At 39.7% G+C, this 60,949-nt stretch overlaps 3 protein-coding genes and 1 long non-coding RNA gene across 7 annotated transcripts in view; 3 read left to right on the forward strand and 1 right to left on the reverse strand.

The window, feature by feature from the left end:
• The first annotated feature begins 5,452 nt into the window (after positions 1 to 5,452).
• Positions 5,453 to 34,392, forward strand: col21a1 (collagen, type XXI, alpha 1). The gene is made up of 29 exons (XM_034682729.1): positions 5,453 to 5,599; positions 11,823 to 11,950; positions 12,153 to 12,713; positions 13,349 to 13,514; positions 13,603 to 13,831; positions 15,627 to 15,800; positions 17,877 to 17,954; positions 19,029 to 19,112; positions 20,234 to 20,296; positions 20,740 to 20,793; positions 20,887 to 20,940; positions 21,052 to 21,105; positions 26,007 to 26,060; positions 26,161 to 26,214; positions 26,297 to 26,350; positions 26,747 to 26,800; positions 28,298 to 28,342; positions 28,449 to 28,502; positions 28,603 to 28,656; positions 29,643 to 29,696; positions 29,854 to 29,925; positions 30,528 to 30,563; positions 31,593 to 31,637; positions 32,273 to 32,305; positions 32,394 to 32,540; positions 32,679 to 32,733; positions 32,815 to 33,006; positions 33,094 to 33,162; positions 33,286 to 34,392. Exons 2-29 carry the CDS (start codon positions 11,854 to 11,856, stop codon positions 33,471 to 33,473), a joined length of 2,874 nt encoding a protein of 957 aa, XP_034538620.1. The 5' UTR covers positions 5,453 to 5,599; positions 11,823 to 11,853; the 3' UTR covers positions 33,474 to 34,392.
• A 4,435-nt stretch (positions 34,393 to 38,827) lies between these two features.
• Positions 38,828 to 50,559, forward strand: bmp5 (bone morphogenetic protein 5). Its single transcript, XM_034682737.1, has 7 exons — positions 38,828 to 40,076; positions 42,847 to 43,039; positions 46,574 to 46,722; positions 47,092 to 47,289; positions 49,087 to 49,163; positions 49,287 to 49,397; positions 49,541 to 50,559. The coding sequence occupies exons 1-7, from the start codon at positions 39,596 to 39,598 to the stop codon at positions 49,688 to 49,690; spliced, it is 1,359 nt and encodes a 452-aa protein (XP_034538628.1). The 5' UTR covers positions 38,828 to 39,595; the 3' UTR covers positions 49,691 to 50,559.
• Positions 50,560 to 52,078: 1,519 nt separating this feature from the next.
• On the reverse strand, positions 52,079 to 55,282 carry LOC117812132. Its single transcript, XR_004631141.1, has 3 exons — positions 55,258 to 55,282; positions 53,113 to 53,196; positions 52,079 to 52,205 (listed from the first exon to the last, which is right to left on the reverse strand). It is a non-coding gene; the product is annotated as an uncharacterized LOC117812132 (long non-coding RNA).
• A 4,874-nt stretch (positions 55,283 to 60,156) lies between these two features.
• hmgcll1 (3-hydroxymethyl-3-methylglutaryl-CoA lyase-like 1) overlaps positions 60,157 to 60,949 on the forward strand; it is a 22,756-nt gene continuing 21,963 nt past the window's right edge. For all 4 annotated transcript variants that reach the window (XM_034682744.1, XM_034682745.1, XM_034682746.1 and 1 more), the window contains exon 1: positions 60,157 to 60,473. In XM_034682744.1, coding sequence (XP_034538635.1) covers positions 60,378 to 60,473 — 96 coding nt within the window. In that variant the 5' untranslated portion in view covers positions 60,157 to 60,377. The remainder of the gene's footprint in view (positions 60,474 to 60,949) is intronic.

Raw genomic sequence — 60,949 nt, forward strand, 5'->3', positions numbered from 1 at the left:
TCAACTTATCTATCCATTTACAGTCTGAGTAGTATATTCCACAAGTGTTTCAGCATGCTCTGGTTCTATGCAGGAAAATAGACTCCAATCGAGGAGTATTGGCTGCAACTGGCTCTCTTTGGATGATGATTCAGCTGCTTCATTAAGTAAGGGATAATGTATGGTGAGCAGCTGATTACGGGAAATAGAATCCTGAAAGGATGAGACAAGACCCCTACTTAAGATCAAAACTAATTGACACTAAGTATTGATTTATAGATGATTTATCCATTTAAAAATGATTTGTTTCTGCAGTTTCAGAAATAGACCCTCATATTACAGGATTACTCTTATTATTCTACTTGCAGGTTGGGTTAACATTAAACTTAACATTTTCATTTATATTAAAATCCTCACATTATCCTCCTTTATTGTTATAAATCACATTAAATTTAACATTTTGGTTCATAATGTCAAAAAAAAAGTGTTTTTACGTTGGCATTCTTGTCAGATGCCAAAAACAACAGCATCACAAGTTTGATATCCTCTTCCCTACAACATTTCTGTTGGCATTTCTTCTCACTCAACCCATCCCATAACACTAAACACTGTCAAAGCCCAAACCTTGTTCCTGTTTATTGTTGCTTTGTGTGTTTTCTTCAATTTGGGGGATGTCTCATTCCCTCAGCTCCTTGTGTATTTTATCATCCCTCTCTATTTTCTGCATGCATGGGTTTCCTCCTCCTCTGTAGTTTACTGTTCTGCCATTAACCACCAATCTAAAGTTTTTAGCTCTCCAAATAAAAGGAGTGTAACAATAAAAGTATCCTCCATGTTGTTAAGCGAGGCTGTAGGAAACTAATGGTTTTGCTACATTGTCAGCAAGAAGACCTCAAATCTTAAACTTAAAAAATGTGCTGTGTGTGATCTGGTTGTCCGTAGGGTTGCCTGTGATATTCAGAATTAATTACCCTTCAAAGCGGTTAAATCAGAATTGAGAATTTATCACAGCCGAGTGGTAAGAAAGAAAGCTGAGCAACTATTTCAATTAGCAGATCTCTCAAGTCTCAAGTTCCCAGTCAGATCGTAAACATAGTAGGAAAATGAGACCCTGGCTCTGATATCTTTACAGCTTGTCTGAAGAAACTGCTGACCACACAAGAAACCTCCAAAAATTTGGTTTAGCTACCAGAGGCAACAAAATTCTCAGACAAAAAAATTATGTTCCAAGATTAGGTTTCCACAGACTTAGTTGTAACCAGGAAAGCACTTCATGTGGAGAGCATCAGACGCCAACAAGACAACATGCAATCCAAGGTACCTACCAGCACGTTACAACCAAAATATTGCTTCCTATCAACCTCTTTGAAAAATACGTGCATAGTAAGTGAGGATAATCCTGACTCAAGATCAACTCCGACTCCATTCTTGTATCTAACCTTGCTTTCCAGCTCTGTAAGAATGATCAGTGCACCAAAAAAGAAGCCTTGGCTGGGATATTCAACCATTAGCTGGATTTTCACTGGCTAGATTTGAAGCCCCAAGTTATTGTCCGTTGCCCAACTATCGTCAAAGAATAGCTAGTGAGTTCCAAAATTGACAATCTCAAACTGATTCCCTCCTCCTGCTCAAAGCTAGACATGAATCAGGGATTGAGGTTTTTTTTTTTATGAAAAGAAGTCATTTGATGATCATTGGGGGAAACTCAGTACAAGAATCTGCCCATTGTTCCTTCTGCCGGAGACTGTGTGGTCATGTCATGGGAACAGTAAGAAGCTTCAAATCAGTGGCTTGCACTTATGAAGAGCTGAATAGAAAAAAGAGCTTTTATCTGATTGTAGAGCATCTTTGATCTCTCATTTTCTCATCTTTGCTTGAAGGCAAATTCATTCTCAAGAAGAAGTTCTAAAATGTGCAGTCATCAGCTTTGAGGATTTACAGCAACATTTAAGACCCTTTACATCATTTTACTGAACAGAGGTCACTTATCAGCACAGACTCTACAGTATCCATCAACCCATTCACATTCATTTAATGCTTTCTAGTCCACAAGAGCTTAGGTTTTATATAGCTATCACATACAAGAAAACACCTGCAGGGTGTCTAATGTGATGTCATGACACAGGACAGCTTCTTCCTTCGGCTGTTGGCTTCATAATTAGGAGCTGAAACCACCACAACAACTTTTAGATGGACCTAGATGAATGTGTATGATAACCTTGGTCCAAACTAAGAAAATCTCATTTCTATCACATAAAGTTTAGTTTTAAATTACACACCTCTTTTTTAAAGGGACTGTGAGGAGCTCTCATGTTGTGCTGATTCTGGTAACCTCTCTGGAAGAAATCTGTAGTCCTCTTTGGGATTAAGACAGCATTTCCCATGAGCACCATCACCCACCGTTGTAAAAATGTGGCTCCCAAAACTTGTTGTGTAAGCAACTGAATGGAATATACTGTAGATCATCTTTTTAATACTGCTTTCCTTTGTTCAAGACAGCTTTCTGCAGGATGCAGAGTGATGAGGTCATGTTTTGATTTGTAGCTACGTAAAATTGTCAACTGTAACGGAACACTGACAAAACTTTACAAACTCAGATTTATTACAGTTAGTTAGCTTATAAAAGATGAGCAGACGTACCGGTTTAACTTTACCCATCACAGCCCTGGTGTCCTGATGTGAGCTCTGGTATCCCAAGAAATGTCTGAATAATATTAATATGCACACGGTTTAACTCTTTGGTCCTCAGAGAGCAGTGAAGCATTTACATGCCTCCATTAACATTATATCCTGTTCATAACCATATTGTTTTTTTACTGAACAGAGCCCTGGTTGTAGAATTTCTCCATCTAAAACAATGATTCAACAGAAAATGTGTGTTTCTTGCTAATCCTGCTCCAGCATCAGCTGTGAGTACAAAACGTGAAAAATACAAACCAACACAGGCACTAAAATTCAATATGAAGAAATTACCAATCTTGATGCTACTAATCTTATTCTACTGAGTAAATCATGAGAAGGATCAGTGTAAGACTGACACTTTGTGAAAATCACTCGTGTTACAGTGCCTTTAAGTCTGTGCCAAATAACAAAAGCATTGTTCTCAGTAAATCCCCGGATAATTGTGCCTCTTGAAAAATAGAAATGATATGAAACAGACTTGGAAAGGTCTCTTTTTCAGCTGAGCTGCACAGAAGCAATACCCTTAAATCTGGAGCCTGAATTATCTGAGAAAACACATGGAGAGAAGTTAAGTTGCAGCCCTCTTTCATAACTCCAAAAAATGCAGTTCCATTATCAACAACTGAAAATATTTCCCTTATTCTCTCAAAATGATAGTAGATGCTCAATTAAGTTTAATATACCCATATCTAATCCACCATATAAAATGGATTCATGTATACAGTATGATTCTGAAGCAAACTGATTGGCAGTACATCTGATGTGCTTCAGGTCCCTTCAAATTAAATATATCAAATATAGTCTATTCAACACAAGCTGTTCTCTTCCAGCACAGGCTTTATCTAGCCGATCATATTTGTTATGTAATCTCGATAACTGCTGAATGCAGTTTATGTCACGTTTGGAAATTTGACCAGTATCCAGTCATATTGATGAATGTTCAGGCCTCAGAAGACATCTAAAGTGGCCTCTTGTTGGAAAAAACAATGAGAACACTGATTTTCTGTCCCGTTTTCCTTCATGAGCACCTCGTGTTGGTTACAAACCAGAGGACAGTCAACAGAGACAGAAAATTACTCAGCATTGGAAAGTCTACTCTCAGCAGCAGGTTGGCCCCTCCCAAGCTCCTTTTTCCAACACAGTATTTTCCTGCGGGATCCAGCAGAGTGTGCTGAGGCTCAGGGTCAACCAGGCCCTCATCGAGGAAACACTGCAGCTCAATTTCAGCTTAAGATGTTAAGTAAGACCTGTCAGGAGACATCTATAATTCACAAAGAAGTGTACCGAGAAAAGGTTCCTACAGAATCAAGAGGACTTACTGCTGAGATGTGTTGTATACTTCAGAGCGCTTGATTATTGTTGGTTCAGTAACAAGTAAGACGAGTTTAAACTCTGTTGCTGGTCAGTGGATTATGGATCATAACAATGCTTGATTTTTATAACAGGGTCATATGTGTTGTCTGTTAGAGGTTTGTGATTGTTAGTGGCACTGTAGATGGAAAAAGTGGGATGCTTATACGCACATCACTCAGGTGCAGAACAACAAACATCAGCTAGACAGAGGAGACAAGCCACTGACTCAGTGCTACAAGAGGTTCAGATGTTTATTAAATCACTTTAGTTTGAGCTACCTTTTTGCAGCATTGAGTAAATGGTAATGCAGCTGTCAGATAAATGTAAGGCAGTAAAAACAAGAATATTCTTCTGTGAAATATCACCGAGTACAAAAATAAAGAGCCAGATAATCAGTTTTAGAAGCATCTCCAAATCACATTAAAGAACAGCACTTGAATCAAAGTCCTTTCCAGTTCAATAGAAGCTTTAAGAAATGTTCAAAGTGAACCAAAAAATGTATCTGCTGTAATATTTCAAAAGTTAACTGAGAGGACTTTGTTGCCCAAGCCGGCAAATAAAGATTTGATTCTACTTTTCAAAGCTTGGAATGAGGAGGAATCATTTTAGTTAATGAAATTTAAAATAAGTTCTCTGCAACTTCTTGTAAATAACTCAAAGAAATTATGAGAACATCAATCTCTGGTACTATTTCAGAGTATAATATTACTAGAAACACAGCCCTCCTTTAATATTGACTGGATAAATGGTGATCTGTGCACCATCAAACTTCAAGAGCCCCTGCAGACACACATGCTGATACAGCTGATATACAGAGCTGCTGCTGCCACTGAGTGCAAACATGATAAAACTTGCTGGAGTGAATCAAACTCAGTCTGCCTGCTGTACAGATAGCATTTTGACTTTTTCAGTTCTGCATTTCTAATAACTTCCAGCTGTTGGTGCAGAAAAAGCACTGCAGCAGCTTTTCACACCTTGTTCACTGCTGACTTGTAGAACATAATCAGCTGTCCATTCCAGTGATGAATTGGGATTCAGAAAAGGAGCCGTGTAATGCGTTGCAGAGCTTCTCCCGCCCTTCAGGAGGAACAATGGTCAGTGCAAGTTATGCCCCTTTGTATAGTAAAACTCGCTGGCTGATGTGGTGCTTGTTTTGCATCCAGAAAACTCCATGTTCTCTGGTTGTGCACCTAGCAACCCTCACGCGATCCAATCCCTCAACACTTGGAAAGAGGCTGAGCTCATTACTATTATTTTCCTCTTGGACTGTCAGAGATGGGCTGTCCGCTTCACTATTTCATGCTCTCCTTATCTGCTTCTCTTTCCACCCATGGTAATTGAGAGTGGCTGTAGGCCAGTAAAAGTCCGGAGTGAGGGGTTGGGGGGGTGGAGAGGAAGAAGGACAGAAACAGAGGAGACAGAGAGAGAGAGCTGCTGGAAAAGGGCAGGCTTTCATTCAGCAGAGAAACATGTGCACTTCTCCCCAAATTCACTTCATGTAAACCCGGGGCTGTGAACAGTATTGATCCCTGGCACTCAATGAGAGGACTAACAGGAATCCACACAGGGGCTTGGACGCTTACCGGTAACTTTTTGTTCTCTTTCTTTTATTTTTGTACGATAGATTATTGCATAACTGAATTTTAGGAAGTATCCTTTGAGTGTGTTTTTAATGCATGAAAATACAACTGTCATTCTCTTGAATATAAGAGAGCTCAAACCTAAAATCTACAGAGCCTGTGTTTGATTATTAAATGAACTTGTAGAGCTGATTTAATTTCAATGACTTATTCTTAGCCTTGTTTAGCACTATAGCAAGAATTCCTCGTGTGTCCTTCAGTCTGCTGCAGCAGTTACATATTGAAGACATTAAGCTCAGTTATCAGTCCCTTGTTTGCACTTCTGTCATGCAAAGAATGAATGGAATCATCTTACGATATTTCCTGGCTAAAACCACTTCTCGTAAAAAAGATTCCTTTTTCATATTTCTTGAATCTGTGCAGGCGGACCGCACATTGCTCCACAGTGTTGCATGTATTGATTCTCATAATGATTTCCTAAGAATTGCACATGTATGAAGAGCAGGACTGTTTAGGGACTAGAGTAGAAAACCTCCAAAGCATTTGAGAGAGGAAGGAAATGTTGGCTGAGAAGGGAAAAGACCCCCAATGAGCTAATGTTTTACAAGAGATTATTTAACTGTTTGGATAAGTTGAACATATTTCTACGAAGAACGACTGATAGAGTTTGGCTCTCCCTTGAAGAATTTGGCAGCAGTAAATACTCTTTATCTTGGCAGCAGCTCTCACTGAGCAGCAGTTGTTGTTCCTGGAATGGTACAATGTCCCTTTGCCATATTTATAGCAGATAACTTTAACTTCATCAGAGGACACGGCAGCAGCTGCTTTAATGGACATTTCAATTGAAAAACAAACAAACAAAATCAGTTTTAATTTCTAAATTTGATAATTCAAATGTTTTATAGTTTCTTCAGGATTTAAAAAAAAGGTAATTCTTGAAGGGAAGTTTAACCTGTTTAGGCACAGAACCTGTCATCTTGCACTGTGATCAAAATCCCCTCAGTGACTCTGTGTCGCCCACCCTCAACTTTGTGGTGAAATATGAGAAATAATTTGTTCATCAGCTTCCTGAACAACATATCCAGCACGAACAAACTCAAATAACTTTTCAGTTTGCAAAATACTGCATCAATAACAGTCTCAAATGAGGATTATTGTCATAAGGTAGCTTGATTTACAGCTACAAAGTCTTCAAACTTCATATTGGAGTCAAGTAATAACCTGTGACTGAAGTGCACCTGTTATTTCTGTTACATTATGCACACATTCCATCTTCACGCTTTTCAGTAAAGCACGTGTAATGTTGCATATTGGTTCCTGGATGAGAATTGCTTCCCTTCATCATGACTACATGTGTTTGGTCACAGTCCACAGTCGGAATTTCACCGTCTGATGGTGTAAATGGATGCCATGTGGCTCGAGCAGAGGTGTAGAAACACTCAGTTTGGGGAAAGTCAATCGAGGGGAAAGTCATCCTGGCGGGACCCTGCCAGTGAGGGGGTTTTCCAACAACCTCTTCCAGCTCTCTAGTGAGGAAAAATTCTGAAGAAAACGCCTTGCACAACTTAACGCCTCCCTCAAATGTTTCTTCATCGCTGAGTTTACATGGTGGAAAAATGCGGCCGTGATAAAGAGCACGACCCCTCTTTGGCTGCACAGGAATAGAATCATTTGGGAGGTCAAGGGTCACATCCTAGCCTCTGTTTCTCTGACCTTAAAGAGTCCCTATCAGAGACAGCTATGAATAAGGTGAATGGTCAGTTCCTTCCTATCAAATTCCTTCCACAAGTCCTGTCTCTAACATCATATGCAGCATATCTGGTCTTCATTTGAGACTGCTTCCTTTTAGGATGTCAGCAGTTTCTTGCTTTCACGTGTTGGAAACTATCATAAAAGATACATTTGAGCAGCCACGTCGAAAACACATCTGATAAAGTGTTGGCTGTGAAAGCATGCCACACAAAGGCTGATGCTCATCAAATCTAAACATGACTTGCTTCATGTAGGTCTTGATTTGATCTCTAACTTCATTAACATGGATATTACCATCACTGTAATCCACTCTACAGAAATACTTCATGTTTGTTTGCATTTACAGGGATACCAATGCTGACTTTATATTAAAATAACCTCACAAACCATCACTGCCGGGCAGAAACCTCCCGAAAATCTCCAAACAACTACTTCCCAGGAAAAACCAAACACTGCATATGATTCAAACACAAACTTTTTTTAATACTTTCATCTGTTACACTTTAGAAAGCCTACTGGCAGGCATAAAAGAACATCGAAAGCATTGATTAATGGAAAAATATTGAAATGATTAAACATAGAGATACAAGGTTATAGCCTGACAGTGTTGAAATTATAATAGATAGCCTGAATCTATCATTCATTCTCTTAAGAAACTAATTAATAAGAAAAGGTAAACTGCATTTGGTTCTGTGCTTCTCTGGCCTCAACACTGCCTCGTAAAAATGTGAGTGAAATTTTTATGGGAACACGTTAACTTATTTGTTCAGCTTGCTGAAAATGGCTTTCTTGTGCTGACATGAACAACAGTGAGAGTTTCAAGCCAGGAGTTTTGGTTAAAGTGTTTTTGGTTAGTGTCAGTCTATAAATGTCACAATGAATACAATCATGTTGCCTTTGTTTAACCATATTCACCATTACCCTTGGAGTACTACCCTAACATTGCAATAACTCACACAATTGTTAGCATTAAACAATATCTAATGACAAAGAGGATGTCCTTGGCCTGGGGAATTGGTGATGATGGTTCTAGAGAGGGATCACTGATTTCGTCAGGAGACAGGTTTTTGTATGTGCAGCAGCATCCAAGAGTTTTAGAGATATTTCACTGAAACAATAAAATATGGCTGACCTTATTCAAGTGGTTTTGGCTGTTGAATAAGAAAAAACTTCTATTTCTGTTGCAGTTATGGGGGCGCCAGATCATGCTAACCCTTACAGGTTACGTTGGAGTATACAACATGATTAAGTTGTGTTATTTAGGTGTGATAAGTTGGTAAGATATGCTCCTAGCTTAGATCTGTTGATGCATATTATGTTGATTAAGCAATTAAACATCCTCACCCTAGTGAGCACCAAGGTTACTTGTCTGTTAAACTCATTGTTAGTATTTAATTATAGTAGGCCTGGAAAGTTTGTCATATGTTGTGTCTTAGCTGTAGCACAGCCATCCTGACTAGCCAGGGCTGTAGCTCTGGTTAATGTCTACTTGAATAGCACTTTAAATCTCTACCACCTGGATGAAAAAATACACAGATGCCAGATGGCATCTCATAGTGTGGGCGGTTTGGCAGTGTTTTGATCTAAAAAATGGAAATAAAGAACAATGTGTAGCCAGCATAGGCATGTGGGTGTTAACCTGCAAGGACTTAAGACTGGTGGTGCTACCTATGCTCCCGTTAGCCACATCTGGCAAACCATTATGACTTTGTTTCCCTGCAGACCCTGTAATCCCCTGTTAAAAAGTGTGCTCAACTTTGCACTGTCGACTACTCACAGTAGGTTGGAATTTCTATTTCTGTCGAAATGACTGGGAAATTAATTGTTTCATAACATCCTGAGTTAGATCAGGTTTTTTCCCTCGAATTTTCACATTGGAAGTAATTATCTAATCTGCCAGTCTCAAAACATTGAGGTTATTTTGGGAGACCAAAAGCTTGGATATGTTTTTTTCCCCTGTGTGTCCCTGTGGGAGAAAAGCTTCATGAGTCAGCACTCAGACAAACAGCATGAGTGTTGCTGTGCAGGTGTAGATGGGAGCCTTAGGGTCTGGCACAGCAAAATCCTTATAGATGGAGTCTATCACTTAGATAAAGACATGGTTTTAGGGCAAAATGTTAGTATAAAGCAGACTGTTTCAGTAGATTTGGCACATTGGAGGATTTAATATGAAAAGCTGGAGGGAGTTGAAAAGTATTGAACCTTCAAAAGGAGATTTAATCAAATCAGCAAACTTTTAAGGTGACACCTTTTCAAAATATCTGATCCCATATGTTCAGACTTGCTATTACTTTTAATCCTTTTGCCAAGGTTCAAAATAACCTTAATGAAGAATCACACACCTGGTTACACATGAAGTGTTCATGCTCGAGCAGCATGTGACAGCAACTGGTCAAAATTACTTCATCTGCGTGTGGGAAGGATGGCATTCGAATTGGTTTTACCCAAGAGGAAGGAAAAAGTGTGGGAGAGGAACTTTTCTGGGCAGGCGTTTTGTGTTTGGGCCAGAGATTGGCAAATGGCAGCAGATTTGAGGAAACAGCTGATAATCCCACAGGAAACACAGAGCACTGGTTTAAAGGAGGCTGTGGTCAGAGGTTCAGTGAATTATTTATTTAGCAAAGCTGACAGTGCCATGTGGGGATTTGGTTGATGAAGCCTGAAGGGAAAATGCTCCGGTATACTGAGGGGAGGCTGTGCAGTTGGATTAGAAAGAGAGTGTGCCACATGGGGGCTTGATCCAGATTTAAGGATAAAACTCAGTGGTTCAAGTGAGAGGATGAGGGATCTGTTTTAGAATCTGGGGCTGCAGTGGGATACAGAAAGTGCATTACTTTGCAAAAAATCAAAAAAGGAATTACACTCCAAAGCCTTCATGATATTTGTCTGTCATATTGAGTATGTGGGAAATATATGACACATCTTATTAGACCTCAGCACAACAAAGCACTACCTGTAGTTTCCTTGTCCTGAATTTGTATTGTATACTGGTTGTCTTGAACTAATCCATTACACAGAATATGTTGCTGTCTACACTGAAAAAGTGTCAAAAAAGAGACCCAGACCAGCAACTAATTGATCAAATGTGCGCTGCTGTGAATATCTGTGCTTCTACATGAAGAGCAATTCACTTGATTTTAAAGCTACACAAGAAAAATCCATCTATTGACTGTGTGACAAACCCATAGAGCATTATCTTTCAACATTGCTCAGCTATATTAAACTCTGCTTTTCAAGAGCTTTATGGTGATGTTTTAGTGTCTTTCAGGTCATTGTTTTGGTTGTCCTGTCTGGGATTTTACCATTTTCTCCCTCAGGCAGTTATCATATATTAGACCCATAAGACCCAAAACTAAGATAGTGACATCAGCAGCAACCATCTGCACATTATTTGTAAAACAGTGGTACAAGAAGGTTCATATTTAATATGAGAGGCTGTTTTGTGCAGTGCATTAACTGGAGAGACATAAAGGGGGATCTGGTTGGCCTAGTAGTTTAAGTGTGAGCCTCATGTGCCAAGGCTACAGTCTTTATCGCAGAGGTTGCTCGTTGGATTCCCAGCCATGACCATTTGCTGCATGTCATCCCCCAGTCTACTCCCAAAATGATCGGTCCCTCCTCAGGTGTCCCATCTCATAAAGACAAAATTGCCCCTAAAAATCTAACTTTAGGAGGGATGTAGTAAAGAACCTCTCTCTTTCTCTCTCTATCTATAATCACCTGCAGAGCTGGAGTCAGTTGCTGCAGGTTATCTGACCCAAGGCAGAGAGTGACAAGGGACTGTAAACATCATTTATTGCGGATGGTGATCTTGTAAAAATGTTATAGTCGCCAAATATACCTTGGCAGCTGAAAATATACCTGGGCGGACTGCCCAAGTAATGTCTTTATGCGGGAAACACTGAAGGGGTTGGACTATTTGTAAATATGTTACATGTTCTTTTATTAGAACAGACATTTCTTTATATTTTTTACTTTTCATTTAAAGGTTTTATTTGGTATTTACTCAGCTAACATTGAATGGATAGTTCTGTTCCTTCTGTGCTTGACTTGGGCCTGGACCTAAGCACAATGCATACAGTAATGTTTGCACCAAGTCAGTTTGTATGAGCACACTTTCCTGCACTAAAGTCTGTCAAGTAGGTTGCCATGCTTCTTGAAACACACAACAGAGTTGATAAAAATCATTACAGAATTTTTCATCAACAACAAAACACAGAAAATTGCTAATATTGCTCATTTATGCATGGAGTTTCCGCTGTTTTTCTTAAGTCACAACCATTCATGTTGTTAACTTTTGACCTAGGGAGTTTGAACTAGCCATAGTTAACTGCAGCCAAACAGCTCAATGAAGGAAAAAATAATAGTCTGATAAAGTCTACAAGCAAGATCCAGACAGACAAATATATCACAAATGCTTGCATTGTCCATTTCTTTTTCTTGCAATACAAGGCATGTGTTTCCCTTTCCCCGTAGGTGCACAATTGGAACTTGGTACTGCTGCATAATGGGTTACAAAGCGCCATCCATGCATTGCGTCTTACGATGCCTGTGCTTCATGCTTCTCCATATGTTTAGTGCAGCTCAAGATGAAGACTTAAGAAGTAAGATTTCTTCTGTCTTCATTTTATCACTTTGTTATGCTTTTTGTCCGTACATTCAAAACTTTGAAATGCATACAACTGGCAATGGTGATTTCATGTACTGTATATGCATTTTAATTCAATGTATTCTACCAAACTACATACATTTTGTATTGCAAATGTTATCCCTCACAGCTGATTGTCTATTTCCTGTCTGCTTTAGGTTGTAGGACCGCGCCATGTGATTTAGTCTTTATTTTAGACGGCTCATGGAGTGTCGAAGACGTCAGTTTTGAATTAGTAAAGCGATGGCTTGTCAACATAACAACAAGCTTCAACATTGGACAGAAGTTTACCCAGGTTGGCGTCGTCCAGTACAGCGATGACCCCGTCTTAGAGATACCTCTGGGGAAGTACTCCTCTAACAAAGACCTGATCAAAGCCATGGAGTCCATTGAGTACATGGGGGGCAACACAAACACAGGGACAGCCATTAAGTTTGCAACGGACAAACTATTTGGCCTTTCTGAGCGTGGCCCATCAGGCATTTCCAGAATTGCTGTTGTCCTCACAGATGGGAAGTCACAAGATGAGGTTATGAAAGCAGCAGAGGCAGCGAGGAAAAAAGGAGTTATTCTGTTTGCAATTGGTGTTGGGTCAGAGACAGAGGACGCTGAGTTAAGGGACATTGCAAACAAGCCTTTTTCAACGTACGTGTTCTCTGTCGAGGACTACAGAGCTATTTCCAGGATCATTCAAGTCATACGACAAAAACTGTGTGAAGGTAAGCATCTACAGATCAATGTCTGGAGCTTCAAGTGCTGTTCTGCTTAATATATTACATTTACGGAAGTATCACCTCAAGGCCTTTTACGCTGGTAGTGTCAGGAAATAGTCTGGACATTACACAGAGGGGTTGCATGGGAGAACGCAAGTGTCTGACCAGTTGATCTCGACATAAAGCAGACTCTAACCTGCATGGGACCAACTTAAAAACCTCTTAAGTGTCCCAGTGAGCCAATGTGTTAATGGAGTAGTTTATTGTCTGGACAATATACAGCAAGTGAGTCGGCATGTTGCTAGTTTTTCTGCTCCCTACATTGGTCTCCACTTTTTCACTGAATTTGCGACTACATCATTGAAATATGTTGTGAGGATACCAACCAAAAATGCCTTTGGTAGAGTCTAAAACTCTCTCCTAAAACAAACAGAATATTTTGTTTCACGCAGACAAGCTCCAGCTGTGTCTAACAATTGAGAGAGAACAAGTCTGGACAATGTCTTCAACTGGTTATTGGGTGGTTATTCGACTGTGAAAACCTCTTCAGACGATTCAGTTCGTCAGTTCGTTATATGCTGGTATTGTATTTGTGTCTATGTAGGACTGTTTTTCTATTTCACTGTGTTTTCATTCTGCAGAGACGGTTTGTCCAGCAAGAATTTCTGTAGATTCCCGCGATGAGAAGGGTTTTGATCTTCTGTTGCACTTAAATTTGGCTAAAAAAGCCCAAAAGACAAGAGGAGCTTTCTATGGCTCCAAGGCCTATGAAGTGACATCACGACTCGACTTGAGTGAAGCCACACGGTAATGTTTATGAAAGTGTTTCGTCTTCATCATGACCGGTGTGGTCACGACAAGTTAAACTGACAGACTTCTGAATTTGGTCACCCAGGAACCTTTTCCCAGATGGTCTGCCTCCATCATACGTTTTCGTGGCCACATTGAGGTACAAAGGATCGGTGACAATGGAGGAGTGGGATTTATGGAGGATACAGACGCATGATGGGAAACCTCAGATGGCGGTGACTCTGAATGGATATGACAGCACGGTCAAGTTCACAACAACGAGCAATGCACTGAGTGGAACTCAGACGGTCACATTTTCACAACAAACAACAAGGGTGAAGTAACATTTATATTTCTTTATTACCCAGCTTTCTTACTAATCCCCAGCTGTGTTAATACTTGACTCTGATTGGTCAAAACAATGGTAATTCATTCTCTAATAAAGGCGACACCAGGGACAATATGATCAGACAATCATTTCAAATCAATTGGCATACAGGAATCGGCACATTACAACTCTGCTTGCCGAGTCTGAGGTTAAAACATTTTCGTCAGCATTCTTACTGGGCAGGCCGATCAACAAAGAGGATATTTGTTAATATTGGATCCTGTCCTGCAATCCCAAGAGCTAGTGAGTGCATCTCTAAGTTATTGATCTCTACAAAGTAACTTAAACCATGACTGGTATAGTGGCAATAGCAGTAGGTTTAACAGTTGTGACTTTTGCCTTGTTTAAAGGTGTGTCAAGTGCAAAGCTCCAAGAGAGAGGAGAGCTAAATGAGAACAGAAGTCATAGGCATAAATATTCCTACAGAAATCCCATTCACCCTTCAACAAGACCATTCTGCTTCACGTTGGGTCTCTTCTCACCTTGTCAGGGTTCTAATTTGCTGCAACAGCTGCTTACTATATATTATCCCTCACTCAGAGTTCTTACTTCTGTTAAAATGTGTGTACTCTCACTTTTCTACAGCTGTATTGTCTTATCCATGCATTAATGTGGCGCTCCAAAAGTTTTCATGTTTAGCCATGAAAGTTGGAACAATTAACTATTGCTAGATACCTGAAGTGACCTAGATAAGTTCTGTGGAGCACGTGAATGGAGGGTGCAGCTTCCATTATCCATTTGTTGCATAATGGGAAATGTAGGCCGCTGCATTGTTGGAACCTTAACCATTCTATTAAATTAAATTTGTAATATCTTGACCTCTGCTACTTTGACTTACAACATAATTGTTTACAGCTTTCTCTTTTTAGCACCACATTGTGATTAAAGTATAATACAGCAAACTACATCAATTGGGAGATTGCTGCTTTTATGCGATAATGTCTGTATAATGTGTCTAACATGTCCAAGTGGAGTGGAAGCACACTCATATCAAAATGGAAACAAATGTTAGGTCCATAAAGTAGGGCTGTTTTCTGCATTGGGCTCCAAAATAACTCAGTTGTTCTATTCTTCTGTATCTGAGTCATATATAACAACTCAGTTCACCCCAGAGGTCAATGCATTTCCTTTCAACAGCATGTAATACTAAGCCAAACCACCCTTAATCCTCCTGTTCTCACTTCAGTGCAGCTTGTAATAACTTGTTGGGCCTCAGAAAACTTTTGGAAAAGTAAAAGCTGCAGTGATAAAGTCATTGAGCGAGAAGAAAAGCATGTAACTGAACTCAGACAAAGACTTCTCCACTGTGGTTCAAGTAAAGGCTGCAGGATGTTTATATTACATGCTAATTCTCTGGCAAAGAAAGACTTCTTATCTTTCACATCGCTGTGATCTTAGCCCTCATCATATTATCAGCTCAATCTCAATGTGACCTAAATATTAAAGGTGATTGCAGACCTGCTATTTCTAAACTCAAGGGAGGATTTTCCTTTGAAATGTTAGGTTAAATAAATGTTGTGTGAATTAGACTTATTTCATTTAATCATGTTTAACACATCCAGCTGCCTCGGCCAGTTCCTGAGTTCCTACTGCTTCCAGCTCTGCACAACAGTTACAACACTTTTGCACCTCCTTCACGTGACAGATTCCTTTATGTGTTTTTTTCATGTCTTTATCAGCACACTTCCAGGATGCATTGTATTAATGACTATTTCCTGTTTTTTTTTCTGCTGCAACAAAAGAAGCTATTTGATGAGAAATGGCACCAGATGCGGCTGCTGGTCACCGAGGAGGATGTGACTCTTTATGTCGATGACCTGGAAATTGAGTCTCTACCCTTGGAGCCCCCTGTTGGGATTTTCATCAATGGGAAAACCCAAGTTGGAAAATATGTCAAAAAGGACACGACAGTGCCAGTAAGTTTACCATCAACCAGCCTATTCTCTTAAATGACAGGATGTTTGGTTCCCAGGAAGAAAAAAACATCACTACGTCAACTTGTCTATAGATAGAGGGAACACTGTTTAATGAACTCAGTACTGGTATTTGATTTAAAAGGGATCACACAGTACTGAAGTTTACTGCTGCCTCCTAAGAGACGTGCTTAACCCAGTGGGTCAATAAATCCTTGGCAAATTGAGCTTTTTTCCACAAGCTCTTATTAATCTTTTTTTATTTGTCTCAATTGGCCCATTTGTGCCAAATTTTAAAATAAATCACCATTGTGCCATTTTGTTGTTTGCCCTGCAGAGGTTTTTATGGTGTGCAATTTTGAGAGCATTGATGCAAATACTGTACTATATATAACATTTTATTGTAACCATTAAGGATGCCCCTAAATGACTGAATTCCTTGTTGTTGAAACAGAAGTTTAAATTCTGACAAACAGACTAGTCTAAAGATAGTCCACATGGAGTACAATTCATATATCACAGGGGATCACAGAGTCAGCAGGTAAACACTGTCAAATTGGTTTGCTGGGTTTGGCTAATCGCAGTGCTAGCACCACCAGCCTTTGGTTCTCTTTGTAGGTTAAAGTCCACATGCCTGTGTTGGTTATGCATTGCCCAGGTTAAGTGGTTATATGCCAGTTTAACCAGACAATCTACATGCACCTATATCTCAATTTTCTAGATTAAAATACTGCAAAACCAGACCATGCATCTGTGCTTTTTTACATCCGGGTGATAGAGCATTATAGAAATGTGACACAATCCATTGTCTGGAGCTTGACTGGTGGTGGGCTGGCTGATCTACACAACATATGCCCAGCATTTTGAGCCCACCATAATAAAAATGCTAATAATTAGTTTTACCCACCATTCTGTTTCCAACTAGCCAGGGTGAGAACGTTGAATCATGTGGACGACTAAACGTGCACATCCATAGTAACAATATGCGAATGAAAGCGGACTACATTCTGCACAACACATTATTTTATTCTAATTCACAATAAAAATGTAACATCTTTTATTATGAAGCATCAGCACAAAATGGCAGTTTAAATATTTAATGTACATATGTAGGCAATTAGGCTTGTTGAATTTGTTGACCTACCACCATGGAGGTCAGTGAAATGAATGCATGTTAGATGAATTGATATGGAAAAAACACCCACTCTCCCCTTTGTACAAAAACCTGGTTTTAGTTATGATATATAATGTAGAAATATACGATTTAATCACTGACAGGATTTATGTCATAGGAAATAATAAAGGAGTGTTTGAGGTAAAACCTTTGTTTAAAGACAAAAGTACAAAACTCATTCAAGGCTGTTACATCTCTTTTGCCAACCACTATGTTTACACTTCTATAAAGCTGTGTATTAACATGAACCACAGTTTGGCAGTAAGTGTTATAGTGTGCACTAATCTATTGTTATAAGGTTCATCTATTTTTAAGCCCTTCAACAGTATTATTTGTGGATAAACTCACTTGCAATTGGAAACAGATTTTTATGTCTGTGCACCAAAATGGCCTGAATGTAATTTCACATAACACTGAATTAAGAGCCAGCAGATCAGTCCAGACATATTTATCAAGTTTAAACCCCACCGCTTTCACTAGGGAAAGGAAAACTATATTGTTTTTCATTGATTCATCAAATCAATGTTTTCAAAAGTCTGGAAATAATGTAAATCACATGTGAGGGTCTCGTTCTGCTCTCATGGTAACTGAGGTGAAACCGTCTACAGGACTTTCTGGAGCCATTTTACCACCAACATCAACAAAAATCAAAATAATGGAAGAAAAGAGTAACGTGGATGCAGAACACTTCCAACACTGGGAGGTCTGGCAACATGTAGATACTCAATGTCCTTTAGCTGTTATACAATAGTAATTCCACTTCATTGGTTTCAAAGCACTTATAAAAACTGTACTAAATACTGCAAAATTACCCCATATTACAGTTTGTATGCTCTGTGAACTTGCTGGGAACCCCAAACAGTGATTCTTGTATTTGAACACATTTTTGGTTTCTTTTTGTTCAGTTTGAAATTCAGAAACTTCGCATCTACTGTGACCCTGAGCAGAACAACCGAGAGACAGCGTGTGAGATCCCTGGAGTTGTAAGTACAGAAGTCCCCTTGGCTCTGAACTTGTTTTTCAGTCCTGAGAGCTTCTTCTCACCTACTTCTCACCTTGTCAAACTCCATCTGTTTTTGCTCACGAACGCACCGCACAATTTCATCGTCAGTTAACTCCGCACACCTTGCTGCATGGCATCAGATGTTTTTCTTTGCTTGGTAGTACATCAGTTCAGACTGCTGTAGTTTTATTCAGTGAAAAGTGTAAATGCAGCATATTTATTGAAAGTCACATCTGTTATGCATTTGTGCACAAGATAATTTGTTGGATGAGAACTGAAGCTTTTTGCATACAGTGCATTTTTTATTGTACTCTGGCTCCAACTGTGTTTGTGAGGCAGTGGCGCATTATGTTGGCCATGAAATCTTTTACAACCACAAGCCAAGTTACGATTTCTTGTGGGGCTGCGCGATGAAAATGTGAAGAGACAAAGTCAGAAGCCTGAAAATTCATATGATTGCCAAGTAGCTCTCCTCTCTTCTTCCTCTCTCTCTGTGCGCTCTTAGATTTTCTTCTTACCATGAAAGCTGCGTCAGTTTCAGTGGATGATCAGAGCGCTGCTGGCAGCATCACACAGCATTTGATTTAAAAACTGAACCATATCAAGTTTAAAACTTCTATGAAGAGAAAATGAAGTATTGTGTTTTCACCACGTGATCCATTACTTTCTAAAAGGTTAGGAAATGCTGAAAAAGGTCCAAGGTGGCATCTTGAATTTATTGTTTCTCTCAAAATAATGAACAGCTTTTATTGTTGCAGATAATTTGCTACTGACTTTATTTTAAACAGTCTCATTTTTACAACTTTGATGGGGTGTTGTTTGCTTTTGTGCTTAATGTCTGGTCAAGGGGTTGACCGATGTTGGTTTTTAAGGGCAGATACTGATTGTTAGAAGTCAGCAGAGCCAAAGCAGCTCACTTTTAATTCATTAATTTATTGCAATGATAAAATAAAGTGCTGATACAGATAATGCCCAAATGCTGATTGGCCAGTCCAATAATTGGTCATCCCCTTGTCTGGTCCTGTCTATTAGAGCCTTGTTTTCTTGATTACAGTGCTCCAACAGTCCTGATTATGCTGAACCAACTCAAGAGCCTTGTGTTTGTCCTGCTGGACCCCCTGGACTTCCAGGAATAAAGGTCAGTTGCTCAATATTTATTTTCTTCTTTGTAATGCGAGTTTTATTGTCTTATTAACAGCATACTGTAAACAATGGTCCAATAAAAATAAGGCTGCAGGAATAAAATACACAAACGCAACCATCACAGGAGACATATCAGAGAATAGGGTAGGGGCTGTATTCTGCCCAGCTCGTCTAGTTCAGACATTTGTTAATCATTTATTATTCAAAAACGTCCACTGAACTCGGCAATGACAAAGAGACTTCTGTTGGGAGAGGGAGCACAAGCTCTTCTCTTTCAGCTTGAGGGAGAAATGTTTGCTGAATTCCCAGGACATGTCCAAATGCTGCTCTCTGTGTCTAATAAGTGACAAGCACATGAGGTTACACTTTACCAACAAGTCAAATCCAACTAGAGTCCTTACAGCCTATAAACATAAGTTTCCTTTGTGCCAGAAACATTGCTGTGTGGGCTGTTTTGCACGTTCAAACTACACAGTTACCTCCTGATCATTTTCAGTTTTACAAATGATGGAAACACCAAATAGCCTCTTTCCTCCAGTTAGGCTAATTGTGGCTTGCCATTATGACTCAGTTCTGGTTTTTCTTGTAAGATCCTGTTGAACTGTACTGTTTTCTTAAAGCAAACTGGACCACTGCCAATATAAACAGTGGTTAGAATGGAAAATTACCAAATTGAGGGGTAAAACCTACGTGTTTGTCTTTATTGATCACAGGGAATTAACAAAATAATAGCAGCCCTAGTCATAAAACTAAAAGCCTTTACACGAGGGCCTCAGTGAGACATAACCTTAGGAACAAGACTTTTTTATTTTAAATCTACATGGGTTCAGGCGCATTCGTGTTTATAAGATCCCTGCTATGCTTTAACTACATTTTATAATAGATCCAAAATGCTGGGACCATTGCTGGCCTGCAGATGTTCCTTATAACCCCACATAGAGCTTCTTACTTCCCACCAGCTTGCTCTGCATAGTTTGGAGAGAAATACGATCAACACTCACAGAGAATATTGTTAACAGAGATGTTTTAACTGGGTTATTTAATGCAGATTTGAGGTTGCATGAAGATTTGTTTTAGATACACAAGATTAAATGTTCCCCCGTCCCTTTTCTTTAGGGAGAACAAGGAAACACTGGCAAACCTGGACAGCCTGGACCTGCTGGTGCTGATGGTAAGCCTGTGAGTACTACATAGTTCAATATACTAACATACAGAACACAACCTCCAGCAACCTCACAGCAGCATCCACAACAACATCTGAGACGAGGCCAAAACCAGTTGAGTTAATGTAGCCTATTAGGTCATGACAGTTTCTGCTTCTTAAAGCTATGTGGTCTGGACTGCTTGGGAATGTTGAAAAACTGCGGTAAATACACGTTTGGACTTATTTTCCAACGGGTAAATACAAACCATATCTGGTTGTACCACTGGTGGCAGGAGAGTGGTGATTTTGTGTGATGAAAAGCATCCAAAAGTGAACCACATGTTGTACAGCATGATCAAAAACTCAAGAAAGAATCCACCCTTCAGGCCTAAATCAATTAAAGGACATGCAAACAGATGAATGGGTTCAAGTGTTTAACCAAACGTTGTTTTTTCTCATGTCTTCTTTCATTTTTAAGGGTAACCCTGGCATAAGAGGGAGTCCAGGGCTGCCAGGCCCACCAGGAATAGAGGTAAAGGAAAATTAAATGGCTTAAGTGTAATATAAAATTCACCACGGAAAAGAGAGAATTTGAATTTATTTCGTTTCTTTTTACTTCTTTAAGGGGAAACGGGGGCCAGATGGGAACAAAGGCGAGCAAGGGAGGCCTGGTGTTTCGGTAGGAAGGTCAAAAAACACTTTTTCTGGAGCAATCGAACTCATTATCAAGCTGCAGCACGTGTTTGTGACTCCTAATAAACAACTTAGTAATACAAGTCTGTTCTTTCAGGGTGAGAGGGGTGTGCATGGATTACCTGGACCGTCTGGAAAACCAGGAGAGAAGGTGATGATGTTTTGATTTTCTTCTCATTGTTTTCTGGATTCTGTTTGACAATATGTCTCAAAAATTCAATGAAAGCACCTAAAGTGAATAGAGAAGGATCAGTAAATGCACTGCCCAACCGAGGATTAGTGGAACCATTTCACAAGCATAAAAACGTATTCGTTATAAAGTACAGAACACACATTGCATTGACAAGGTAAATCTGTTTTTACGAGATCAAATGTAGGATTAACAGGAAATCCCTGCTAAACACATCAACTGGAACTGTTTGAACACTGTTGCATCAATCAGGCTAGAAGCCATATGTTATGAATATAAAGCTAGATCCCCTGGGAGATTAAAAAATACAGCCTCACAGTATACAGAGGGATGAGAGCAGGAGGGCCATCAGAGACTTTTTAAATGTGTTCATATTTCCTGGCTTTTGTTCTGCCCTTTCCTTAGGAAGCTCAAACAGTTTGCGGTTCTTTGATATTTTTTTGGGTGCATCTTTTTTCCATTCGTGTATAATAGTTTCCCTCGCTTGCATCCCCATCTCGTCTCTTAGCCTCCCAATCACGGTGAGATCTGAGGAAGAGATGATACGGTAACACATGCAGACTTCTGAATCAATGTCAGAGGCGACTTGCATGGTTCCCTTCTTTGTGAGATTCTGAGATACAAAATGCACTCATGAGAAGAAGAGCTACAGGAGGCAAACAAAACAGAGCACACAGTAACCTTGCAAAGGAGAAGAGTCTGTCATGCCAGCAAGACATCAAACTTAAGAAATTATTGGGGCGCTGGTGGCCTAGCGGTCTAAGCACCCCACATACAGAGGCTACAGTCCTACCTCCTGCATGTCTTCCCCCTCTCTCTGCTCCCCATATTTCCTGTCTTTCTTCAGCTGTTGTATCAAATAAAGGCAAAAAGGCCAATATAACTTTAAATAAAAACAAACCAAAAAAAACTTAAGAAATGATAAAACTTTTAACACTAGAAGTAACCTGACTGGTCAAAATGTTCCATACTAAGGGCAAATGTGTGAATATCTAAGCCATCAAAAGCCTCAAAGCAATATAATGTGAAGAAATCAATACATGGTATTGATAATGAAAGAAAGATTAACCACAGTAAGTGTTGTGTTCAGTCTTAAAAGCTAGAACAAGTCCAGGAAATTGAACAATGTGTAACAAGGCTTAAGCACATGAGGCACATTTGGAAAACACCTGTGTGACAGCTGCTACAACCAAGGAAAGAGAAGCAAACCGATCCAATGATCCATACAAACAGGAGACGCTCCATCAGCTCTAACTCAATGGGAAGAACCTCATCTGCTGTTACTGACAACTCAAACTGAAGCCTTGCAGCTATGCCTCTCACTAAAGCAATCCAGAAAGCTGATTGCTTTGAAGTTGATCTGAACAACATTTTGCATTCAGTTTTATTTCAAGTACAGTGAGGTAATGCATCCTGTCTAAATGGCATCACCCCTTATCCTCTTCGTATCATCCTACCTTGTAATCAGTGTGACCACAGGAGGTTCCCACCAGACAGTTCAAGCAGCTGATGTCATTTAGAAAACGGTCTCAGCTGTCCACATCAGCACCTGGAGCGGTGCTTTCTGTATCCTCTGTCCTCTTTGTTTGAGTTTGAGTCACAGGCCCAATGCATAAGAAGTTTTAACAAGACTGTCACCTCTTTCTCTGCTTTCATCGATAGCACTTCGAGTTTTAGAAGTACCAAAACATGAGAACACAACTGGGGAGTGCACTTCTACCGCTGGTGTGGATTTGCTTTTTTTTATCACAATTCCAGATATACTTTAAACATGAACCCCTCGTGGCTTTTACTGCTTTACCAAAGTGCTCTTTTAAAAGCTTGTAATGAAACATCTAATTAGTGTAATGGTCCAAAGCATCATAAATGGAGAGGTGAGCGTCTTGAGGAGGTGCACTGCTGGTGATTTTCCATCACTTCTCGTATGGCTAACGACAGCCAAATCACCAAAAGGAAAGTTTTAAAGAAAAAACTAGGCCAAACAAGTTCTCCAAATCAGCAAATACTCAGTTAATGAGGTCAATTTATCATTTCGCATTATATCCTTTTAAACTAATAGAACACATTATACATACAAACACACATAAAGTTAACATCTTCATCCACATTAAACATTGCGGTCTCACAAAACAATGCATCTGTTCCAAATACAACTTGAGTAACAAAATTGTATTTTCAACAAAGTGGCTCTACTTAAGTCTGGAGCCTTGTTAGCAGCTCTGTCTCTGTTAATTTGGACTTTCCCACAATGAGGGCCATTGGCGGCCTTATTCTGCACTCAATTCAGAGTGCTTCTCACTGACGCATACCACCGCTAGGTAGGCTAAGAGAATTCTCTCGCAGCACTTCCATCTCCTTGGTAGTGACTGTTCAGTCTGTTTGAAAATGCTCTATATGGTTGGTATTTGCTTCAAGAAAATCAGTGTTGTTGACAAAATTGATAGTTGAAGTCCCTCCTTTCTTGAATTTGATTGGTCAGTGAGGGAGGATTGATGTTGATGGCCTGGCAATGGTTTGAAAGATCACTGTGAGTGACAGACCAGACAAGCTTAGTCTGTGGTTTGCGTCCAGCTGTGGACACTGTTTATGGACAGGCCCTGATTCTGTCTAATCATGACATCATAGTTCTAACGTGCTCACATGGATGATGCCAAATTGTTAATCTTGTGCAGTTATAATCTTCATCTGTGAACCATCTTAGTTTTGTATGCAAGCATTCTAAGGTTTGCTTAGAAGCTCTGAACACAAACTCCAGCCAAGGATGGTGAGAATATCCCACATGTTTCAGATATTTGGTCACAAGCATAATTTATCTAATTCCAATGCATTTCATTGTTGTCAAGATTTTACACTTGTAACACAAACTATTTACGTGGAGTAGATGCTAGTGTCAAAATTCAGGGGATCACTATAGTCAGCACGTTACCCCCTCTGGGGAACATAAAAGCTTGTGCAAAATGTCACAGGATGTGACAGTATTTTGGTCCAGACCAATTTGGACAAACCAACAACTAACTACTCATGATTGACTAATCTCTGTTGACCTTGAGGTCTTTAACCAACAGGGAGCTACTAAAACGTCTTACAAATTTAAAGATAAAGATTTTCTTTGGACATTATCAGATTTATATCCACCTTTCCAAATTGTTTCCACAATGTTAGACCACACAAGGGTGTGGACTCTTTTTCCTGGCAAAGGATCTACAGTCTGCAAACATGCAATGTCTGCTAAATTAAGTCACAAGTACATAATTCAGGATAAGCAGAGGGAGACGGACTGTTTGCCAAAAACTGTGTTTGTGTAATCACAGTCGGTGATACTTGCGTACAATCACAGTCACTTATCTTTTTGCAGGAATATGTCACAGTTAATTATGTATCAAGTCTGTGCTTTTGATCTTTGCAGTTCATTTAGTGAAACTATGTTGAAAGCATTTATTTTGGCAGAAATTAGCCCTCCTAAGTGGAAACCCACTGCATGGCTTAGAGCAGTGGTTCCCAAACTTTTCTGCAGGGCCCCTCTTGGGGAGATGAGAATATCCCCCACTGTGCTATTCACAATGACAGAAACATATGTCTAATGGCCGATTACACTAAATTAAACTATCAGACACATGTTGCTTACAAATTCCTATCTTTAGAATACACTGGAATATTTTCTGAAACCAAACAAGCTAGCAAAACAATTTGACAAAGGAACCAATGAAAAGTGACAATCCATCCTGCAATCTACACATTTAAAAAGTAGGCTAAGCTCTGTTGGTGGAGGTGAAGTCAAGGGTGAGGTATGATGAGTTGTCTTTTCTTGTCTTTGTGTTTGTAGTTGTGACTCTGACATGCTTTGCTGGCAGTGCAGAATGCTGTTATTTCTTTAATCAAGCCTCAGAGAGTGAAGATGCCTGTTTGTGAAAGCTTCTTATCCTTACTACCTACCAAAAGCAGACTTCCCTGCACACCTGAGATGTGTAAACACAGCAATCACTGCTTACACTACTCATGTGAACAGCTGTTGATGTTTCAAGCTCTAGCTTGTGGCATTGGTTTAGCTCAGCGGTTACAGCACATGCTCCATATACAAAGGTTATAGTCCTCGGTGGCCAGCGGTCACTGCTCTGACTCCTGGCCAGGACTCTTTGTGCATGTCATCCCCACTCTGTGCTTCTGTTCAGCTGCTTTACATAAAAAGGCAAACTGACCTGAAAATCATAAAACCACTTCCAGTTTGTTTCAATGATAATGTCTTTGCTGGCTGAGCTCCAGCACTTTTAGCCAGTCAGCCTCTAAATCTCTCTGTCACCACTGATTGTGCTGTATTGAAGGCCGAGCTTGGAAAGATTTTGACATATGTTTTGTTACCAATGGAACACAAACACAAATTACTGGGACCAGCTCTTTGACTGAAAGTAGTTCAGCTCAGTCTACAAGACAGAATCTGTTTATGCTTTGAATTTTTCTCAAATGAAACCACAATGCAAAATGTTGTCACTGAAAAGGAATATACTCAATGATAAAAAACATTAAGTAATACGCTGTGTACACTTGACTTAATTAGCATATTTTTCAATGATGTAATGTCCTGCCTTGTTCCACATGCTGCTTTGTAATTCTGGCATATCACAGTGCAGTAATGCATCACTCCACTTGTTTGGAGCAATTCCACAGGAATTAGGTCAAGGCGAGCAATTTTAAGTGTCAGTCCAATACGTTGTAAAGTCCTTGTCTATCTTAGAGTTTTGTGGCAACTGCTGACTTTAATTTTTGTGACCATGTTACTTTATAATGGTTGTGTGAAGTGCTCTTGTCCCACACTGTTAACTTGTGAATGCCACATTCATCACTGATTGAAACTCCATTTTTCTCAGGGCTCAAAAGGATCCCCAGGAATTTCAGGGCTACCAGGAAAAGCTGGGCAAGTGGTAAGGGCTCGGACAATGATAATTGCTATAATAATATCTCAATCACTGAAAATGGCACTGGATATATAACAGTATTAACTTGGTGGTATGATATTTCCAGGGTGAAAAGGGGCCTATGGGACCTGCTGGGCCCCCTGGTTATCCAGGAGAACCTGTACGTATAAAACAAATCAGAATCAAATGCTGAATTTATATGCCATAACAAATACGTGTAAAATCCTTTTCTCTGATTTCAGGGTCTTTCCGGGAGGGATGGAAAGGATGGATTTCCAGGGAGACCTGGTGAAAAGGTCTGTTTCTTTGTTACAGTAAAGAACAGCGTGTTTCAAAGCTCGTTCATGGATGAGGGGAATAATAGAGGCATGAGGTTGGCTGAGCATACATATTTATTCCTAACAGACGTTTCTGCTCCCTAAAGTTGTGTTGTTGATGTTTGGCAACCATGGAAATGCAGTCATCCAGTGCTGGTGTCCCCCTCGTCTTTTTCCAAACTCAATTTGACATCTACAATAAACACCAAAGGCATTCTTTATGTTTTAGATAAATGCCTTTGTAATAAATCCATCATGACATGAGAAGAGTATGAGACAACCATTTGTGTTATGTGTCAAATTATCGTTCATCACTTTGGATTTGGATCACACTGAAATGTAATAATAAAGTTTATGTTTTTTTAATATATTAAGGGAGAAGCTGGGGCCAGTGGCATTCCTGGTGGTGATGGAAGGGAGGGCCATCCGGTGAGTTGTCAGCCATTGTACATGTACAAGCTTTATGATCTAGAGTCTTACATCTGATCTTGGCCTCAAAGAAATTGAGGATTTGATGCAAACTGTGCATAAATCAAATGTAGCATATGACACATATAGTGTTAAGACACAACCCTTTATAAGGAAACTTCAGATTTGTGGTACTTCACACCATGTTTCCTAAGTTACTAAAAGAAAAATACAAATTGTGGCTGACATTAATAATTCTGTAAGCAACTGATGAGTCAAATAGGCCTGTAATACTGGGGGCTGAATTAAAGATCATTGCATGCATTACGTTTCTCACTGTACTACGACTGCAGTGTGTGAACATACAGTCAGCAGAACAGAGAGTCCCCCGGACAGCCAGTAAATTAGGGGTATTTCCCTTGTAGTTCATCCCAGGATAACCCTGTTATGTAACAAGCAGTCTCATGCTATAATCCAAGGCAGTGAAAGTAACTCATCGGGGGAATGCTGTGGTGCTTTGGCAAATCTGTTTTAGGAAGAAAGTGTTTCAACTGGGAAGCCACCCCACTGATCATGATTATTAGTGCGGTCCAAAAATTGTGATGGGTCTTCAGAAGATGACTCAGTTGCTCCACAAGGCTGTAAGCCATGTTTCCCCAGCAGAACAAAAGAGTTAGCGATGTATCCAGGGAGACAGGGCTCACACTGGAGCTCCTCAAGTTAAAACAAGATGAAGATAGCACAGTGAGGGCCTCAAGATGGGGATTTCTACTATAGGTCAAATACGAGTGTCTGGGTGGCTCGGTCTACATTTCTGTTTCACTGCCTGCCCGTCTAATCTATTCACTCTGCACATCTTATGTTACTCAAACTTTAGTTTGAGGCAACTATTCAGCATCTGCAAGCATTTATCTTAGAAGAAAATAACTAAAACAAAAGACTAAAGAGGCTTCCTGGGGTACTGTTGCTGCACATTTTGAGCCACAAACTTTCAATATATGAAACCATTTATTTATTCAACTGTATCTGCTTTCATTCTTTTGATCAATTCATACTCAACTACTTTTTGTATCATTGCATTTACCAATAAAATGTGTGCAAAGCTCAATTACTTAATTCGATGATCGTAGAGTTAAAGATAGTGATGAAACCTGACTCAGTGTTGTATTAGCTATCAGGTCAGGGCTGTTTTGAAGAAGGATATTTTGTTCTTTTTGAATGACTCTATTTACTAAATGAATATCAACCAGAAATGCGTCTCAAAAAGCCCAAAACCACATTTCTCCACTCCCCCGTCTAGCCAACCATTACAAGGATTTAACATATTAGTAGAAATTTCATGGTAACCATGTTCAGCTCATCAGTTGCTTTTATTGTTACTGACACGATGAAGTAATTATTTAACTGTGAAAGGAGGAAGACTGGAGTAAGAACGGTTGTAAACAACTCCATGTTATGATTTCTTTCCCTTTAATATCCTGACAGGCAGTAAAGTTTTATCTGTCTCCTTGCTAACAGGGTATGCCTGGATTGCCAGGGATTGCAGGTCTTGATGGACAGAAGGTGAGCTCCTGCAGAGATAACACATTACTGATGCATGTTTGAAACAAACAGTGGTTTTCCATCATTATTTGGATCATGTCTGACTGATGTGATGATATATTTCAAGGGAGAAGCTGGTTTAGCGGGACCAAGGGGCTTCAAAGGATCAACTGGACCACCTGTGAGTCATGTTATGCAGTTTGATTTCAGGTTTAGTGCATAGTGAAGTGTTGATAGAGATTCTTAAGAGTCCCCTAAAAAATGTCTTCTCTCTGTTTTAGGGCGAGATGGGTTTACCTGGTGCACCTGGTTTAAAAGGACAAATTGGTCCTAAGGTAATCACCTGTGTTTTGAAAAGCCTGTTTATGCTTCTTCAAATAGCTGTATTGTAAGCGATACAAAACCTGCAATGACGATAGAAGAAATACTGTCTGACTTTTATCCCACCAACAGTCATCAAATGGATTTAATGCAGTCTTTGAGATGGATTAAGTGTGCACTACATGTAATGCAAGTTTATCCCCCTCTACATCTCTGGGGCTGTGAGCACACTGGCTCAAACTGTGGCCCAGAGAAGTCAATAATATATATCAATCAACACAGGCAGGCATTAGCAACAGACAAGCTACAGGCTGAGCCATGTCAAGTACAAAGTAGTTAAGAGGCTGCAAACAAGAAAACGTTTCAGAATAGTGTGTCATATTATGACATAACTTTTCCTAACCCTGTATCATCCGGCCGAAGCATAATGCATTGTGGTGAACGGCAACATTCGTTTGGATGATACCCTCAGAGCTCTCCAAGTCTTAGATCACATTGAAATGCAGAGAAAGCAGTTTGGCAAAGCAGAATTGAATGTTTTGTTCAGTTAATGTTTTTCTAAAATACAACTTAGCTCAAGAAAGTATTTCTTGGCCACACCGGCAAGGCTAAATTAAGCGATGATTAAGCTGTAACTGCTTTCGTCAGTGGAATCTTATTGGAAACGTAAGCAGTCTGGGCTTGTCTGGTCTGGAGGCCCTGTCTCCTGATCACTTTTCATTAGCTGATCTGCCGTTAACAGGCCAATGTGTATTGGTCAATGGCACACGAGTGAAATCCCAGTTTTTGGACAGGCAGGCAATACTTTGATTTTATGGCTGAACTTCAGAGAGTAATTACTGAGACTGACAACTGGAAACAAAAACATAAGACTAGAAACAATTAAAAGTCAAGCTGCAGCACAGTAAAACATCATGGAGGTTGTAATATGATTTGGTTCTGATGTAATACCATTGTATGTTTTTAATAACATATTGTTAATGTTTTATATTTTAACCAGGGGAATAAGGGTGAAAGTGGAAGTCCAGGTATACAAGGAACAACAGGACCTGCGGTATGTTTTGCATCTGAATAATCAATTGTGATTCAAATGGCTCTATGTCTGATTTAAAATGCTCTGGTAATTGGTTTTTGGAAACTTTATGTCCATTAGTATAGGAAATAGGCATTTTTGTTTGTAATGACCAGTGTTCTGCTGAATACTATTAAAGGGGACTTCAGGAGAGCCAGGAAGAGAAGGTCAGCCAGGGCACCCAGGCATGCCAGGCCTGAAGGGCAGCAAGGTAATCCTACTTCCAAGATTTTCTACCAGTGTTGCAACATTGGATTCTTTTTCCCTTTCTTTCAGAGGAGACCTTCAAGCATAAGATTTGTTTTCATACATAAGATTTCAGTAGTGGTGTAGTTCTCCAAACCAAGTCTTGAGTCCTTAGTGTTCAAGTCTAAGTTGAGTTTAGTCCTGGACTCAAGTACTACAAAACTAGATCTCAGATAATGAAAATTAAAAAAGTGTTGTTATATACAAGTCAGGATGAGCCTATAGTAGTCAAACATTAAATGTATTTCCTGATATTTGGTCATAAATGTTAGTTGTCTAGAAGCTTTAGATACATTAATTACTAAACCTCAATGTGAGCCATCGACTCGCAACACAATGAGCTTTTCAAGAAAGAACGAATGATGGTTTTCCTCTTCATTTTATTACTGTGTTTTATTTGCAGACGTTGGTTTTTTAGATGCTTTAATAAGCCAGATGTTAGAAGTTTTCACTGTGGCTTTAAGAACAAAGATGCACTCTTACAATATTTTTTTTGTTAGCCATTTGTGACTTGCTTTTGTTTTCCTGAAGGTTCTTTACAGTTATAGTTCATGTCTGTCGTTTTAGGGACAAAAAGGAATCCCAGGTGAAAGAGGAGAGATGGTAAGACTTAACCCAAAATGACACTGATATTAAAGCTTACTTTGTCACACAATCACATCACAGTAAATGATGAACTGACCTGTGTTATGCTGATCCAAATCAATATTTGGTAAATGGACTTGTACTTATATAGCGCTTTTCTAGTCTGTCTGACCACTCAAAGTGCTTCTACACACTACTCGTCGCATTCACCCATTCATTCCCATTCACTCACTGATGGTAAAGGCTGCTAATGTAAGGCACCATCAGTATTAGCTGATCTCATTCATACACCGCTGAACAACAGGGGGAGCAATTTGTGTCTTGCTCAAGGACACTTAGGTATGTGACTGCCGGAGCTGGGATCGACCGACTCTACCCACTGAGCCACAGCCTCCAAACTAGAATTTGTGAAATGTCTTACCATTGTGTGTTAGATTAGGCCTCTTAAAGACAGCCCCACCACTGGTTGGGTTTATCAAACCAGTATGAGTCTTTTGCAATCATTTCTTAAAGCTATGCTGAACATTTTAAGCCAATGAGTTGACTGCATCTAGTAGTAGAGGTATATACTGTCTTTCCTTAATTTAGCACTGAAATTAGTTTACCTCAAGAATCCAGTGGAAATAAACCCTCACTTAAAAGATACTTTTTATGGGTTTGGAAAACAACCATGTGTCAGCCTGACATGTCCTTTGGAAGTGTAATTGGAAATCTGCTATTCTGACTTCCAACATGGTTTTACGCTAAACTGAATCAATTTCATGTCTTGCAAACAAAATTACCTCTGGAATGGAACAAAGAATCACAGCCATATTTCTGTAATCCAATCTAATGGGTGTTAATGTGGTGCATTTAAAACACATTAACTCCCATTTTCTACTGTAAATATGCATCAATCCTGTTCTGGAGGGATTTTCATCATTACATACAGCCTATAGTTTAACTTATAGTTCTTTCTTCAGTTTATACTACAAGCTGTGAAAACCAGTTTTAGAAACAGGGATTTAATTTGCATTAGTGACTTTAATCTATGGATGTCCTCACCAGGGAATGAACGGTGAAAAAGGAGAGCATGGTCGGCCAGGGGGACACGTGAGTTTGATTTTCAGCATGGTTTAGTGTTGTACTGATTAAAAACTTCCCTCAAAGTGGCCCATGTCTATTTGTCTGTCATGTCTGGATACCCATGAGACAGTAACTTGTTTTAAAGTGTGGATAGCGCCATCATGTGGCCATTTACGGTGAACTGTAATTTTTAAGTCAAAGTCCTAAAATGATTAATGGTACATTTTAACTTAACCATTTTAAATAAAACTGAATTAATTTAATGTTCTTGGATTTTAATATATTTCTTCACTCCATATTCAATATTCAAATTTGTTGGGGTGTTTGTGTTGGCCATTAAGGACAAACTTATTTTATTTAAACGAGATAGAGACATATCAAAGTCATATTGCAAAACTGCTTAATATTGTGCCCGCTGGTGGTGCTATAACAGCACACTCTGTGGTCATCAGTTTCATTGGATTCAAAATTTCATTTATAATAAACTGCAACACTTTAAAACCAGCAACAGAACCTGAAAATGTGCGTTCTGATGAATGTAGAGATTCTCATTTTGTCTCATCACAAAACTGAACATATTTTGAGGATTTTGCAGCTGTTTTGGAGATATGTGCATTCTGAGTCTCATCATTTTGATATAATATCCTGACTCTCATTGACAGGGCCCTGCCGGTCCAATGGGACTTAAAGGAGAGGTATGTTAAGCTGAACACATTAATCACTACCTCAATCCAACCTGAGCTGCTGTAAGTATTGCTAACACTGGGGTGGTATTTTTGCCAGAAAGGGACAACAGGGGATCCAGGGCAGAGAGGTCTAGAAGGTCAAGTGGGACGGCCTGGGCAGTCAGGCAACTCAGGCACACCTGGCCCCCGAGGTTTGCAGGGGAACCCTGGTCTACCTGGCCCACCCGGACCTGAGGGACAGCATGTATGTTTGCTAAACTTTGTGTTGATAACTTTATATTTGATAATGTTTTGTATTATGATGTTGTGTCTTACAATCGCTTACATAACAAAGTAGATAAATCACTGAAAAACGCTCATGCTCCATCAATTTTCATTCCAGGCAAGTCAAATGTCAGACAGTCACATTCGTCAAATCTGCAGAGAGATTCTTCTATGTGAGTATCACTACAGGCTGATGACTTGTTCTGTGAGTTCTGATCTTACATTTAAACTCTTTCCATTGTCATCCATCCTAGCTGAGCTGCCTTTATTGTTGCGGAGCAACCAGCAGGGGGGCTGTACAAGATGTCAAAGCCGGCCTGGACCTCCTGGTCCTCCAGGTCCAACAGGGTCCATTGGACTCAGAGGTCTTCCTGGACTGAGTGGCTCAAGGGGACAGTCAGGCCACCCTGGTCGGCCAGGGCACCCTGGTATTAATGGGCTGAAAGGTAAAGCCTGCATTAAATTTAACAATCTGTTGATAGAGCTCTCTTGTCAATGACTTTAGCCTTTAGCAAGTATTCCTGTGTTTGTAGGAGAGCCAGGTTTCAAGGGTGAGAGGGGGAGTCCTGGACGAACCACCACTGGAGACCAAGGGCTACCAGGTAAAAATGTGGATGATAATTCAGTTTCAGTTTCTCTATGTGGGGGCTGATTGGGGAATTGATTTCAAATACTCAATGCAACATCTGACAAGGGATCATGGCTTTGTATCTTCATCTCCCTAGGTCCAATGGGTCCTCAGGGGTACGGTAAGCCAGGTCCTTCAGGTAAACCTGGGTCCCCTGGTCTAAATGGAGCAGAAGGCAAAAGTGGTAATCCTGGCATCCCCGGTCAGCCTGGGGTGTGTGATCCATCCATGTGCTATGGTAGCATGATGAGGCGGGATCCTTACAGCAAAGGGCCAAACTATTGACGTAATGCATCGTCTCAAGCTGTCATGGAATAAACAGACATTCTCAGGAAGATCTCATCTTAATAGTTTCATTCTGTCGTTGAAACATAACGGACCTCCTCAAACAACCTGTATGTGATCTCAGACAGTCAACAGAACCCGATTCTTTCATAGTTTCATTGTTGTTATTTTGTATTATTATTCACGTCTTTTGACATGCTTTGTGGATTCAATGGTGTAAAGATCATTTGTAATTGGCCTTATTTGATGCCTCTCATCTGATCACCTTCAACTCATGAACTATATGTATGTCTGGATCTTTCCTTGGCCAGTGTGGCCGGTACAAATTCCCATTTTGTCCTCTGATTTTGCTTTGTTGCATGTTGCTCTCTATTTTCTTCATACATTAATTTGGTGCTAAGAGTTCTGTTACAAACAGATCTTCTGTTATCTCTAAATTTCATTACTGGTGAATTAAATCACCATAGGTTACGTGTAGAATTTGCACACTACAGCAGAAGACTGTAAATGTGTCTTGTAGCTAATCATGAGCTGCTGTATGCCTGTGTTCCTACAACATTTACTTTGAATTTAAAGAACTTTATTTTTATGAAAACATTTGACAAAAGCTAATGTTTTGTATCATAAAAGCATCCATCCCTTCATCATATTAATCATTCATTCTTGTGAAATTTAACTCTAGTGAAGTTTCACAATCTATGAACATGCTTACTTTTTTTCAGAACTGCTATGTCAATGATGTTGTTGAGGCTTCCCTTTCATTACTGTAGCAGGTATTTCATTGTTATTTATATAAAAGTCATAGCTGTGTTTTTCAGCAGTGACGTGTCTTAAACAGCTCGTGTCATTTTTTTTTTACTTTGTGTAATGAAAACTTTTGTATGAATCTTTTTTGTACTAGAATTAAAATATTGTAAGGACTTGTGAACTTTGGTGATTCTTTACTTTAAGTTTCAGGTTTATTTCAGGATTTGTCTCATCTTATATTTCATCTTTCATTTGAGTTTTTGGGCTGCACGGTGGTGCAGTGGGTAGCGCTGTTGCCTCACAGCTAGAAGGTTCCTGGTTTGAATCCCCCTTTCTGTGTGGAGTTCGCATGTTCTCCCCGTGCATGCGTGGGTTCTCTCCGGGTTCTCTGGCTTCCTCCCACAATCCAAAAACATGCTCAGGTTGATTGATCACTCTAAATTGCCCGTAGGTGTGAGTGTGTGCGTGAATGGTTGTCTGTCTCTCTGTGTTAGCCCTGTGATAGGTTGGCGACCTGTCCAGGGTGTACCCTGCCTTCCGCCCGAAGCCAGCTGGGATAGGCTCCAGCCCCCCATGACCCCTAACGGGATTATCGGTCAAGATAATGGATGGATTTGAGTTTTTGGGTGCTACATGTGATCTGAACATTTCAGTTTTTACCAACTATACAAAGAACTTTTAGCATTTAAGGAAATGTGTAATACTTTGTTTTTGATTGAGGACTTAAAGGATTTACTTGGAGATTAGAAGCTCTATTTGGAGTGAGGGGGTGTTTAAACTACTTCCTCTTGAAAAATGTTTGTAATTATCAAAACTCTTGCAGGATCTTCATCTATCTACCCTATTTTCACCTGGTAATGACTTATTTTCTGCTGTTTTTTGAGATATTGGCTTGAAAACAATGAGCATAACTATTTTACCCAGGATCAAAAAAGCACAAAATAAGCATAATAATAGGCTTAAGACTAGACCATGCTGCCATTGGGCATGTGATTGTCTGGCCTACTTTTGTTTTGCTTTCTAGGTTGCCAGAAAATGATCAGGTTATGCAAGAAAAGATCAAATAAGATAATAGATAAGAAATAAGATAAACTAATGTTATTATGGGAATGCCAGGGTTGTTTGCATATACATAAATCTAAATATACACCGTTGTTAAATTCTTGTATGCTAATATTTTTCGATGATTTCTAACTTTGCATATTCTCAACTAGGTTTTATTTATGAGATGTCTGTTATAGATAATTTTCTCCTTAGAGCTCTTTCCAGGTTTGACCACATTTGACATTATTATTCTTATCAGCTTTTGGATATGTAAAACAACTGTTCATGTGTTTCCATCACTTGACTTTTTTTTTTGTTGTGACCGCCATTTTTAGGAACATAGCGCCATCAAAGGGCTCCCTTGTGTATCACTAGTCAGACAAAAAACTCTCCCCTTTCTGCTGCAAATAAGCAATGATATTTAAATCAGTAAGATATCTAGGTTTTCATCCTTATTTACTTCCAAGTGACCTGAAGACTCTGCTGACATCTGCTGGAAATTTGCTGGTATTTACATATACCTTATGTACTTATACCAGGGAGTCCCTCAATACATTGGGTCTAAACCAAGCGGCAACCTCCGGTCTAAAAATATGAGTCAATGCGGAAGTGTTAAAAGCTGCAGTTCATCGAGGATCCGCTTGAGGCTGGCTCCGGAAGTACCGGAAGTCACATACACATGAATGGGGAAAAGACGATCTTTGCAGCATTAATAAACATGTTTACAGCCTGGTACAAAAGATGAGTATAGTCTGAATAGCTAATTTCTTGACGTCCTCTCACTGTGAGGGGGGTGAATTTTTTTCTAATTCGGCAATTTCAAAGATATTGAGATTACCAGTCTTCCAATGAGACGCACAGCTGCCTGTGGGAACACTGCAGCTGTTGGCTAGGAGGCTCAAAGCCCGCCTCTTTACGTCACACTGGCTCGACAGAAGCAATAAGGCTGCCGCAGCCGATTGGTCTCAAAACAGCTCTTCAGAAACAGATGGGTGATGTCACGGATACTACGTCCATATTTTTTACAGTCTATGGTCTAAACTAATTGGTATTTATTCATGTTTGCTAGATCATTATTTAAACTTCACGTTACATTAACTAACCTAGCCATAGTTCAAGTAAAATAAAATAAAAACATCTTTCTTTAATAATATTTTCATTTGTTGATCTTAAACCATACGAGTTAATCTAGCTAGCTTTCTAAACTTTTAATTTTCTATGTGTGTTGCAAGCTGCAGGTGAAGCATTGAGAAAGCCTCAATGTAACAGCAGCAAACCCTTGATCACAGTGTAGTGAATGGTCCTTATGGCTCACCCCACCTGTAAGACAGGCTAAAGAGAGCTCTGCTTAAAGAATATATAGACATATAGACAGCAGACTGATATAAGGTGTGTTGATTGTATTCCTCCAGTCCCGATTCAATACTAAAAGTGGTTCTGCAAATACTGTGTGATGTCATTTAAGACCATTGACTGTGTATAGAATGGATAACGTGTCCATTGTGAGCATTGAAGCCAAAAGGCCGCCTCCACAGTCATTGACATTTGCACTGTTGCAGCCTGGGCATGTGCACAATCGATCTGGCTGGATGTGTCACGGGATGGACGTCACATGCACAATGCTAACACACACACGCCGATAAAACGTCTAAGATCCTTTAGGTGATCCTCCTCTACACGGCTAATCTGGGACAGAACACTGCAGGAGTCCCGAATTTGTCAACAGAGCTGATTTGTCAATCATGATGTCACATCCGCTCTTTTTACAATTAGATAACTAATTCAGACTAAACTTCAAAGTAAAATGAGCACTTGGACATAAGTCAGCATGATACGAAGTAACTTTCATGACTAAAACCGTTTTTGAGGTTCTCTCTGTTGTAATGGTGGAGGCGGGTTTATGGCCTGTACTGCAGCCAGTCAGCAGGGGTTGCTGTTAATCCCTTGGCTTCAACGGGATGTAAAGTGACAATGTCCATTTTACTTGTCAATTGCGCTGACATATTGCACTGATGCAGCCAAGGCATGTATGGAAACAACCCAGATGGTAGCATCGCAGGACTGACGTCACACTGGTGACACTGACCAAAACGTCCATTCAATTTAAAAGTGTGCTGTACCAGAGGAGCAGAGTAGAGGAGGAACAGTGTGGGAGAATGTAACAAATGCTACAATAAGAGTCATTGAACTTTTCACTGCCATGTGTGTCTGCTTCAAGTCAACACCTGATGGTTTTCAACAATGTATCTGTAAGTTAGATGCATGTTTTGGTTAGCAGAAAGGATGTGACATTAGTCCTACAGGTCTACCAGCCAGGTCACTTCTACACATGCCTTGGCCGCATCAGCAAAATATGATAGAACATGTGGAAGAGGTCTTTTGTCTTCATATCTCACTGGACAGAAGGACATGAAGGCATGTTGTTTATTCTATATACAGCTGATGGGCGTAATCAATTGCACCCCTTAATTGAGGTATGAAGAGTGAAGCATGCAGCTTCCCAGTAATTGGATTCAGGTATGACCTTGTTTAAACGTACTTTTTAGAAAAAGCTAAAAATCATGAACATATTAAATGATGATGATTAAATAATGTTTGAGGTTTGTCACGGGTTGCAAACGCCTCACTCACCACTGTGAGCTTTATGTCAGAGCCGACTGGCCATCCCTGAGTGTGCGCAGGCATACACATTGGCTTCGTCTAATTTACAAATGTCTACTTGGCTTGGTCCCAATGTATTTATGTGTTTATCTTCAGAGATCAGGAAGTCACTATGCCTTGCGCTCCTGCGACACTTTGCGGATGTGTGTTCCCCGTGTTCGGACAGAGTTTGGTAAGAGAGCGTTCAGTTTTGCTGCTCCTACTGCTTGGAATAAACTCCAGAAGGACTTGAATCTGTCGGATCTCATCTCTCTGGACACCTTTAAGTCTATCTTAAATGAAAGACAGACCCCAGAACAGTGCCTGTGTTTTTAAATGCTGTTTTGTAATCACAAACTGCACTTTACTTGTAAATAAGTTGCACTTTTAAATTATTATTGTTTGCTTCTACATACTGTCTGCATATATGTTCCATGTTATTGAGTTGTGCCATTTATTCTGACATGTGCTGCTGACCTCTTGGCCAGGTTACCCTTGAAAATGAGGTCTTGATCTCAATGGGACTTATCTGGTTAAATAAAGGTTAAAAAAAAAAAAAAAAAAAAATCTGCTGTTGCACCTTGCATGTAATATGCATATTTCGGATCCTGTTATATCCCCTCTGGAGAAAATGCACCAGCTGCCACTGGTTGAAACATTGTACTCAACTTTATGTGGCATTAAGCAACATTCAGGAAGACGTCTGTGTACACTAGATGGCGCTGTATGGTAACATCCCAGCATGTGCATGAGTTGCCTGACCTGGGATGGATAGTTCCCTTTTCTAACTTTTGGGCAGCAGCCTTCCATCATAATAGTTAGAGTGCTAACTATCACAATGCAACACAATACAAGTGGACATATTTCAAGTTGGAGCAGGCTACTTAATGACTTGTTTCTACTTTAAGCATTAGGTTATTGGGTTATTAGCCCCTGCAGTATGAAAACAGGCTCCTTGTTGTTGGTGCTGAATGCAGCTGGAGCCCTCTCCCATAAACACTCGGACTTCAATAACTTGAGGTGATTAAAAGGCTCTGTCATTATTCTTTCACTCGTTAAGACGGCCTCTCAGATTTCAAGTGTCTCCTTTTACACTCCCGAGCCGCCACATTCATCATGTGAGCGCGCTGAAGTTTTACTGCGGCCGCTAGAGGTGGATGCAAAAACAGACTTTGAGTGTGGGATGGGCTCAAAGGGCAACTAGCCCAAAAACTTTCCCGGGGGATGAAAAAAAAAAGTGAAAAATACGAGCCGGGACATGAGTGGAGTGCAGCTCTCTATTCGTTTTTGACACAGTTCAACACATTTCATCCAGTGGAAACTCCGGGGTTATCCATCGACTTTATGGGCGTACCTCCGTGTTTTTGCATCACAGAGGAGTAAGGTGAGGGACAGGGTCACAGCTCCATAAATACTTGGTGTGGCAGCAGAGACTTCTGGATGGACCCTGGAGGAGTAAAAACTGCTGGAGGAAGCTTGCGCACAGGAGAGGAGCAGCGACTTTTCTGCAGGCTGATCCCTCACTTGTAGAAGGATCTGCGTGGGGAAAAAAAAACCCACCGTGAAAGTTGTGGTGCCTCTTCTCAATATGGAAAGTCTATGATTCGGTGTGGGGCAGAGATATATAACTTGTTTTATTCTGCGTTAAGAGTGAGATGTAGCTCAACTTCAAACACCCCACAATTGTCAAGATGACAGCGTTATCACCTTTGCACCGTGCGGTACTCGGACTCGCGTGGAGCTGCCTGAGTTTTCTGTCCTGCACACATTGCGGCTTAAGTGACAACCATGTGCACTCCAGTTTTATTTACAGGAGATTGCGCAATCACGAACGCAGGGAGATCCAGAGAGAGATCCTCTCCATCCTGGGCTTACCTCACCGTCCGAGGCCCTTCAGCCCCGGGAAGCAGGCGTCCTCCGCGCCGCTCTTCATGCTCGACCTGTACAATGCCATGGCCGTGGAGGAGGAGGAGGGCTTGGGGAAGAGCTTCAGTGCCAAGGCTCAAGGGCACTCAAGGAAGGGATACTACAGCCCACAGCATGCCGTGTACTCCCGCGTGCCGCAGCCTTATCGCGCGGCTCCTCTGTTAGGCCACAGTCCCGCACTCACCTCTGCGCACGAGAACAACTTCCTCAATGATGCAGACATGGTGATGAGTTTTGTCAATTTAGGTAAGTTGCATTAAAGTGGCTACTTTTCTCACCTTGATGACATTATTGCATTCGAATTTTAATGCAGGTGATGCAGTTTACATTTTATTTGGTGGTGAGGTGCAGCTGAAAAATACGCATCTACAATGTTACAATGTTACAATGTAATTTACAAGCAACACAAGCAAAGATCTAGACAAGAGGAAACAAGATCAGTAAGCATAACAAAGTGCTTCAAGTCCATTTGGGTGCAGGTACTGCCAAGCAGTGTAAAGGCAATGCACAAAAGTAAGTAAGGATTTTTTTAAATTTCATTTAATTAATTAATTAATTAATTTATTTATTTTTAAATAAAATAAGGAACATTTACAATGAAACAACCAAACCTTTTAAGACCTTCCATTATCATCATCAACAATTAACATCACCACAATAATGACCAAAATACCAAGTGATCACTCACGAGCTGAACACAGATTCCCAGAGTAGGGCAGGACAGTGTCTAAAAGTTATCCAAAAGTATAAAAAGTCCCTCTACAATTCAGTTTCCATTTAATCTTCAAACCTTATACTATAAAAAGATGTAATAGAGTATAATTTGCTTTTTCCCTGGAGTTGCCTTAATCTGTGTACTTGATAAAAATCTTACAGTATTGCAGGTTCTCAAAATACTGCAGCATGAAAGCCTACTTTTCAAGCATTAGACCTTTTTAATCACTTTATTTCTCAACGTGTCTGTTTTGCTTTGATCACATCTAGTTAATTGGTCTTGTCAAAGTAAAGTGACAAAAGTAGATTTAGTTAAAATAATCCAAGCAATATTTTGTATCTGTGACGAGCACATTCTCAGACATCAGTCCTTATCTGGCCTCTGATGCGTTCAGTTCAGTTTCCTTCACCCTGAGTGAAATATTTAGTGTTTAACAGAATTAGGCCCAACATTTTGACCTCAACAATTTGTGCTGCTTTCTATTAAAAAGCATCTGAAGTATAGAGTGATTATGTTTGTTCAGTAGCTGCGACCCTTAACCCTGCAGCTCAGAGAAACTTATCAGATGACTGTCTGACCCTGAGAAAATTGGTCTCAATTATTTCCCGTTGTTAGAGGGGAGTCATATTGACTTATGCCTGTTTATATTGAGGCTCTGTCACTAAGAAGAATCAAGGAATCAGATCTCTATATTTGTGTTACTTGGAGTATTTATTTGTATTTAATGAGAGTTAAAATATTAAGCATGCAGAGGAAATCCTCTAAAAAGAATAAGGCCAAATCCTAAATGAACATCAAAAAAACCATAAACTCTCGTAACATTGTGACGGTTTGGAGTTGTTGATGTGATTTCAATAAATTCCAAGCAAAACATGTAGAAGTGAATTTGTGCAGAATTGCTTAGAAGTCTAATCCCTCACCTTGGCTTGAGCCCATCTGTTTCCACTTACCACTATAGCAGGGCATGTACACTGTCAGCCTTGAAAGCTCCGCGCTCGTTCTGGGGACTGTCAGTGAAGTGTTCAATGGGGCTCTGTCTTTATTAAAGTACAACCACTGCTGCTTAAAGTATAGCTGCTGACCTCAACTGTTTTACAAACCACTATGTGGAACTTCATACAGTTTAATATGCTTACTTTAACCATTTGAGCTTACAGTGTTTAAATAAAAGAGCAGATATGTAGAATTCATTCATATACATGATGCAAGGGGAGCAAAAACCTCAATCATCTTTTAATCTTATGAACAAAACATTGATCCTGTCAGACAGAGACAGACAGAAGGATAAAGACTGCACTTAGACAACCTTTATCAGACAGTTAACTCTTACGTTTACATTTAAGCCATTAGAACATTAAATGCTGGTCTCAGTGGCACTTCTGCTTCACATTACTGCCCGTGGATACTATAATGGAACACGCTCAGTGGGTAAAAGTTAGACCTGACCTCTGACCTGTGTGTGCCAAGTAGCCGCAGGCGCTCTCACTTGATAAAATATCAGCAAAATGCACTGCATGATATCACCGTGGAGGTCAGACAATCCACTGACCTCAGCCTCCTCTTTGCAACGAGGCGGGGGTGTGAGAGGTTGGTAGTGGCTATCTTTTGTCATTTTCATAACGCTGATAAGGCGCTTTGATGCTTCCATGGCAAGGCAAGGCTTTATCTCATCAGATAGATAGACCTCCATGAAATCCTGCTGCACAGGATTTATTTCCACAGAGCAAGACATATATCAAGCATTGCCTAGAATTCAAGTCCAAGTATTGTCAGTGACTTGCTGTTTAAGACAAACGTAGTCTTAAAAGTTGAGTGTTATTAAAACTGTATGAAGCCTGAAGGAGGTCAGTAAAAGGTCAGAAATGAGGACCGAGTGCACACTCTCATGACGTTGAAGAATCCTGTCTGGTCTCTCCTCTCACTTGAGGAGCAGACGAAAGTGTCTTTAATTGAAATCAGCCTGTTTTTCTAAACTGACAGCCCATTCATCATGGCCAGAGAATGCAGTAAGGCACACAGTAGAGGGCCTGTCTGGGAACTGCTACCTGTATTCAGTTGACTGATTTAATGAACTGGAAAGTGCTTTTGTTGGTAGTGAAAATGTTTGGATTGGACCTGGAATGTAAAAGAAGATGTGATAAATTACTCTCTTTCTGTACCTTAATGCCGCCATATTTCCTACTTTGAGCAACATGCGCAGCAGTCCAGGAGCTGAAGTCATATATTTTATATTTTGAACTGTGTAAGCTTTTGCGTCTGCCAGTAAAAATGAAATTCATCATAAAATATTTTCTTTCCCAGTCGAGAAAGATAAAGATTTTTCTCACCAACGGAGACACTACAAGGAGTTCCGTTTTGATCTGACTCAGATCCCAGATGGAGAGGCAGTGACTGCTGCAGAGTTTAGGATCTATAAGGACCGCAGTCATGCTCGCTACGAGAACATGACTTTGAAGGTTTCCATACATCAAGTCATCAAGGAGTATCCGAACAAGTAAGTACCTCATCAAGCAGACAGACACATAAGAAGGTGCTGGTGGATTATAACTTGTATTTGGTTGAGTAGTTGCATTTTCTGCTAAGAAAGACTTAAACTTGAAGGATTTTCATTTGCAAAAACTGATTTCTTGTAACATTTATTTAACTGGAAATGTTATTGTTTCCTTTAAATTAAGATTCTACAGATTAAACATTATCAGCTGATAAAATGTTAGAGATTAAATATGAAAAATAAGAGTCAGCTCATCCTCACACAGCTGAAACAAAATGTTTTCTTATTATCTGTTATTCATATCATTGAAACAATGAGTATAATGATACTTTAAAAGCATTTTCTGCTTATCCTTTTAATACCTCAGTAAAATAATGAATCCACAACTTTAAAATGTATTTAAGAATTACTGTTAAGTATAAAATTGTTACTTTATCTTAGTTAAAGATCTCATTACTTCTTGCAACACTGTTAAAACGATGTGTCTCTTCATTATGGATTAAGATGTGCTTGTTTTTTAAATTTAGAAACATTAAACATTAAATATAATCATAGACAGTAAAATCTGATGATCTGCATCCACCCTTACATGCTGTGAAACCCAAAGCAGACAACAAACACAATCCTGTGTGCAGCTGCAAAAGAGTGAATAGAAAACAGAAACTGGTGCAACTTTAAATAACTGTATCTCATGCAGTTATCTCTTTTACAGTTAAATAGTCTAACAGCTATCGTCTTGCACTGTTGAAATTTTCCACTCTCATAGAACTGCCTTCTATCTTCAACTCTGTTCTCCTTCATTCACACCGTGTCTGCCTTACAAATATAGTCCTCGGATAAAGAGAACTCCATTAGCGAGTCGGCCACTTACGAAGCTTGGAAGGTCCATCAGTTATCACTCGTCTTGTGTTGCTTGCCAAGCTGTCCGTGTCCCAGATGAAACCATGGGGGCCCATATTAGGGGGAGGGGAGGGTGCTCCCTCGGGTGCTCCCGCGGTCACTGTTATGCCCACCACCTGCCTGCCTTAACAATATTCCGGAAGTTTAAACTATGACATAGCTGAATACACAAGGGTGTACTTAAAAGTGGGCCCACATTTGCTTGCCAAAAATGTGTGTGGGTGATTGAAGGGGAGATATGGCCCTCCTGGGCTTTGAAAAGGTCCAAGTCAATGGACTCTGCCATCTTAAAGGGGACGACTGTTCAGTTTAAGTTTTCACACAGGTTTTCATGGTGAATAGCATGTTTTCATTAGTGTTCAGGAAGAGGAACAAATCCTTCCCTGGGTGAGAAGTCTTAGAAACAACAGTGATGTATGCATTTCACAATAAATCACCTGGGTAATGATTTCCTTCTCAAACTTAAAAACTATAAACAGTTCAGTTTTTAGGGAGCACTGTTCTGTCATGTGTGTGTTCAACATATCACTCATATCTGGTTGCACTGTATAACCACATTTACTGCTAATGGTGTTCAGTTGGTTACTTCTATAGGATCCACCTGAGTGCCATAAATTACAGGGAATTTATGAATTAAGGAGAAAGTTAAAAAAATATATGTTGGTGCTTTTGAAGGCTAAAAGTAACAACAACATCCCCACATCAGTTTAGATCAAGTCAGGAAAATTTGAGCCTTCCCTTCCCATTTCACATCAGCACCTAAAAAGTATTTATTAAAGTATTATCACTCACCTATAGGAGTAGTAAGAGTAAAAGTTTTGACCTGAATGCTGAAGTTAATCATCAGCAACAGAATTTTTTCACGTAGTCACTTTTTTTATTTCTTTAATAAATGTGTTGTGAGTATTCTTCCCTGTATTTCCATCTTTTTAAAGATTCAGACGGCCAAATTATAGTAGAATTTAAAACCTTTGGTGTTGACATGAATGTTTGCCTGTTAACAGCTCTCTTCCCTGGTGTCTTTTCTGGCATGGATTTTAAAGGATTGGAAAAGTATTCAGATGACTTTTGAATTAAATGGTTTGGCTAGTTTCTCAACTTTTTTATAGCTGATAGTTTATATATCCAACAAAACAGTTTACCGACAGGTGAAATAAGCACGGATTGGTTAAATTAAAAGAGTGCTCTCTGCTGGATGTAAAGAAAAACTACTTAAAACAGTATGTTGCGCTTAAAGTCTTTAAATTTTAAATGTCTAACTGGTAGAAGTCAGAATATGGACTTTCCTCTGAGTTGTTTTGTGACAGAGGAATCCTTAAACCATGAAAACAAAGTGACAACTCAAGCACTCGTCTCCTTGCTTGAGAACGAAACAAGATACTGAAAAAAACAGGGAGCTCTTAAAAACATCCAGCCTTATGTCGCTTCAGTACAAGGGGTCAAAAACTCTGCAGGGGGCCTTTAATGTCAGACAACTACAAATTAACCTAACCTCACACTGTACTAAATCAGTCTCACTACATCCTACCCTGGTACTGACCTTTGCTACAGAACGAATTTCTAACAAGAAGAGTTGCATCGGAACAAAACTCTAAGTGGACCGTCTGCCCTACCTCTGTCCCTGGTATCGACTCCCTTTAACACTCTCGGTGGAGCAGTACATCCAGTTATCACAGCTGAACGGACCAGATTGATTTCTTGGCTCTAGAAATAGTGAAAACTCACCAGAACAAACTAAGTTATCACAGGATATTAGCTTAATGCCGTGCATGTTAAAAAGGAAGTTCAGCAGCATGTCACTCATAACAAGCAACCTTGGGTTGAATTCCTCATGAGGTTAAGATTTATTGCATGTGTAATAAACACATGAATATCGTCTGAATTATTGGAGCCAAATGGAAACGCTCGGTCCTCCAGTGGAGCACCAAATGACCACAAAACTAACCAGGTGCTGCCTTATCCGTTCTGCCATTTGAAAGGACTCCAATGCAAGGGTGCAGGGTTTTTTCAACTCTGGGGTGATTGATGCTTTCTGACAGGCTCATGGTAAAAATACACACAGGCTGATAACCATGATTCAGAACCTCTGAAATATGTTGCTAATCTAATAACTGAGATCTTGGAACACATACGAAAACACAGCTCTGCAGTTCAGTGTGAGTCACAGTTTCTTCAACATCTTCTTTTACTCTTAACTCCAGTTCAGCATTAGCATTGAGAATATTATTGACTACTTTTATCATATTAGCAGTTTTCAGCACTGAGAGCTTTTTATAGAACAAGGTTTGGTTTTTAAGTCACCTCAGATTCTAACTGATGCTGCAAAGTTTGGGCTCAAGCATTCATTTCTGATCAGTCATTGAAAACTCATTTATCAGTCCATGTCTGACTAGTCCTCTAGGAAGAAGCACATGGTTTCTTTTCTGTGTTGCACTAACACCATGACAAATAGGCCACACATATTAAATAGTTTCCTCCGGATTACAATGAATTCTTAATAATAACATGAAAGCACACTGGAAGAAAAAGCAGCTCTTGCTAGTGTGTGTGTGTTTGCTTTTGGAGTATGCTGCATTTGAACTGCGCTTTATTTACTGCAGATGTTCGTTTCATTGTATTTTTTTCACCTACCTCCAGAGATGCTGAGACATTCTTGCTCGACTCCAAAAAGGTCCAGGCATCCGATGGAGGCTGGCTGGTGTTTGACATCACAGCGACCAGTAACCACTGGGTGATGAACCCGCAGCAGAACTTGGGCCTGCAGCTCTGCGTGGAGACTATAGATGGCATGTGAAGTTCAGTTTTTCCATCTACAGATTTCACATTAGATTTGTTTTATACTCTTCACATTTATCTGAGACTCCTGGAACCTCAGAGTACAGGAAGTTCATCCATCTCAAATGTCTGCGTTTGATAAAAACTGATATTTTCACTGACGTCAGGGAATATTTTCTTTGTATGTTTATATATTATTGTCATTTTTTACCACATATAAAATGACCATAAATTCACCAAAAAGATTAATAGCCTGACCTAGATTTTATGAAGGTGCTTGACTCCGGAATCACCTTGAAGCAGCCATTAAATGATAATATATTTTCCATTTTTCTTGAGTTTTATTTTGCAAGTTTTATTTACCTTCTGTTTTTTTAAAGGACGAAGTATCAACATAAAATCTGCTGGAATCATCGGGAGGAACGGGCCTCAGTCCAAGCAGCCGTTCCTGGTAGCTTTCTTCAAGGCCAGCGGGGTGTTGCTTCGCTCCGTCAGAGCTGCTGGTGGGAAGAAAAAGAACCACAATCGCAATAAATCAACTAGTCAACAAGAATCATCCAGGGCACCAAAACCTGGAGGTAGGATGGTCTTTATACCCTATTTAATCCTACACATGCGATTCCCTCCTTTGATCCATTTAGAAGACATCCTTTTGCCCTGATAAGGATCCATCTGGCTGTCCATCAGACTGTCAGGCTTAACAACCTTATTTCCTGCAGCAGGATATCTCTGCACTTATTGGCCTTTTGACAATGAAATAAAAAAAATGCTATCACATATAAAACTGTCAGAATTCATTTCATCAGACGACTCTGTTTTTAAGATGTTTTGACAATCATAGTTTGTTTTTCACAGTTTAGACTTTTATTATTTATTATTTTAAGTTATATTTTTTGGCCTTTTTGCCTTTATTTTATAGGATAGCTGAAGAGAGACAGGAAATGTGGGGAGTAGAGAGTGGGGGAAGACATGCAGGAAATGGTCGACCAGCCGGGAATCGAGCCGGCGACCCCTGCGACAAGGACTGTAGCCTCTGTATGGGGGGCGCTTAGACCGCTAGGCCACCAGCGCCCCCACAGTTTAGACTTTTGAACAGAAATATGTAGAAGATTGTCGGTATATTGCGCAATAGCTCCATATCTTCCTCAAACCACTAAATGATAAAGCCTTTTGTTTAAGACCTTATCCATCATTTCCTCTAACGCCAGCTTGAACACTAACCTTTCTTTTTGGTGCAATATTAATACCAATTCACAAAACATGTAAATCAGAATGGTATTAGATTGTCTTTACTTTTGTATATTAGGATGTAGTAAAAGTGTCACCCTCGGAAGTCTTCTTGTCTTTAACTTCCCTGATCTTTTTTTCTGTTTGTCTCAACTTTTATTTAAAGATGCAGCGAGTAAAAGTAAGAAAACCCTGTAAGAGATATAATGGATAGAGGCAGAGCTCTTGAACTTACTTCCCTGCATATGTCATCAATCATGACAAATGTAATGAACAGTTAGGGCCTATTAAAGGTTTCATGTTATTAACACTCTGGATTATTTGCCTTGTTATAGTTCTTTGACTCTTTCAAGATGATGTTAGAAAGTAAAACCTGCAAGAATACTCAGTGAAAACCAAATATTCAATGAATCGTTTGACATCCTTTGACTGTTTTTAACTCGACATCCATAGAAAATACTTTCTCACAGTATTGAAAGGTATAACTGGGCCTACAGTGATCTTGAGTACAAGAAGAGTACAAGAAGTCTGCACTTATGAACTGTTCTGCATTTGTTTTTCTACTTCAGATAGATAGATAGATAGATAGATAGATAGATAGATAGATAGATAGATAGATAGATAGATAGATAGATAGATAGATAGATCTTTATTTGTCCTTAATAAGGAAATTTGTTGCAACCGTCTGTACAGGAATACATGTATAAACACAATAAACAATAAACATCCACCCAGCCTCACAGCAATGGTGCACCTCATCCCACATACTGTATATACACACCGGACACATATGAACACACTGGACACATATATGCACACCAGACACATATAAACACACCGGACACATTACAGTGGCATTCTATTTAGCAGTGCTATGGCCGATGGGACGAAGCTTCTGCCAAACCGGGCTCGCCTACAGTATGGGGATCTGTATCTGCGACCGGAGGGGAGTAGTGTGAAGACTGAGCAGAGGGGGTGTTGGGGGTCCAGTGTTATAGTGCGTGCTCTGCGTATGATGGCTCTGTTGTTGAGGTCATATGTTCAGAAACTTCCAAGTTTTCATGCACTGTTATATGAAAACGTGTGAAAAGATACAAAAAAACAAATGTTACTTTCTGTTGTACAAATAAAGGTCTCCTTTTTTTCAGATTACAATGTCAGCGAACAGAAACAAGCCTGCAAGAAGCATGAACTCTACGTCAGCTTCCGAGACTTGGGCTGGCAGGTAAGATGTATTTATTTTAATACAAATACAATGAACAATGTATTTTTATGGCGCTTAAAACGCAACACTAAGAAAACTCACCATGTGTCATAAATAAAAGGGAGTTAATTTTTTTTTGTTCAGGATTGGATCATTGCACCTGAGGGCTATGCTGCTTTTTACTGCGACGGCGAATGCTCTTTTCCACTCAACGCACACATGAATGCAACAAATCATGCAATTGTGCAAACCCTGGTAAGTATTCTTTAGAGTGCGCTGCACATGTGTGCTGCAATAAAAATTCTGTTATAAGCCACCATAATGTTCTTAGCAGTAATATTTCACTTGAAACTCGCTGCTGTTACGCCTCTTTTAAACCTACTTACTCTCATTTATAGGTCCATTTAATGTTTCCTGACAACGTGCCAAAGCCGTGCTGTGCCCCAACCAAGCTCAACGCAATATCAGTGCTTTACTTTGATGACAGCTCCAACGTCATCCTCAAGAAATACAGAAATATGGTCGTTCGGTCTTGTGGTTGCCATTAGTGGCTGGACTCACTTTAACTTATGGTATCTGGTGTTGGAATGGCTGGAAAACATGTGCTGCAGGTGTGATGTGATGTACAGTATTATGTATATAAAGTTTTACTTCCTAATTTATTTTCTTTTTTTAAGATAGCACTGAATATTGTTATATTTAAATGATTAGGACAAAGTTTTGATTTTCTTTATACTAGCTATCATTTATCTTTTTGTGTCCATCGGCATATACTCTCTCTTTATTAGGTCTGTATGATAAATTATATGAGTTAACTATTCACTGGAGTCGCAATACATAAGATCACTTCCCCTCTTGCTCATTTTTCAACTTTAACAATACACTAGTGTGCCGAATGCTCACTCAACTATGCAGAATTAAACCAGGGTGTCAGTGTATGACATGCTTTTCTTCAACACTAACTGTAATTTTTCATAATACACCAATAATTGTTCATGACTGTTAATAAAAGGTACAGATATTACCATGTATCATTAACTTCACAGCTAGAACAGGCCGTTGGAAATCAAATTGGATCTCTGGAAAAAATACAGTGAGTGTTCTCTAATCTAAACCGAGCTGCCCAGAGCTATTTTCAAGCTGTCACCATCTTTCAGCGCTGATACTGTTTCACCTTTTCCAAGCCAGCTTTTTTTTTTTTCTCTTAAGAGAGTGTGTCCTCAGAAGGGGGATTATGTCAGTCTGGAATGAAACTCTTCCATAAACACTGTTTTCTCACTTCTCTGTGGACTCTGTCATAGCTGCAAGCATTTTTTTTAATTTTTTTTACTTCACACTAATTTTAGCTCTTCTGGGGAAAGTATATCTTATTGTAGAATGTTGTGTATTTTAATAAATGTACCACTTGGAAATCTCTTACCTCTTGCTTTGCTTTTACTTGACCTCACAGACCTCACATGCTTATCAAAATACATCGATGTACGAAGGTATTAAATCTTGTAGCTGTTTCCTCTCCTCAAGCTGCAAGTCCTTATTCCTTTTCTAATTCACGTGGTCCTCTCGTGTTTCTGTTTGGAACTCTACGGATGTTTTACAAACTGTTGCAGGACTACTGCTTGGTTTATAAATGTTTGACAAGACTGATATAAACTAGGGGTCCACCCACAGCGCCTGTTGACATACTGTTGGAGAGGGGGTAATGCTTGTGGTACAGTGCTTGCAGTAAAGTAATGTTGTGACCTTCAAACAGCCCAAAACAGTGATTATCAGGAGGCCGCAAGCAGAGAGAAGTATATCATTTAAAGTGACCCCTCCCTGCTTATGGGGATAGATAACATCCATCACATTATTTATATGTGATGTGTAGGTCACTTCTCTGCTTGCTTACAGTCATTTTTTCCAATGTTTCCATCTGTAAGGAGGTAGGATTCACCACTGGAAACACAGAACATAAACTAAACTGAGCGTGTGTCGTTGCCTCTCCTCCTCACTCAGGATCACCACCGTTTCCAGGAAGGAGTGAGAGATCTTGCTATTTCATGAGAAGTCCTCTGGTTTACCAGGTATTTTCAAGTGTCTTGGAAATCTAGGGATTAGGTTAAGGATTAATATTTATTTACACAACTGTGTTGACCCTCACTAAACACAGGATATGTACTGTTGCACTTTTTCTCCCCTCACCCTCACTTTTATAAAAATGTTTTCCTCTGACATGGTTGAACATTGACTGACTGTATTTCACTTAATTAAAAGCAGTGGCTGGCCTGCCCAGATGTTATGTGGGCTCCTTCTAAAAGGAGTGTTGACATTCAGTGAATAGAAGAGGCCACCTGCTAACTTAACTCTTGGCTTGAGGGCTGATTTGCATTCCTGCGGCCTGTTGCCTGGCATGATTACTCCTCGCACTTCACAATCCCATCTACTGTTAAATATAAGGGATTCTTTCCAATTCAGCCACATTTCTTCTTTTCTGTTCATCCATCAATGAGCTTCTTTTAAACTTCTCGAAAACTGCGCAGCCTTCTGGATAAAAACCTCCAAACCACTTGAGAGGAAAGGCTAACAATCCCCACACTCAGGGCAGATTAATATAGTGACCCCTTCTCCCCCGAGACCCCCGTGGTCAAAAACAAGCTGCAGTGAGTCAGAGGTGCTTTGACATTTATCGGATCAGCACCTCCAGTGGCCACTTCTGAAACACGGAGGCAAAAGGTTAAAACCCACTGTGCTTACTTTTCATGAAGGGTCTCTTGTGAATTCTTCCTGAATCATGCCCTCAGGTTTATTATACATGTCACAACATACGCCTGCTTTACATAAACACAGTTATATAATGACAGGATGCGTCTCCAGGTGCTGATATTAATGTTTTTTTTAAATACAAGTCATGTTTATTCTCCTGACCTGATCGGGAAAACAGACGTGAACCTTCGAGCGGCTGTTCAGATGATGTTCTCTTGTTTAATAAATTTGACATATTTCATTTGGAGAGGTCGTCTTGAACCTTGAGCTGACTGGGACTGTCTGTCAAGGCAGCAAATAGTTTTCATGTCATCTAAATCACTGGAAAGAGAAGAAAACAGAAGAAAATCTGAATGTATCCTAACACATAACAGAGTGAGGTGTTTGTCTGGGAGAATGACCAGAGATGCTCTCACAGATGAAATCAAAGGAACTGCAGTATTTTATAGTTCTGTTTTTTCCTCATGAAGATTAAAACCTACTGACTTCAGTGGAAGGATCTTCCCGTCAGCCATATTGAAGTGACTTTAAACCTCAAAGATCCAGAGTGACTCAAAATGATGAGGAACAGTTTCTAATTATGTGAAAGCACGCAGCGTAAAGTATTTACAAATACTCAAAAGGAAAGTATCTTTTCCTCATTACGGACAGGCAACCAAGAATAATTGTTTCACTTCATATTTCTGGCATATGTTTTTTTAATGCCAAGCTTCTTAAACCTCTTCAGGGCTCTCTAGGCTTGACTGTAATATCCTAGAATTGTTTATTTATGGTGACTTTAAGTAGTTTTGAGAACTTATTCATTTTGTAAACAGGTGTTTTGAATGAAAACATTCGAAGCTAATGAAATTCCGTCCGTAGTCCTTGAAAAATAATTTAGATATTACACAAACAACCATAAACTGTGAAACTAAACATTTGTTCATAGTCTTAATGGGTTTAGTGTATCAAGTACTGTATAAGCACACTTCTGGTTAAATGTTAATGGTGCAGCCAAATGACTGACATGAAGGTTATTTTGTTCACATTTTGTTCGGTCTAATAAAACTACAAAACATTAGAGGAACTGTTCCTTCGGTTTACTAATACCATGCTTCATCGTCTTACCCCATGTTAACCAGAGGTCTCTTTTCTCTCTGTGGCTCAAAGTTTATTTTTACAGTGTCACCTTCCAGTCCACCGACAAGGCAAGTGAAATTGTATCTAATAAAAATGTTGTGCAGTTTACCTAATTCATCTCCCCACATATGGTTCTCCTTATTTGTATTCTGTGGGTGGGCTGTGGCTTCCATACAGCTCAATCAGTCCCCTTCTGAAAAAAGAGAACATATGGGTCACATTTTTACATGTTGTTTGGTATGACAAGGCTGCAGAAGGACCAGTGAGGAATGTGTCCTAACAGAGGACAACGCAGAAACACTGTTATGTTTGCTTGTTATTCACATGCGCGCGTTAGCTTCTAGGGCCAGTAAAAAAAAATCAGGGTTTTCAGTTCTCAGAGTTACAACAGACTGTTTGTGAGCCGGGCTGTCACTTCCCATTACCGTTAGAGGTGGCACCTGTGCTGTGAAAATGTTTCTTTATATTGAAATCATGTTCTTGAATCCTTGATTTAACATGTGTGTTAAATCGGATGGGTCAGCTGAAGTTTGTCAGTAAATTCTGTTGGACAAAGATTTTCTTTGACTATTTATTAAATGCAATATAAAGATAAATCCAAACCCTCTGTTGGCTTTTTATTTACACGCAGCTGCTTTTTGAAGTCTAAGCTCGGGATATCCATTTTCTTTTTATTTCCAATTACATCCTGAATGTATGGAACGAACTTTAGAGCTGTGGTCTCGTCTCAGTAGAGAGTAAAAGTTCCTGACATGAGAGGCTAACAAAGTCTGAGCTTTACGGTGACTTAAATCCTCTTTCAATAATACATTTTATATCAAACTCTTGAGCCATGATGTCTCTGTCCTGTATCCAGCGAATGATTTACTATGATACAGACATTTCAAGTCAAAGCTTATTATGCTGTCAGAGCAGGTACATTTGAATAATCTAGTAATATTGAGACACATTTATGAATAATGGAACATGATGAATAAAAGCAGAGAAGAGAAGTATAATTATCTCTGGAAAAGTTATCACTGCTGTTAAAACCTGCGGCTCTATTGTTTTTTTAATGAAAATGAGATAACTGCCAAGCATCTAAATTCAAGGCACTGACTCAGAGTTTATGATGATCAGTAAAGCCATGAGGATTCAAGCTGTTCAGTACTTTATATACTGTTGATAGTTCAGCTCAGTAGAACTGCATCTGCCAGCTCTTCTCATCAACATCTGTTTAAACTAAAGACAAATGCACATATTTGAGACTTATTTCCATAAACCTCTTGATTCAAAAGTATTGGATGGTCTGTGGCCTCTTAAATTATGTATAATACAATGACAAAACAATTTCACATCAACCAATTTTCATTTGTATAGCACCAAATCACAACAAATGTTATCTCAAGACGCTTTACAAACAGAGCAGGTCTAGACCGTACTCTATGTTATATTATTAACAAAGACCCAACATCAAGACAGGATATGATCAAGTCCCCTCTTACAGACAGGACTCAGTCTGATCTCATCTTAATCCACTTTAGCAAGTTACAGCTGCAAGGACAAACTTCCTTTAACAGGCAGAAACCTCCAGGACCAGACTCATGTTAGTCAGACATCTGCTGAGACTGAGTTGGGGTTGGAAAGAGGGATAGAGGGAGATGAAGAGAGAGAGAGAAAGAGAGATTATAGTGATGACACACTCTGCTTTTTTTATTAACTAAATTTGTAAAAATGTTTCTAATAAGTGGATCAAGTCTTGCTTGAAATTAACAAGACATATTTAACACAATAAATGAAAGTACCTGGAGTTTATTTTTAAGGGATTCTTTTATCTTAACTGCAAATTGAACAACATACAGTGTTAGAGAAAGAACCAGGGGGATAACACAAGGGTATTCATGGGGCCCAGGCTGTTCTTAAATGTTGTCTGTCTTTCAGTACTTCACTGGATGTCCTGATCACCTGTCGGGTGTTATTGATAGCTGTGTCAGACCAGCATATTTTAGGACAGGGTGCAAAATCTTGTCAACTTTTTTAGATTACTGTACAATTACTGAACACAGTTTCTGGACACTGAACATTAAACACTGAATCTTGGGGTGATGGCTGGAGCCACACAGTGGTAATGTCTTCCCAGCCACACGCAATGAACACAATTGGTTCCATTTAGTAGTTTATTTTTCTTGTATTTAGTCTTACATTGTTTAAATTAGCACATCTTTACACTGTAAGATTATTAACACATCTCTGTTGTTTCTTTTCTCTGAGTTACCTTGCTGTGGGGGAATGGCACTGCCTTGGTTGAATAAAAGGCGTGGCCAAGGGTGGAAAGGACTTTAATGCTGAAGCCAGCTGAGTGGAGCAGACCACGGGCTCTGATGTCATGGGGGGGGGGGTTAGGCTTTGTTAGGATTACTTTTAATTCAGTTTAATTAAGTGTCCATTTTGTTTACCCCTTGAGTTAAACTTGGTTTGGCCCAACCACTGTTTAAGTTTCTTTTTTGTCTCATTGTGGAAGGTCTGTTTGTTTAGTTCACACCTTACATTTTGTTGTGTTAATTTGAGTTTCCTCTTTTATAGGCCTAGTTCTTCTAATTCTGGTTTGTGAATTTGGTTTGCATAATTTGGGTAAAATAAAAACCCACTTTCCTTCAAAAGTAACACCTGTGTCTTGTACCCTACGACTTGATCCCTAACACTTGGTTAAATAAGACGAGATGTCTCAAAAGAATAAGACTTCAAAGGGTGTGGGTTTCTCTGCCTGAACTTTTGAACTTTTGAGATAACATCAAAACATGCCAAACCACACTCAGACCTACATCAAACTTGACTTTAAAAGGTTACAGTTTATCTGTCCTGTAATCTTTACATTTCTCCATCTATATGACCAACAAAATATGCTCCAGTAATAATTTAGCAAGCAAATAGAAACGTCAACAGTCACCATTTCACCTGGTTCATGTGTATTCTGGCAGTTGTAAATTTTGCTGTGAAATTCAATTTCTCTCCCACCAAGGATATGGATACACTGAAGGAAATCTCTGGACTTTATGAGGCAGTCAGGGCCGTAATCCATCCATGAACTCCTCCACGGTGCAATAGAAGAATCTGCACAATAAATATCTGCCTGCTTAGAAACATCCGCTTCAGTGTATCCGTGACAAAGTGGTGTTAACAAGTGCTTTTGTGAAAAAAAAAGGAAGATTGTAGCATGTCAGAGTGAGTGATACGCTGTTACTGCAGGCGACTGATTATCAACTGAGGATTTTGGTGTTTTTGATCACACTCCTTGTTAGATATAGAGTCATATTATTCAAGTAAAAAGAGTCTCTTGGTCACTTTAAGCACCACAGGCACACCAAGACGAAATGCATTTTTATGAATCAATACTCAACGGTCATGATATTGTCTGGATACAGGCCAAACACAGGTCAGTGGCTTCTGTGACGAGAAGCTCCAGGGTACTCTGTGGAATAATTACTGTAAGTTTAATCTCTAACACACATGCTGTCTCTAAGGGGAGCTGTGGAAAATTGGCTCAGAGCGACCAGGCTTTCCTGAAGAAACTGTAAGGTAGGCTGCTATTTTTATACAGCCTTTACATTTTCAAGAGACCATGTTCACATTCTCTCTCTCTCTCTTTCTCTCTCTCTCTCAACCAAGATGTGATTGAGTAGTGAAAACTTTCCCTACATAACAGCAATATCATATGCTGTATAAGAAGTGTAAATATGTAGTAAATGTCCATTTTTGGCTCTTTCTGGCAGCGTGTCTTCAGCATGATTCAGTTTCAATTATACACCTTTAAAGTGGTCTGTTGCTGCAGGACTGGGTGTAATTATTCAAACTATACACTACATCTGACAAACCCATCCATCTTCCATCTCTTGTATGAAAACCTTTGTCACGAGTGTTGCTCTCAGGATGATGTTAATGTGCTATTCGCTCAGCACCAGGACCCTCTTGTTGTTACAGTTCTGTTCAATCCATGATGTTGAAATTGAAGACGGATGGAGGATGAAAATTGATTTAATCTGGTTCCTGTTTTCGTTCTTCCACTTTGTTTTCAGTGTATATCTGAGAGCTTAAAACCTCTTTCATGCCATGCCGAAACCTGTACTCCATAAAACGCCGTTCTTCACATCTGTTTCTTTCTTAGTGCAAAACAGAGAATGGTCTCTTTCTTTTACATGCTCCTTTTTCCATTTGAGAAATATTTTGTGACATTTTGCTCTGTGTGATTTTTATATAATGCTTTGAGGCATTTATCATCCACTGAGTCTCAAAGCATCATGTGTAAAATATACTGTTCTCTGGAGGCTTCTTACAAAATAGTACAAAGACATCCTTCTTCCTGTCAGGGCAAATCTGTTTGATTCATTTAGACAAATGTAAAGAGTACGGGTGAGTTAGGGAGTTAACCTAACCGTACAGTCAGGAGGAATCAACATTTCTAGTCTATTATTGAGCCGACCAAATCAGACAGGAAACCCCATTTTGATAAGAGGAATTTGAAAATGTGCCTTATTCTAATACAGTGTAGATGTGTGTACAATATAGACTCTATATATAATAGTGTCGCTCCGCCTTTTCCCATTGTACGGTTTTGAAGCCAAAATATCCCATTCCAGAAAGCAGACATCTTGTACATTTTCTGCAGCCAGAGTCTGCGCAGTAGGGAATTTGTGTTTCCACAGTAACAAGCTCCGCCCTACAGCGTAGCGTCCCGAGATCCTACGGAGTTTCTCTCCACGGCAGCTGTCAATCAAAGCAAAACCCGGATGTAAAACCCCGTTTTTTAACCTCTAATAACTAACGAAAAAGAAACTTTTCAGAAAAAAGAAGCCTTGAACACAAAACAGTCAAATAATAACTACATATCACCACAGCATACGGATGTGAGAAATGTTTGTATGACGTGTATTCATTTTTTAAAGAGTGACCGCAGCCTCATTCAAATGAATGGGGGAGACAGAGTTTTTGACCTATACTGCAGCCAGCCACTAGGGGGAGCAGTTTTTGAGGCAGCCTCACTTCGAGCCAAGCGAGATGATGTCCATTTCATATACAGTCTATGGTGTACAAGTGTAAAAGGTTGCCAGTGTTTTACACAAGCGGCAACCTCCAGTCTCAAAATATGAAGCCCATGTGGAAGTGTTATAAATTGCAGTTCATCGAGCATCCGCTTGAGGCTGGCTGCAGAAAAAACACAAACCACATACTCACCAATTCAAAAAAGACGATCTTTACAGCAGAAATAAACATGTTTACAGCCTGGTTCAAAAAAACAGCTTCGGTCTGAAGAGCTTATTTCTCTATCGGCATACCCTGTACGCAGGGTGAATTTCTTTTCGAACGCGACGGTTCAGAAGATATTAAGATTACGAGTTTTGCCCATTTAAGGACATGACTGACTTGACTGACAGGCAGGAACACTGTAGCTGTTGGCGAGGAGGCTCAAAACCTGCCTCTTTACCTCACACTAGCTCAACAGAAGTTATGTTGAGTTCAGAATTTCCAATATGGTTCCCTCCGACAATTGGCTTCAAATCAGCGCTTCAGAACAGATGGGTGACGTCACCTATACTACGTCCATTATTTATCCAGTCTATGCTTTTACATATCAATGTCATAAAACTCTTAACTGTTCATATTTCTCTCCTGTCTTGCAAAAAAGCTGCTTCCCTTTTCTTACAGATGACAAAAGCACTATTTGATCTTATTGGCAAAATGTCACCTCTTCTTCTACAAACATACCACCGTAAACTTTTAAGTTTCCACTCACCTGCATGACATTGATTCCTAAAAGCAGGAAAACCCCCGAAGGCCAGTTCTTTAAAGTAACCCTCTGCAGCTGGTATTTGTCAAGATAAACCATCGCAGCTGAGTCTCCTTGAAAGGGAGAAACGGTAAAAGGCCAGTTAGGGTTAATCGACTGATGCAGTCATCATGTATAGAAAAAGACACATTGAGAAAGAAACTTTTTACTGGAGATGTAGTCACTTTTCTGGCATTAGATAGCAAATTTAAATGATTACATCATTACTCTGAGATTTGTCAGGAATGGTTGCCATACACAAGTGACATGTTATTGTAAAAGGTCATATAAACAGTGAAAATCCCTGTAACACTGTACAATAAAGTAAAAGGCTTATCAAGTAGAAATAGAAGCACAAATTCAGTGTTTCATCAGAACGCTGTTCACTCTATTTCCATGCTCTGAGTCATTTTAGTCAAGGTTTAAAGACTCTATAAAAGCACTAAAGGGCTAATACAACATTCAACCCATGAAATTATTTTGGCAGATTTAATGCAACACTGATTTGGTTTAAAGGATACCACAAGCTGTAGAAAGTTACACATTTGTTTGAAACCATTTTACTACAAAGAAGTCAGATAAGGTGGCTGAGCTGCTTGTTTTCTGTTCCCAAAAGAACCATGAATACATAATTAGAGGCAAAACGCCAAAAGGCAGTTTAAAATTTTAGGGGGTGGCAACTGATAGACATCAACCTTGAAGTCTGCTACAAAAAATAAAAGGCTTTTTCAGGGCTGATCATATGAGTTGCCCTCCTCCCCTGAAAGAGGCAGAGGTCTCTCATCACAGAGCAGTTTAGCGTGGTGAGATGGTTGAATGCGAGGACTTCATTAAGCCCCTCTATTGTTAACATCTGGGTTCAGAAGAATGGCTCTTTCTCTGGTAAATGTTGCCCCGGCTTAACAAGGGATTTTATTACACCATGGAGTTGACATTGGCAGCAGTGTCACGTCTGGCAATGGAAACCCCTCAAAATGTTAAGGTCACAGGAGATCAATCAAAGCAGCCTGTTTCCCAGAAGCCTTCAATTTTTGCTAAACACAGTTTAATGTTCGTCTACTCGTACTGTTAATCAAGATATAAAACATTAACTTGAAGAATTTTGATTAAAAACTTGTTTAGATGCTTCAAAGGGGAGACAGAACCCTTTTGTAGATCACTTGAAGCAATCTTGAATTAAACAAGCTCTGCTTTCTTCTTTTTTTTCTTGCTCCTGCCCTCCTTTTTTTGGATGCATGTATTAATCTTTCCCAAAAAGGTTTCCACTCGATTCCCTGGCTACAGAGCAACACCAGTCTCCCACATTGCTCCATTTGCCACTTTGCCTCACACCATTTCCCTATCTCAGCATCCATCCCCCCATCCCACTCTGTTTTCACCCCCTCCCTAGGATGTGGCTACCATGGCAACTGCTGAATCATCCTCCGCCGCATGCAGCCATCCTCTCACACAGCAAGGCTCTCCATCCTCGTGGCAAGCATTAGCAAATTGATCTGATGCTTCAGTTTCCTAGATTATCACCGGACAGTCTCAGAGGACACAGAGGGGCAGCAGGCTGAACAGCAGCCTTTCGGATGGGTAACGTACCCACTTCAGTGAAGCACTGTCTGAGCTATGAGCAACTTGTCCAGGACTACCCATGGCTAAGACGCTGGCTGCTAGAGGAGAAGGTGGGCGTTGTTTTCTTCTTTCTAATCTGCTGCACATGCCCTGCCACATGACTCTCTCATGACAGAGCGGCTGAAGAGCGGAAGCCAGCAGCCGCTGATGGCAGCATGGACACAATATACTGCTTATATAATGCCTCCCTCTCTATTGAAATCTTGCTCTACTTTAGAATAGGAGTGTGTTTATCAGGATGAAAAGGATTCTCTCTGTGTAAGAACAGTGGATTATATTCAAAATACTAAATTGACTGTATAGTGTTGAAAGATAGAGAAGAGATGCTACCGTTTCCTGTGTTATGTAACTCCATTTGCTGCCTCTGCAGCATTATTTCATAACAATTTGACAAGAGGAATATATAGTAGCCTTTTGTTGGGTCACAAACTGTTGCTTTCCAAATGATCTAAGTGAATGAGCACTTACTGATCACATACTTTAATTATATAAGTTCATAGATTTGTAATTTTAATTAAATCAAATC

The sequence above is a fragment of the Notolabrus celidotus genome, chromosome 4 (assembly GCF_009762535.1).
Source record: "Notolabrus celidotus isolate fNotCel1 chromosome 4, fNotCel1.pri, whole genome shotgun sequence".
In the NCBI taxonomy this organism is placed as follows: domain Eukaryota; kingdom Metazoa; phylum Chordata; class Actinopteri; order Labriformes; family Labridae; genus Notolabrus; species Notolabrus celidotus.

What these genes read in the sequence shown, in the direction of transcription:
- bmp5 (XM_034682737.1), top strand. Translation starts at nt 39,596, where the DNA reads ATGACAGCGTTATCACCTTTGCACCGTGCGGTACTCGGACTCGCGTGG. An exon ending in CTGCGTGGAGACTATAGATG is followed by an intron (nt 46,723 to 47,091) that starts GCATGTGAAGTT and finishes GTTTTTTTAAAG; the next exon opens with GACGAAGTATCAACATAAAA. An exon ending in ATGCAATTGTGCAAACCCTG is followed by an intron (nt 49,398 to 49,540) that starts GTAAGTATTCTT and finishes TCTCATTTATAG; the next exon opens with GTCCATTTAATGTTTCCTGA.
- col21a1 (XM_034682729.1), top strand. Translation starts at nt 11,854, where the DNA reads ATGGGTTACAAAGCGCCATCCATGCATTGCGTCTTACGATGCCTGTGC. An exon ending in GACTTGAGTGAAGCCACACG is followed by an intron (nt 13,515 to 13,602) that starts GTAATGTTTATG and finishes TTGGTCACCCAG; the next exon opens with GAACCTTTTCCCAGATGGTC. An exon ending in CCGGACCTGAGGGACAGCAT is followed by an intron (nt 32,541 to 32,678) that starts GTATGTTTGCTA and finishes TTTTCATTCCAG; the next exon opens with GCAAGTCAAATGTCAGACAG.